A 72,089-nucleotide genomic window follows, 5' to 3' on the forward strand; every position below is an offset into this window, starting at 1 on the left:
CCAGTGGTTTTGCAGAAAATACAATTAACCATACTTATTTATCATTTTCAGAAAGATCGATTTGCTTTAGTATTGTTGGTGTAACACAGATCCTTACCAATGCACACACCCGTCTGCATCAATGGCTCCGAAGTGGAGATGGTCGATAGCTTTAAGTTCCTGGGGGTCACCATCACCAACAGTCTGTCCTGGTCCACTCACGTTGATGTAACAGTCAAGAAAGCCCAACAACGTCTCTACTTCCTATGGAAGTTAAAGAAATTTGGCATGTCTGCATCCACTCTGACAAACTTCGACAGATACGTGATAGAGACCATCCTATCCGGCTGTATCACAGCCTGGTATGGCAACTGCTCGGCCCAAGATCTCAAGAAACTACAGAGTGTGGTGATCTCAACCCAACGCATCACACAAGCTTGCCACGCCCACATTGATTCTGTATACACCTCCCGTTGCCTCAGGAAGGCACTCAGCATTATCAGAGACCCCTCCCACCTAGGCATTGCCTTCTTCCAGACACAGAAGATACAGACGTCTGAAGACCCAGACATAGGAACAGATTCTTCCCTACAGCTACAAGACTCAACGACTCCCCCACGGACTGATCTGTTACCTGTAAGAACACTATTCACGGCACCTTGTGCTGCTCTTGCTCATGTATGTGCTTTGTTTGGCCCCTTGTTCCGCACTGTAACCAATCACTGTCTGTCGATGTACCATTTGTCAATGTTCTCTGTTGATTATTCGTTTTGTCTTCTATGTACATACTGTGTACATTCCCTCAGCCGCAGAAAAATACTTTTCACTGTACTTCGGTGTTGGAGGGCATTTTGTGATACTGGACTATGAAATAAATTATAGGTGGCCCTGTAACTACATTTGCGCTCCTATATTACTTTTTAATAGTTCTGATGAGACAAAAGGTACTAATTGGCTTAGATGCCTGTTTAAAAGAGGGAATTTGTAGAAATAGAAAGTGTATGCAAAATGCTGTTAATACCAGAAAAGACTCAAAATTGGCTGTTATCTATTTTGTAATATTAAAGACACAAAATGGCTGAACAAGCCACATTCCCTGTAAACTGTCTCATGAGAACCAACCATGGGTATGTATAGGGAACATCCCAACAGCCACTGATAACAGCTTTACAGAACAAGACATGAAGGGCGAGATTCGCCGCAAATGCGGAGAGTCGTAAAGGCTGCCGTGAAACTGGCCATGTTTCACGGCAGCTTTCACGCCCGTTCCCGGGACCCGATTCTCCCCCCCCCCCCCATCGGGGCTAGGAGCGGGACCCTGGGAATCACGGCGTCGCGGCCTTAGCGACTGTCGTTAAGGCCACGGGCCAAGCCGGCTCCAACCCGCGCATTGACGGAACCCGCGCATGTGCAGTTCCGCATTTCTCCACAGCCGCCCGACAAGATGTAGCGGCTTGATCTTGTCGGGCGGTGGAGGGGAAATAGTGCGTCCCTTTTGGACGCAGGCCCGACGACCGGTGGGCACCGATCGCGGGCCTGTCCCCTCCTGAGCACAACGGTGGTGCTCCCGTCCCAAACGGGCCTCTGGATGCCCCAAACGGGCATCCAACACCCGTTTTTACGACGGCAGCAAGCAGGTGTGTTTGCTGCCGTGAAAAAACAGGTGTAAAGGCCCGGCCGCTCAGCCCATCGGCCGCGGAGAATCTCCGCTCGCCGTAAAAAATGGCGAGCGGCGATTCGTGATGTGGGTCGGGCGAGGGGGGGGGAGAATAGTGGGAGGGCACAAAAAATGTCAGGAGACCCTCCCGCTATTCTCCCAACCGGCGTGGGCAGCGGAGAATCGCGCCCGAAATGTTTCCTTGATAAAGCTCAAGGACTCCAGTTGCAGACAGGACATCATTATGTTAATTTTGAATGACTTCTGTATGAAGTTAGGGGCGGGTAAGACAACACCCACTTTAATGATATATGTGATAACTGGGGTGCTAGGAAATTGATTGACTGCATGTAATAAAGTGTGACGTGAATATAGTTGATTGATTGTATGTAAATGAGAATACAACTAATTCCGCCCCTTGAATCTGTATATTAACCCGTGTGAGCCTTAGCTCAAGTGAGAAAAGGTGCTGTCAATAGGCTGCGGAGTCTCTCATGCCTTCTCTCCCAGAACTCTGACATAATAAACTGCTTTTTTTAACTTGTACTCAAGCCTTCGTGTGAATATTTTCGGTACATGTGACAATAAATCAAATCAAATCGAATCAAAAAATCTAATTTAGCTTCTGCAGTTTATTCAATGTGAAGACAGGTACAGGAAATCTGCGGATATCTATGCTGAGTTCTGAGATACTGTGAGGCGAGCAATCAAACTATTATCGAATTACTATTATCATTGAACACCTGCCCTGGTCAGGTTAGTTCAATTTCCCCGAGGAGTCTTAACAACTGTTTTAAGTGAAAAACAAAAGATGCTGGAGATCTGAAATAAAAACAGAAAGTGCTGGAAAAGCTCAGCAGGTCTGCCAGCATTTGTGGTGAGACAAACGGAACTAATAGACAAGATAAGATTCTCTGGCCTCCCTGCAGCAAGTTTCTCTGGTGGGAAGTGGCCAGGCATTGCCCGACAGTGGAGTATTCTGGTTGTGTCGCTGTCAATGGGATTATGCAGAGAATCCACATCTCGGCGGTGCGCCATCGGCAGGACCGGACAAACTCTGTGGTGTGAACTACCAGAAGATCTTTCCCAACGTATTGAGTCCAATTTGACTCCTCTTCAAAGAAGTGTCATATTGGACTCAAAACGTTAACAGTTTAAGTGACTGTTCTGACCTAGTGTAAAATTAACTGACCCAATTTATAGTCAGATGTTTCTCAGACGTCCTTGGGGATACTTTTCTACCTCCATCTAATTTCCCAGAGGCATTGCACCAATAATTATTTACCAGAAGAAGATAAGAACAAATAGGATTTATTCATCAAGAAACCCAACATTGCACTAAAATAATGAAAGCTTAATATCAATGCAGTTTTCTTTTCTACCATGCCAGTACATCATATAGTGACATTTTCAAAATGAACCAAACTCATTTGGTTGCACAATAACAATATTATTTCCTATATTGGGCAGGACCCCCCCCCCCCCCCCGCTTCACCACCCTCACCTCCCACCGATGTAGTGGATTCAAGATTTCAAGATTGAGTCTGCAGGCTTTGGATGTTCAACCAAAACATAGAGCTTTATTTAGAAGATGCTACCACTACAGGCTGCAATATTAGACTTCCTGGCCGGGATTTACCGATATGCAGGCCAAGTGTTGACGCCGGCATCAAAACCGTCACGAGCGACACCGGTGTCAACGGGCCTCCAGGCCCATTCATTCTCCCCTTCCTAGAATGGTGCCGGAGTGCTGTGTGCTGCTCTGGCGCCAAAAGCCGGCCCTACACGGCCGCCACGGGACCACACATCCGTGCCACGGCTGTCTCCATGCTGGCCCCCGGGCAACATGGCAGAGCCCTACAGGGACCCAGCACAGTGGAACATACCCCCCCCCCCCAGAATTGAGAGCGCCTGTCGATTGGTTGCCCCGATCATGGGCCTCACCACCGTGGAGGCCTGCACCCGGAATCGGCTCCTCCCCCACCCCCCCCATCAGGATGGCCCCCGCAGCCAGAATGCCGAGGTCCCGCCGGGTGGGACCCAGTGGAACTCGGTGGGCACTCGGCCCGTTATGTGCGGAGAATTGCAGCAGGGGCCGCTTTCAACGGTCCCCGATTGGCGCCTTGGCGAGCACATTGGCACGATTGGCCCCGATTCTCCAGCACCCTATGTGTCCCTGCAAACAGCTGAAGACATCACGAGCAAATCTTCGTAATGTAAATAAATTTCTAGTTTTGTTTGGTAAATAAGCTTTGTGTTCTTCATTCAACACTATACATCCGAGCCATCCAGGTAAAGCAGAATAAAGAATACAACAATGGCCAATAATGCAAATTTCCTCCCATACATTAATTGGTAGCACTGTTCTATGCTAAATGGACTAAATCAATGGATGGGAGGCGGGTTCCCATGATGGGCTGGCTGTGTTAACGACTATCTGTAGATTTTTACGATTTTGGGCCGAGAAGTTGCCAGGCTGTGATGCAACCAGAAAGGATGCTTTCTGCGGTGCATCTGTACAAGCTGGTAAGAGTCAATGTGAACATGCCGAATTTCTTTCATTTCCTGAGGAAGTGCTTTCTTGGTCGTAGCGTCGACATGGGTGGACCTGGACAGATTATTGGTGGTGTGCACACCTAGGAATTTGAAGCTGTCAACCATCTCCACCTCGGCCCCATTGATGCAGACAGGGGAGTGTACAGTGCCTTGTTTCTGAAGTCAATGACCAGCTCTTTAGTTTTGCTGACATTGAGGGAGAAATTGTTGTTGTTACACCACTCGACTAGGTTCTCTATCTCCCTCCTGTACTCTGTCTCATCATTGTTTGAGATCTGACCCACTACGGTCATGTCATCAGCAAGCGTTTGGATGGAGTTGGAGCCAAATTTTGCCACAGTCATGTGTATATAGGGAGTATAGTAGGGGGCTAAGTACGCAGCCTTGTGGGGCCCAGGTATTGAGGACTATTGTGGAGGAGGTGTTGTTGTTTATTCTTACTGATTGTGGTCTATGGGTCAGAAAGTCAACGTCCAGTTCCAGAGTGAGGAGCCTAGTCCTAGGTTTTGGAGCTTTGATATGAGCTTGGCTGGAATTATGATGTTGAAGGCAAAGCTGTAGTCAATGAATAGGAGTCTGATGTAGGAGTCCTTGTTATTGAGATGCTCCAGGGATGAGTGAAGGGCCAGACAGATGGTGTCTCCTGTGGACCAGTTGTGGCAGTATGCGAATTGCAGTGGACCAAGTCATTCTGGGAGTAGGGAGTTAATGTGACTCACGACCAAACTCTCGAAGCACTTCATAATGATTGATGTCAAGGCCACCGGATGGTAGTCATTGAAGCATGTTGCCTGGTTCTTCTTTGGCACCTTTATGATAGTGGTCTTCTTGAAGCAGGTGGGAACCTCAGAACGGAGTAGGAAGAGGTTGAAGATGTCTGCAAACATATCTGCCAGCTGGTCCGTGCAGGATCTGAGTGCACAATCAGGGACCCCGTCAGGACCCGTCGCTTTCCAAGGGTTCACTTTCAAAATGGCCGATCTGACATCAGAAGCTGTGACGGTAGGTTTGGGTGTGTCCAAGGCTGCTGGGGCAGTTGACAACAGTTTGATGGTTTCCTGCTCGAACCTAGCATAAAATACAATGAGTTTCATCGGGGAGGGCTGCGCTGCTAATGGAGATTTTACATGGCTTTGGTCTTTAACCCTTTATTTTATTTAAGCTTTGCCACAACCGATGAGAGTCCATGATGTTAATCTGTGACTCTAGCTTAGTCTGATTTAGTCTCTTGGCATCCATGATGACTTTGCAGAGATCGTACCTCAATTTCACGTATAGGTTAGGGTCGCCTGTCTTGATTGCCTCAGATCTGGTTTTCAGTAGGAAGTCTGTAGGAGAGTTTCCAAGGCCTGAGTATTAAGCCAGCCTTTACATGGGGTTCCTCCCTCATTGTTAGGCCTTATCTTAATAAACAGAGCAGACACACAACCTGGTTGAGGTGGTTTTATTAACCCAAGCTTGGTGTCGTGTACACAAGAGATGGACCTGGATAATGACAAGATCGATCTGCTGAACACTGACAGAAATACATCAATTATACGATTTCCAAAAATCAATAGCCCACCCCAGCTGGACTCGATCCAATCCCTGAAGCTGTCATGTTCAAACTATCCAATAAAATGTAACCAATCCATGATTTAACCCCATCCTGTCACCTGTTATTTACCAAGATTCTGTGTCCATTTTAAGTTGTTTTTCCCATCCTAATATCGCAGTTAGATCCTGCCAACTCATTGTCCATCTCGGGGCAGGATGTCAGAACTGGCATCCTCTTTACACCATAGATTGTTTCAGGGGATACTGGGGCCAATGATAAAACTTGTTTACGTCCACTATGTAATCTGCTCACCACACATCTCATGTCTCAAAAACATGGGCAAGTTAGCTAGCCTAAATCCCATCATGCATTGTGGCCACTGCTTGTAGCCAGAGCCAACATGATTATCACTGCTATGTCCTAAAATAAATGGTTAAATGGTGAATAATGATTACTGGGTATACTTTCTGTAATTAATCTCAATCCTTAGTAAACTAACTGATGTAGAACTACTCAAGTGTCATCCTAGCTATTCAGTTTTAAGAGGTCTCATCGTTGGACACCCCCTTCAGAGTCAATCTCTCGATTAAGCAATGGTTTCTGCTTGGGGAACATACGTACTACCTTCTTTGGCACACAGCCTTCTACATACTTGCTGATGAAGTCTGTGGTGGCATACTCGTTTAGGTTGGTTGCTGAGTTGATGAATATGGACCAGCCCACTGACTCCTAGCAGTCACATATGAGCTCTTCTGTTTTCTTTTATACTCCAGTCCTTTTGCAATAAATGCTAAAATTCCATTTTCTTTTTTTATTATATGCTGCATCTGCATACAGACTTTCTGCAATTCATTTTGCACCACAACAATAGCTAGTGCATTGTATGATAGTTTGTCTTCAGACTGTGAATCAATTCTGTTGCTTCACAGCACCAGGGTCCCAGGTTCGATTCCCAGCTGGCGTCACTGTCTGTGAGGATTCTGCCGTTCTCCCCTTGTCTGCACGCATTTCCTCCGGGTGCTCCATTTCCTCCCACAAGTCCTGAAAGGTGTGCTGTTAGGTAATTTGGTCATTCTGAATTCTCCCTCTGTGTACGCGAACAGGCTCCGGAATGTGGCGACGAGGGGATTTTTACAGTGACTTCATTGCAGTGTTAATGTAAGCCTACTTGTGACACTAATAAAGATTATTATTTTGTGCACCTATGGCAAGTGCACGCCTGTGCTTGTGTTTGAGTTTTGGCCAACATCCTGTGAATTATTGTGCTTGAACTTAACTGTTGAGCTTCATTGGCTGCTAATTCCATGGATTCAGCAACTTCCAAAGCATTTTTTAAGGTCAGATTACTGATCCACAAATTACTGTGGATGCTGGAATATGGAACAAAAACAGAGAATGTTGGAAAATCTCAGCAGGTCTGAGTCACACCTATGATTCACTTAAAGTCACTTCAGTTAAAGTTGAGAATTTCACAAATGTAACCATAGCTCTAAGTGAGGGCTGACAATATTCATGGTGAGCCCCAAGATATTACAATTTTTTTGGTCTGCTAAATTATCAAGAACAACATTGCTGATTCCTGGTGAAACATGGCCTCTGGGTGCTGACAGATGTGAACTGGAACCCAAGAACTTCTGTCCTGAGACTGAGTTTTGTGAATATTTGTGAAGCTTAACTGTTCGTCCATGCTTTCTATCAAAAAAAAGAAAAAAAAGATCTCCCCATCCAGCTTGGGATGGTAACAAGAGGAGGTCTCACTGGCAGAGTATATCGTACTCTTGTGCAGAAAAGCAGCTGGCACTGTCTCATGCACTGTAGGGTGTACTTGACAGAAATCCTCCAAGAATCAGAAAAACCAATGAGTCCTCCAAAAAAAAGCTTCCAATGCAAATGGTTCAGCAGAAACCACTGGAAAAGGCATGAAATGTCAGTAGTAAAGCAGCAGCAAATGCTCACCTGAACTCCAAACAATTTGCACAGCCAATCTTTCAGTCCCCTTTTATACCACCCTTGGATGAGAAAAGTCAAAAACAGAATGGCTGCCTGCCTGTGTTGCCCATGCAATGACAGTAAAATCACACGGGCAATGTAAAACTGCCCTCAATTGTCCTTTCCGTTGCCTTAAGTGACTGATTAATTGTTGGAAGACCCGCTTCCAACTCCCAAAGGCGACTGGTGGTTGTAATATCGCAAAAGTGCGTAAAGGTGTCAGACATCTTCTCATGGGACTTTAAGCTGTAAGGGTCCATCCTGCTTATCCCTTATTTTCCCATTCTTTTTGTTTCGCCGTTACATTTTTTTTGCCTCTTAATTCAAGCAGAAGAATCCAGAAGTTTTGGGAAAGATCACTTTGCTTGTCTGTGCTGGTTTAAACAGAAGCTACAAACCTATTGGCACCAGAGAGAAAGATGGGATTGGGATTCAGTTTGATTGATTGGCTGGTGGCCAATGATTTGGCCCAAAAGGCTGTACTCTGACTGGTAACGGGTGGTGATTGGATCCTATCCCAGTGGAATGCTTTTTAGAGTCCCGTGGTTTCAGTTTTGATCCTGGAAGCACAGAGAAAGATCTGCTACTCTCTCCCCTTTGTTCTCTCTCCAGAAATGTTGCATGGGATATATTTCCAAACTGGCAGAGAACCTGCATGAATCTATTTACAGGAGAACCATTACGAGCTGTGCAAGAAAAGACCAGAACCGCTATATCTCCCCAGAAAGCCTGTGGGTGATGTACTCACTCAAACAAAGACTCTTTTTCCTTTCACTCATGAATTTTACCCCTTTGCACCCCTCTGTGTTTGTCTGTATTGTGTGTGTGTGTAGAGGGTGGGAGGCAAGTTAAAGTGGGAATTAGGTATTAGTTAATAGTTAACCAGTTGCCTTTGCTGCATATTTCATTATATCTCTTGTTATAAATAAACAGTAATTGTGTTTACATTTACAAACCTGGCAACTGTAATTGTTGGGCAGTAAAGGGCTAAAGGCTTTGGGTATTTTTATACTAATTATTGGTTAATTCACTTATGTTGTGACTCTGGGGCACGTAGGTCTGGAATTGACCGCATACTAGCCCAGGATGTTGTAACAATGCTATTTAGGGTCAGACACACACTTGCTGCTACCACATAAGATTTTGGTCCTGGTGTTATTATAGGAACTGAATCTACATGTGGGAGAAGCAGTGAATGTTGACAGCACAGCGTGTCTACACCAGCCATTCTCTGGATCCATTTGCCACTTTTCTACCCACCTGATATGTCCATTCTTACATTCCTGCATTCTACAGCAGTCCTTCTCACTATCCACAGCACGGCCATGTTTGTGTTGTCTGCAAATTCTTGATCATTCTCCTGCATTTATGTCCAACTTATGAATAGTATTGTGCCTTGCTGAACCCCACGACAAAGGATTTCCAATCACAAAAACATCCATCAATAATTACAATTTGTTTCCTGCCACTGAGCCAATTTTGTATCTAGCTTGCCACATTCCTCTGGATTCAATGGTCTTTTATTATTTTAATCAGTGGAACTTTGTCAAAAACCTTTCTAAAATCCATATCAACCACATCAACTGCACTACCCTCATCCTCCTTATTATTTCCTCAAAACATTAAATCAAATTATTTAGACACGACCTTCCCTTGACAAATCCATGTTGACTATCCTTGATTAATCATGCCTTTCTATGTGACAGTTTATACTGTCCCTCAAAATTGATTCCAATAATTTGCCCACAATCGAAGTCAGACTGACTGCGCTGTAATTATTAGGTCTATCCCTCACTCCCTTTTTAAACAGAGCTACAATATTAGCAGACCTCCAATCTTCCAGCACCTCACCTGTATCCAATGAGGATTGGAAAATGATTGTCAAATCTTCTGCAATTTCCCCCTGGCTTCTTTTAATATCCTGGGTACATATCATCTGGTCCTTGCAATTTCTCTACTTTGATGAACACTGAAGAAATATTTCCAGAAGGTTTCAGGGTATATCATAAAGGTACATATATTAAAGGTGGGGGAGTCTTTATCGCAGCCAAGAACTCAATTCTCATTTCTCGCCAGACATGCTTTTTCCTCAACAGAGGTGGAGTTGATTTGGTGCCAATTGGGCCTCCAGTGGGATGCCATTTTTGTTGGAGCATACTGTCAGAAATTTTGGATTCACCAAATGACCTAGGTGCTGGCCTAACAGTATTTTATAATACAACTTGGTCATCCTCCATCATATTAAATGGAGATTTTAATGTCCCAGATCTTCCTTGGAATCTCAATGCACAAGAAATAGAAGATGTTTACCAAATGTGTAAATCATCTTGTTAATCTACAAATTTATCACAATATCTACTCTGGAAAGAGGTCTACTGGATTTTTTTTTTAAAGTCCAGAAGGACAAGAAACTATCTACCAATGATTAACATGGTAGTCAACAAGGAGATTCAACATGCCAAGTGTACAAAATTGAGTTGGCCAGGACAAAAAAACCCAGGAAATTTTGGAGACATATTAAATCAAACAGAAAAAATAATACTGATTACCAATTCTGCGTGTAGGATGTAGGTTACTGTTGGATATTAAGGAAAAAGCTGAAGCTCTAAGCTCACAGGTTGAGAGCGTCTTCAAGAAAGGAATCAGAGCACCAGAGTATGAATATTCAAGGTTGAGATGGACAATTTTTAAAATTAGTTCGGGAATCCAGAGTTATGGGGATAAGGCGAGAAAGTGGAATTGAGGATTATAATTTCAGATCAGTCAAGATCTCATTGAATAGCAGAGCAGGCACGATGCGCCGACTAGCTTACTTCTGCTCCGACATTTTATGGTCTAAACCTCAAACTGGAAACCAGTCTTAAAGTGGTGTGCCTGAATGTGCCATCCTGGACCCACACTTATTTCTTTTTATAAATGTCATCCAAGATGAATTCAAGCCAGATCAAATGCTTTGCAGGTGACTGCTTAATCTGCAGAGCAATTACTGAAGTAGCGTGGAAGTTAGCCTTCAGGAAAATCAAAATAAAGTGCTGGAAAATGGGATTAGAATAGCTAGGTGTTTCTTGGCTGTCACAGACATGATGGGCTGAAAGGACTCTTTCTGTGCTGTAAAACACTATGACTCTAATCTCATCAAATGGGCTAATATGTAGGGAATGAAATTCAGCGTAGGGAAGTGTAACATAGTGTGAATCAGCAGTATTCAATGTTCATCAGTACTCAACTACACATTGAAGTGATTAAAGTTTGCCGGGGCATCAAAAATGCTAGGGTTTATGGAACTGAACTTCCATCGCTCTTTAACTAAAGGAAATGCCGCATCAAACATCGATTAACCACACTGTAGCCGCTTGGGATTCATATACTGCTAAAAACATTACCCTCCTTCAAAAAGTTCAATTTCAGGCAGCTTGTTTTGTTACAAACCATTACTTGTGAGATTCAAGTGTCTGTCATTGCAAGGCTGGTACAGTTGCCAGGGCTGAAGAAAATCCCATAGGTTGAAAATCCTCTAGAACATTTTGCATAAACAATTAAATATTTCAAATAAATTAAGCCGAAAAGTGGCTGAGCTTGAAAAGTCATTAACCAACATCACCCCCCCCCCGCCACCCCACCCATCACACATGCAATGTACTTCCTAACTTCTTAATTCCATTTTCCCCTCGAACAATTTAGGACCATGACAATCTTCCACAAACCTTAGTCTCCATGCTAACGATTCATTTAAGAAAATATGATGAACTTTTCAAATCAATGTGCCCAATAACTGTGCTCATTATGCACCTCCTGTGAAGATTCCCTCGCAGAATACCACAAAGGGAAACCTTTCCAAGTATAAAAATGATTTGTTAGTGTTAAGGTGCAGTGAAAATATTAACCTGGGAAATATCGCTACTTCATTGGGAGCTATTTATAATAATTACGTTTCGTAGCCTTAACTTCTGCAAACCAATACTAATCACCGGGCAATGCTGAGTACTGGTTTCTACAAGCGTGGACCAGGCGTAATGGCAATTCGGGGAGTCTCAGAGGCCATTAGAGACCCCGGGTGGTCGGACACAGGGCACGGTAGTACTCTGGCACTCCCCTGGCACGTGGGCACCCCAGCAGTGCCACACAGGCATCCTGACAGTGCCAACCTTGCACTGCCAGGGTGTTTGGAGCACTGCCCGGGTGTCAGGCTGGCACTGACAAGGTGCAAGGTTGGCACCCTTTATGAGATGCAGGCATGCAGATAATGATATACAGACAAGCACAGACAGGCAGCTAATGAACATAGAGAACAGGACATGACCCATGAGCAGGCAGGACACTAAGGGGTGGTATCTCACTATAAAAGCACAAATGCCTTTTTTTTTTAATAAACAATTTTATTGAGGTAGTTTTTGGCTTTATAAACAGTTACAGACATCATCAGAAAGGAAGCAAAAAAGCCAAAAATGTGCAAACGTCCACGTACTTTCAATACTTCCATCGTACCGTATTGCACAAGCCCGCTCCCCTCCCACCCGTACTACCCGCCATATTTTCCCTCCTACTCTACTCTACCCCCCCCCCTCCCCCCACCCCCCTGCTGACGCTCACTCTCCCGCAAAGAAGTCAATAAATGGTTGCCACCTCCGGGTGAACCCCTGCACAGATCCCCTCAAGGCGAACTTAATTTTTTCCATCCCCAGGAAACTTGACATGTCCGCAAGCCACCACTCAGTCTTCGGGGGCTTTGAGTCCCTCCACGCCAATAATATTCGTCGCCGGGCTATCAGGGAAGCAAAGGCCAGCACATCGGCCGCTTTCTCCCCCTGGACGCCCGGGTCTTCCGAAACCCCAAAAATTGCCACCCCTGGACTCATCACCACCCTTGTTTTTAGCACCTGGGACATGACCCCCGCAAATCCCTCCCAGTACCCCCTCAGCTCAGGGCATGCCCAAAACATGTGCACATGGTTCGCTGGTCCTCCCGCGCACCTAGCGCATTTGTCCTCTATCCCGAAAAATTTGCTCATCCGAGCCACCGTCATATGGGCCCTGTGAATGACCTTAAATTGGATCAGCCCGAGCCTAGCACATGTCGCGGTCGAGTTTACCCTACTCAGGGCCTCTGCCCACAGCCCATCCTCCATTTCCCCGCCTAGCTCCTCCTCCCATTTAAGTTTCAGTTCCTCTGTCTGGGACCCTTCCTCCCTCATGAGCACCTTATAAATACCCGAGACTCTACCCTCCCCTTCGTCCCTCCCAGTGACTATTCTGTCTAGGATCCCCATTGGCGGGAGGCGCGGGAAAGATGGGACCTGTCTACGAACAAAGTCCCTCAGCTGTAGGTATCAAAAATCATTTCCCCTTACCAACCCAAATTTCTCCTCCAAGCTCCTCAAACTCGCGAAGCTCCCTTCCAGGAACATATCACCCACCCTTCCCGCCCCTGCTCGCCGCCATACTCGGAACCCCCCATCCATACTGCCGGGGGCAAACCGATGGTTGTCGCAGATTGGCGCCCAGACAGACGCCCCCATCTCCCCCACATGCCTCCTCCACTGGCCCCATATCCGCAGGGTTGCCACCACTACCGGGCTGGTGGTGTACTTGGCCGGCGGCAGCGGTAGAGGAGCCGTGACCAGGGCTTCCAAACTGGAGCCCCTGCACGAAGCCGCCTCCACCCGCTCCCAAATAGACCCCGTACCCACCATCCACTTCCTTATCATAGCGATGTTGGCCGCCCAGTAATAATTGACCAGACTCGGCAAAGCCAGCCCTCCCTCGCTGCGGTTCCTCTCCAACATCGCCTTCTTCACCCGCGGAGACTTTCCCGCCCAGACAAAGCTCATGATCAGCCCGTTAACTCTTTTGAAGAAGGACTGTGGGATAAAGATCGGGAGGCACTGAAAAATAAACAAAAATCGAGGGAGGATGGTCATCTTTACAGTCTGCACCCTCCCTGCCAGCGACAGCGGGAGTGCATCCCATCTCCGAAACTCTCCCTTCATTTGCTCCACCACCCTGGCCAAATTTAACTTATGCAGCTTGCCCCAGTCTCGTGCCACCTGGATTCCCAAATACCGGAAATTTTCCTCAACTAACCTAAACGGTAGCCCTCTCAATCTGTTCTCCTGGCCCCTTGCCTGTACCACAAACATTTCACTCTTGACCGTATTTAATTTGTATCCTGAGAACTGGCCGAACTCCCTCAGCATTCCCAGTATAGTTCCCATCCCGGCCACTGGGTCCGACACGTACAGGAGCAGGTCGTCTGCATAAAGAGAAACCCTGTGTTCAACCCCGCCCCTCACCATCCCCTTCCAACCCTCTGCGGCTCTCAGCGCAATCGCCAGCGGCTCTATGGCCAGCGCAAACAGCAGCGGGGAGAGCGGGCAGCCCTGCCTGGTCCCTCGGTACAACCTAAAGTACTCCGACACTTCTCTGTTGGTCCTGACGCTGGCCCTCGGGGCCTGATATAATAATTTTATCCAATCCACCAATCCCTCCCCGAACCCAAACCGTCCGAGCACCTCCCATAGATATTCCCACTCCACCCGGTCAAAGGCCTTCTCGGCGTCCATAGCCACCACTACCTCCACCTCTCTACCCGCCGGGGGCATCATTATCACATTGAGCAATCTCCTCAGATTGGCCGCCAGCTGCCTACCTTTCACGAACCCCGTTTGATCCTCCCCAATCACCTCCGGTACACAGTCCTCCATTCTACCCGCCAGTACCTTTGCCAGGAGCTTGGCATCTACATTAATCAGGGAGATTGGCCTGTAGGACCCGCACACCTCCGGGTCTTTACCCCGCTTCAATATCAGAGATATGGTGGCTTGTGACATTGTCGGCGGCAGGGTCCCTCTGTCCCTTGCCTCATTGAAAACCCTCGCCAAGACCGGGCCCACCAGCTCCGAGAACTTCCTATAAAACTCTACTGGGTATCCATCCGGCCCCGGGGACTTCCCCGACTGCATGGCCTTTAGGCCCCCCAATACCTCCTCTACTCTAATCGGGGCCCCCAGCTCTTCCACTCGCCCCCCCCCCAACTGTTGGGAATGTTAACCCATCCAGAAACCTTTTCATCCCCTCCGGTTCTTCTGGCGGCTCCGAAGTATACAGCTTACGATAGAAGTCCCGGAATACCCTATTCAATTCTGCCGGATCCTCCACTTTGCGCCCCCCCTCGTCCCTCACTCTACCTATTTCCCTGGCCGCCTCCCTCCTCCTAAGTTGCTGCGCTAACAGTCTGCTAGCCTTTTCCCCATACTCGTACACCACTCCCCTCGCCTTCCTAAGCTGTTCCACGGCCCTGCTCATGGATAGTGCCCCCAGTTCCGCCTGTAGCCTCTGCCTCTCCCTGAGTAAAACCTCCCCCGGGGACTCCGCGTGCTCTTCATCTATCCGACCCATTTCCCTGACCAATCTGTCCATCTCTGCCCGGTCTGCCTTGGCTCTATGGGCCCCAATTGAAATCAGCTCCCCCCGCACTACTGCCTTCAGCGCCTCCCACACGGTCGCCGCTGAGACCTCCCCAGTGTCATTCACCTGCAGGTAATTTTTTATACATTTCCGAAGCCTCTCGCAGATCCCCTCCTCCGACAGCAGTCCCACATCTAGCCTCCATTGCGGGCGTTGATAACTCGCTCCCCCGAACTGCAGGTCCACCCAATGCGGGGCATGGTCTGAAATGGTAATTGCTGAGTATTCCGTGTTCTTTACCTCCCCCATACAGTCCCTGCTTAGTACAAAGAAATCTATCCTGGAATATACTTTGTGGACGTGCGAGTAAAACGAGTAGCCCCTTCCTGTTGGCTGTCCCTCTCTCCAGGGGTCCACTGCCCCCATTTGCTCCATAAACCCTTTCAGCTCCCTTGCCATTGCTGAGAGTCTACCCGTTCTGGGACACGACCGATCCAAAGTCGGGTCAAGGACCATGTTAAAGTCCCCTCCCATTATTAGCCCGCGAGAATCCAAGTCCGGGATCTTCCCCAGCACTCTTTTGATGAAGTCCACGTCATCCCAGTTCAGGGCATATATATTCACCAGCACCACTCTTCTCCCCTCCAGCCTGCCCCGTACCATCAGGTATCTGCCCCCCCTGTCTGCGGATATACCCTCTGCCTCAAATTGCACGCGCTTGTTGATCATGATTGCCACCCCTCTGGACTTCGAGTCCAAGTCCGAGTGGAAGACCTGGCTAATCCAGCCCTTCCTTAGCCTGGTCTGACACTTTCAGATGTGTCTCCTGCAACATAATTACGTCCGCCCTCAGGGCCCACAAGTGCGCGAACACCCGCGCCCTCTTAACCGGCCCATTCAGTCCCTTGACGTTCCAGGTGATCAGCCTGGTCGGGGGGCACATCCCACCCCCCCCACCCGGCCGGTCAGCCATAGCCTTTCTCGGGCCGGCCCCTGACCCGTGCGTCGCGCCCTTCCTGGCCCGCCCTATAGCTGCCTCCACCCTCGACCTCCTTTCCAGTGCCTATTTCAAGTCCCTCTCCCATCAGCAGAACAACCCCCCCCTCCCCTAACCCCATCCCCCGATACCCCCACCCCTGCCATCTATTTGGCTGTAACTTCCCCCCCCATCTGACTTCCTTGACTAGCCAATCTGCTAGCCCGGTGACTCAACACTCCGGCGCCTTCCTGTCCCATTCCCCTTGTTTCCCCGCCCTCCTCCCCACCCACTGGGGCAAGCCGGCTCCAGTGGCTTCCGCGAGCTGCACAAAAAGCCCAAACAGGAAAAAAAAAAGGGAAAAACCACAGAAAAAAGAGAAAAAATGTCATAATGTCCATGAACAAAGGAAAGAGTCTCAAATGTTCCGCTTGGCCCCTTTGGCCCAGCAAACCGTTGAGCAGCAGTCCAGGCACATTCGGTGTTCCTCCCCACAGAAATCCTCGGGCCCTAACTCGCGTCCTTGGGGCCTCCTTTCGGGACCAGCCCCAGGTCCCTCACAAAATCCATCGCTTCTTCGGGCTCGGAAAAGTAGTGGTGTTGACCCTGGTGCGTGCCCCATAGCCGAGCTGGGAACAGCAGACCAAACTTCACGTGCTTCTTGAACAGCACCTCCTTGACATTCTTAAAGGCTGCTCGCCGCCGAGCCACCTCCTGGCTTAGGTCCTGATAGATGCGGAGAACACTGTTATTCCACGTGCTGCTCCTGGCGCTCTTTGCCCACTGCAGCACCCGCTCCTTCTCCACGAACCTGTGGAACCTAATCACCATCGGGCGGGGGGGGTCCGCCCGGCCGCCCCTGCCTTGCCTGCACCCTGTGTGCCCCCTCCAGCTCCAGCGGTCGCGGAAAGGCTTCGGCCCCCATCAGCTGCTTCAGCAGGTCTGCTACAAACGCTGCAGCATCAGCTCCCTCCGCCCCCTCCGGGAGGCCGACCATCCTCAGATTGTTCCTGCGGACTCTATTCTCCAGCTCCTCCACTCTGTCCAGCAGTCTTCTCTGCCGCTCTTTCAGGCCGTCCACTTCTAGCGCTGCAACCGTTTGCGCATCCGCCTGCTCCTCCACCGCCTCTCCCAGCTCCTTAACTTTAACATCCTGGGCGTCCAGCCTCTGGTTCAGCTGATCCACCGCTTTCTGGATTGGGTCCAAGCTGTCCCGCTTCAGCGCTTCAAAACTGGACTTCATTACCTGGAGCATGTTATCCAGCGCCAGCTGGATTGCTGAGTCCGGGGTCCGTGTGTCCGCCATCTTAGGTCCCAGATAATTTTCTTCCGGTCCTTGTCTCTGTCCCTTTTTTTCCTCCTTCTTCTGCTTTCTGGAATCCCGCTGTTCCATATGCCGCAGCCCGCTCCTCAGCGCCTTCGCTGCCGCTTTCCTTCGCCCAGCTCCTTCAATTTTACCTCCTGGGCATCTGAAGTGGGTCCAAGCTGTCCCTCCTCAGCAACTCCAAACTTTTTTTTTTCCCTTTGTCCTGGAGGAAGGAAGGTCCGTGGGTCCGCCATCTTACCCTGCAGGTCAGCTTCCTCCTTTCCTCCGTCTCTCTCTCCTTCCTCCTCACCTGCTGGCCTCCCACACTTTCATCTTCTGCAGCCCGCTCTCCTCTTCTGTTCCCGGCAGCCTTTCTGCCGCCTCCGTGGACCCGCTATCGCGGGGAAACAGCTGTTCAGGCCCGCCGGAGTGAGAGTCCACCGAATGTGCGGCTCACCCGGACATCGCCGCCACCGGAAGTCACAAATGCCTTTTATAGTGAGATACCACCCCTGAGTGTCCTGCCTGCTCATTGGTACTCACACTCAGCCTCTTTCCACTGATGAACATCGACAGAGTGAGTCAGGGTGTATGTACAGTATCACACCTCCAGCATGTGGCTAAGAGCTAGTCTGGTTCAGTCAGACAGAGTAACCACATTTAGATTAGCAGAGAGTCAAACTCATAGAGAACTGTGCTAACTGTGCTACTGGTTCAATAAATCAGATTGAACTAACTTCAAGGTCTGGAGTATCTTTTGGTTAAAGCTGCATCCAGTTGCAGCCTGTGTGATCCCAGAGTACATAACACGACAGCACCATCAAAGGTCATGGCCTGAAGGGAGCCATGCCCATGAAAGGGGATAGAGAAGAGGGGTGGTAAGGGGCTGTACATAGATTGGGGGGTTGAAGAGGGGGTCTTGAAAGAGGGGTTAAGGGGGACCTTCAATATCACACAGTGATTGTGGCAGCCTTTCAAAATGGCACCCCAATCTTTGAGGAGCCGGACTCGCTGACAGGTTCAGCTCCCCGGTTATGGAAAAACGTCAAAATGTGGCCTTGACCAAGGAGAAATTCCCCATGGCCCAAAGAAATAGGTAAGTACCATTAAATAGTGGTCTCCATCTCAATGTTACAGCCATTGCAAAACATCCTGGGTGTTATAACCCGACAGGGGGGGCCAGGGATCTGCAAGATCAGAGTCCCTGGAGCCTCACCTGAGTATGACCTACACAGTTGAGGGAGCGGGGCTAACTCCTCTGGTCAAAGGACTGCTGGGATATAAATACCCAGCCCAGGTAAGAGCGGGGCGTAGGAGAAACTTCAGAGAGTAGGAGGAGTGTATAGTAACCTGAAGAAAATGAAATTTTTGCTACAGACATTGATCCTGAGTGGTCGCTTGCCTATGACTTTACATACTATGGCACATACTGGCGGTAGGGGTCAAGTGGAGCTGCAGGAGGCGCCATTTCTTCCGGACTGGGTTAGGCCTCAGGAGGCCTCTACTCAGGCGGCAGAGATACCACTAATCAGAAAGCTTCAGATGTTCCACGTCGAGACTGGGGATTGGAGTCAGTACATAGAACAGATTCATTAATTATTTCACCTGAACAACATAGTGGGGGACTATGTCCGGGATGACAAACAATGACTCTCCTTGCGGTTTGTGGTGCAGAGACGTGCAGCATTATAAAAGTAAAAATTTTCCTAACTCGCCTGACGATCACCAGTTCGCGAGCTCGTTACGCTGGTTGGCCACCATTTCGACCCAAAACCGCCACTTAGCATTCGCTGTTTACATTTCCACATGGCTTCTCAACGCCAGGACCAATGTATAATGGAATTCTTGGGTCGGTTGCACAAACTCACCGAGATTTGTGAGTTCAGGCGGGCGTTATCAGAGGCGCTCCGAGACGGGTTGGTTTGTGGAATCTGAGATGGGGTGACCCAAGAACGTTTATTGAGTGAGACTGATATGGACGCGAAAAAAGCAACTGAGATCCTGGGAGGGCGAAGAAAGCAGTGTCCAGGAACTCCGAGGAATGGCCATCCTGAACCTCGGACCCCCGGCAAGGCATGGAGTGCCCCTCTCCAAGCCGGAAATTTCCCGCCGTTGCAGGCACACTCCGGGGACCAGGACCAACGGCACCAATTTCCCGCCGATGGATGCCTTGCATTCCGTACACCAGAGTTTCCTGACATGCAGAATAAGAGCCAGAGGGAGACAGCGGGACAGGTGTCAGCAGGACACTTCGCCCACCCACCACTGCCACACCAACGACCGCTCCAGAGCACGGAGACATTTTGTAGACAACAAATCGGAGGTAGCCTTTACTACATTTCGGCACAGCGGGTGGCACCTATCCAGGTCACGGCCTAGCTCAATTGTTTCCCGATTACGATGGAACTTGTTACCGTGGTCTCTGTGATCAGCCATCGCATGTATGACAAGATTCGCTCCAGGATACGCGCTTTCGAGTTGAAGGTCACCAATGCCCAGCTAGCGACGTATACAGGGAAACCATTGGAGATCGTGGGCACCTTAAAAGTCTCTATGGATTACGGATCCCAGTTGACAAGCCTACCACTAGTAGTGGTGAAAGGTTCCAGCCCAAGTTTGCTAAGGCACGACTGCTTGAAACACCTCCGTTTGGACTGGCAACAAGTATGCCGAATGCACCCGCTGGACCAGATGCAGTGTTGGCACGTTTCCCAGGCTGTTCCAGAATGGCCTCGGCACCATTCCAGGGGCCTCCGTCAGAATACCAGTGGACCGGAGGCCCAACCACACTATTTTCGGGCCCAACCAGTTCCTTACACTTTGAGGCTGAAAGTAGAGGCCGAACTGGACCGCTTGGAAAAGCTGGGAATCATTCGCCCGGTACAATTTGCGAATTCGGCCGTCCGGCGAGCTGGTTATGAAGCCTGATGTGTCTGTTGCCTTTGTGGGGAATACTAAACGACAGTCAAATGGGCGCCCTATCTGGATTGCTACCATGTGCCAAAGATTGAAGAATTACATTTGTGGCTCAGCGGCAGAGAGACTTTTACCAAGCTCAACATGAGCCATACCTATCTCCAGTTAGTTTAAGATCCATCCTCCTAAAGGTACGTGACACAGACCATTGTACAAATTTACCAGGCTGCCATTTGGGGTCTCGTTGGCATGTGCCATCTTCCAGAGGGGATGGAAAATATCCTCCGAGGGTTGTCACAAGTGGCAATTTACCTGGATGATGTGCTAATCACTGCTTCCTATGACCAAGAGTATCTAAAAAACCTGGAGGACGTGTTGCATCGGTTGGAGGCAGCTGGGGTCTGCCTGTGGCGCGGAAAGTGCGTGTTCCATGCAACTGAAGTGCTCTATTTGGGATACAAGGTTGACAGGCACAGATAAAGTTTGGGCATTCTGACAAGCGCCCGTACTAAGAGAACCCACAGAGCTTGTTCATTTTTGATCCTGGTCAACTATTACGGGAAGTCCCTTCCAGGGGGCAACGTATCTATTGATAATAGATGTACACTCTAAATGATTGGATATACAGAGAATGACGATGACCATGCCGAGTGCCACCACCGAATGACTCCGGCAGACCTTTTGCATTCACGGACTCCCAAACGTCCTCGTGTCAGACAACAGCTCCGCCTTCACTAGGTCGGAGTTTGCGGATTTTATGAAGCAAAATGGAGTCAGTCATGTCCGCACCGTGCCCTATCACCCGTCCTCAAATTAGTTGGCAGAACATGACATACAGACTTTCAAACGGGGGATGAGAAAACAGACCGCGGGCTCACCATTAATCTGCCTCGCTCGCTTTCTGTTCACTATAGGACCACGCTTCACGCTACCACCAGGGTGAAGCCAGCAGAGCTCTTGATGGGTCATCTGCTTGCGCAAGCGGTTGAGCCTCATTTTGACGGACATCGGGGATAAAGTCCATGACCAGCAGGAACAGACCAGAGCCAGGCCCATGAGAGAATTTGCCGCTGGCAACTCCGTTTACATCCGGAATTTTACTGATGTTGCATTATGGATTCCGGGAGCAGTCGTACAACTCACCGGACCAGTCTCGTATACGGTGCGGGTGCAAGGGAAGGATTCAAATTGGCACGTGGACCATCTCCGGAGATGGGTGGAACAGTTACCCGGGGACCGACCACAGAACCTGAAACCAGTGGTGTCCCTCCCTCCAGAGCAGTTGCCAGTGGTACCCAGTGAGGCGGCTGGGCCGGGTGATTTGGAAATGCAGGGTGATTTGGAAATTCAGGTCGATTTGTCCGACCATGAGTTGGACATGGAATTTTTGCCTGTGAACATCGACGCAGGTCAAGGGGTGACCACCACGCAACAGGCAGCAGAACCTCTCAGGCGATCAATCACGAAGCATTACTCCCCTGTCCGTTTTACCCCTCCGGGCCAGAGCGGCGGGTACCGGATAATCAGCCTTCAGCGAAGAGGACAAATGATTTCCCCTCTTCCATTGACATGGACAACATTTTGGACTTGGGAGAGGCGGGGGAGAGGGGTGTTATAACCCTGCAGGTGGCCCAGGGATCTGCAACATCAGAGTCCCCTGAACATCAGAGCAGCCTCACCTGAATATGACCTACTCAGATGAGGAGGCAGGGCTGACCTCTCTGTTCAAAGGACTGCTGGGATATAAATACTCCGGCCCAAGTGAGGGCCGGGTGTGGGAGACTCTTTGGAGTGTATAATAACCTGAATAAAAGGGAATTTTTGCAACAGACATTGCTTCCGAATGGTTGCTTGGGTGAGACTTAACACTGTCAAATGTACCCAAAATCACACTTCAAAATTTTTCAGTTGAATTGTGCCCAGAGTTAACATTTCGAGCCCAATATGACTTCTGGATTTGGATTGGATTTTGTTTATTGTCACGTGTAACAAGGTACAGTGAAAAGTATTTCTCTCAGAGCAGCTCAACAGATCATTAAGTACATGAAAAGAAAAGGAAATAAAAGAAAATACATAGTAGAGAAACACAAGGTATACAATGTAACTACACAAGCACCGGCATCGGGTGAAGCATACAGGGTGTAGTGTTGATGAGGTCAGTCCAGTAGATGGTCGTTTAGGAGTCTGGTATCAGCGAGGAAGAAGCTGTTTTTGAGTCTGTAATGCGTGTTCTCAGACTTTTGTATCACCTGCCCGATGGAAGATGTGCTTCTTCAGAGCTCAGTGAAATTTTGTTCAAAAGGGGGTGAGTGCATTTTTCCATTTCATGCGTTTTTTTTTAGTTCTGTTTTATTTGATTTTGCCATATTACTCTTTTCTGATCAAGATCTTAACCCCTGTATTTTCAACCTCAGATTGCAGCATCTTGCTGCATCACAGCTTGGTATGGCAACTGTTCAGCACAAGACCGTAAGAAACTAGAGAGTTGTGAACACAGCCCAGTCTATCCCGCAAAGCCACCTCCCATCCATTGACTTGGTCTATATCTCCCGCTGCCTTGGGAAAGCGGGCTTCATAATCAAAGACCCCTCCCACCCGGGTTATTCTCTCTTCCAACATCGGGCAGGAGATACAGAAGTCTGAGAACACACACCAACAGATTCAAAAAGCAGCTTCTTCCTCACTGTTACCAGACTCCTAAATGACCCTCTTACGGACTGAACTGATCTCTTCACACATCTTCTCGACTGAATGGTACTTCACTCCGTCTGCTCACCCTATGTCTATGTATTTGCATTATGTACTTCTATATGTCCTATGTGTTTCATGGTACAGGTGGCAATAAATCAAATCTAATTAACTCAGTGGCCGAAAGGTGGTAAGGTTCTAAGGACGATCTGCGCATTTACAACATGTTGCCGCCGCTTGATAGCAGTGCCCACGCGCAGCCCGGAGTCACGTGGGGTGCTCCTTCAGCCCCGGTCCCGGCCCCGCCCCCTGTGCGGCCGCCATGTTGATTGGCCTCGGCCGCCTGCCGGTCTGGTTCAGCCGCTGGCGGCTGCTCAGTGTCTGTGTGAGGCAGTGGCTGCACGGAGGGTCCTCAGCGGGAGGAGGGCCGCCGGGGGGAGCAGGAAAAGGCTATCCGCAGCGGGGAAAGGTGATGGAGCGCAGCGCTGGAGGCCTTTAAAATTGGCACAAGCCGGCGTAGAGAGAGGTCCGGTGGTGGAGTGGCTGGGCTGAGTTGGGAGAATGGGCATTAAGCGGTGGGTGCCCTGTCTGCCCCCATCACCCCATGTGCATCTGCTCAGGAGCTGTCTTCACTCTAATAAAAATAAAATGACTCAAAAGCTAACGTTTCCCCCTATTTAAGTTGCTGATCATATTGACAACTTACGCAAACTGATCCCCACCCACAACACAGCTACTGCGGGAATATGTCACAGAATGAACAAACTGTAGACTGACCCCTTTCCTGTGCTTTCAGCTTCTTAAAGCATACATTTGATGTAAAAATGAGCAACTGTTGCTCCAGTCCGCTGCTGCTGCGGCTCTGCAGGTTTAAGATTTGGCACTATCTTGCCATTAACGAATCACCCATAATTGTTAACCTGAATGATAAAAGACGGAAGTCATTCTGTACGTGGTCCTAATGATAAAATCAATCTCTGTTCTGGTTACTCCTCTCTTCACATCAGATGACATAATTAAATTGGACAGTAGTGTATTTATCCTACTGGCTAGCAAAGCGGTGGCACTGCAACAATACAACTAAATAGCTGAAGACATTGTTTATGTACGTTTAACATGTTGAATTAAAGGATTGAACTATTGGGAATTTTAAGAGCAACACTGAATAAATCCATTTGCCTGTAAACAGAAAGTAATGGAAATATGTGACCGGTCCATCAACAAAAAAAAACAGGTTGATGCTTTGAATGAAGTCTTTGTCAGAGCTAGCTGTTCTTAACTAATTCTGTTTAATGGTCTCTGCCAAATGCCTTTACATGTGCTGAAGAACCTTTTTTTTTAACTTCACTCCTATTCTTTCGAAGCTTTCTCACAACGTTTGATCAGATCCATCAAGGTGATTTGTATTGTCTGGAAAAAAAATCTTCATTAAGTATACCCTGGTGTATTTTCCTTTTTATATCTAAAACCAGGAGCCAGCTAGTTTGTAGGAGAGATTGGCTCTGTCTTTTAAGATAATTTACACCCCCCGCCCCCTTCCAACCACATTAACATAGTTGTGATTATCTTTTGCAGGATAACTATGACCTGTCTGAATTTCCTGTAGAAAATATTAGGAATTTCAGCATCATAGCACATGTGGACCATGGGAAAAGCACACTAGCAGATAGACTCCTGGAGATAACTGGTAAGTTGCCTTTTGCACAACAAATACTACATGTTTACTCTTTTAATCTTGAAATATGTCTTATAGCCTGTTTTAAAATAATTCATCTTTGCAACTGAAATGAATTAGGTTACAATACGTGTCATTTCAATTGAGTTGCTACTGTTTCTCCTTTTAAAATGATTTGCTTTAGTCACTGAAGCTTAGTGTGTTGCTTCCTGCTGCATTGCAACTGGTTACGATTATGTCTCTTATGTGACGAACAGTGACACTTAATTGCATGACCAATCTCTGATTTAATTGCAAAGGCAGATTGTATACACTGAATTACACAGGCCTGACATCAAAGCAGTTGTATGGTGGAGTTGATGAAATAAAATAATAGAACAGATTTTAAATTGGAGTTCCAAATATAAAAGAAATAAATACCTCTGATTAGATTGACAGAAATGAACCTCAATTTGAGGATGTGTTGCCTTTTTGAAACATTTGCTTTTTTAACGTTTAGTACTATAAATGTGTATAGTATATTATGTACAACTGATTGAAAAAATATATATTACATAATTTATGTAATACATTTTCAGGGGCAATTGTCAAAACTGAACGCAACAAGCAAGTACTAGATAAACTTCAAGTGGAGCGAGAACGAGGTATCACTGTGAAAGCACAGACAGCAACTCTCTTTTACCATCATGCAGGAAGAACCTATCTCTTAAATCTCATTGATACACCTGTAAGTTCACAATAGTTCTCCTCAATGTTATCAACTCTTTTTTTGAGTGCAGCAAGTTCAGTAACTGAGCTCAAACAGGTTCATCTGAATGCACCTTTGTTGTTGTGATTATCCTGAGTGCTGCAGGTTTCCAGAAATCCCTGCTTAATTCAGGTTTTCACTGTTCTGTCAGAATAAATGGACTGAGAACCTAACAAGTGTAAATGCACCGGGAACTTGCAACTGAAAGTAGTTTCAAGCCAATGATACTCTGCTAAACACCAGTTTCAGGGCAAAGTACTTAACTGAGTTGCCAATGAGTGTTTCCTTGTATTTGGGCTCTTATATGGTATATCTCACATTGTTATAAATTTACATGCACATTTGCGTACTGGGTTGGGTTTACTATGTGTAGAAACTATATGTATTTAACTATATATATTTTGCTGGCTGTTGCACATAAATTATTAAATTTCTTCTTTGCAATGGGTTTTCACATCTGTCTTTCCTTAGGGTCATGTGGATTTCAGCTATGAAGTTTCTAGATCATTATCTGCTTGCCAGGGTGTACTGCTGATAGTGGATGCCAATGAGGTAAATTGGTCAAGTTGAGCTGTATACTTTGTCTGGTTTTAGTCTTTTAGTCTCCCACCATTGCACTCTCATCGGTACAGTGCAAACAGAAGATATTGCTAAACCAGCATTTTAGACAAAATGTAACTTATTTTAACTTTCTTTGTTCTGGGTATTGATGAATAAACATAGTGAATGAGTTTGTTTAATGTTTGACTTTATTCAGATGTGTTATTCTGTGAAATACCTATTCTTCGGTTTATATTTTGTCTGTCAGTACTTCTGTCAAGTTTGTAGAATGCCTTGTTCAGTAAATGTTCTGTTTCAATTACCCCCCACCCCTCAGGGTATACAAGCCCAGACTGTGGCAAACTTCTTTCTTGCCTTTGAATCCCAGCTAATGATAATTCCGGTGATAAACAAGGTAAGTAGACACTCTGTTGTATATATTTCTGGTCATTTGCAGATTTTTTAAAAGTTGAATGTTTTTAAGGACTACACTGGAAGGATGCAAACAATGATTCTTTACTTTGTCCCAGTTCAAAAAACAAAATAAAAGGATAACAACTAAGCTATATAGCATCTTTAATGTAAAAATGCATTTTAAGGCACTTCATAGGAACATTATAAAACAAAGTGTGACACGGAGCCACATAATTTTAGGTTAGATGGCCAGAGGATTGATCAAAGACTGAGGTTTTAAATAGTCTCTTAAAAGCAGAAAATAAAGTAGGAGAGGAGGAGAGGTGAATTCTTGAATTTCAGTTCTCGGTGACTGAAGGCATGGCCACCAATGGTGGAGCGAATAAGATTTGGAATTCTAAAGTATCTCTGAGACGTAGATTGGTGGAGATTATAGGGAGAGACAAATTTACACAGGAGTTTGAAAACAGGAATGAGAATTTTAAAATCAGGACTTAAAAAAAACCAGAATAACTCATTCAGATCATTCAATTTAATAAAATACTTGTGAACCTATCTCTATAGATTGATCTCAAACATGCTGAACCTGACAGAGTTGCAAAACAGATTGAAAAAGTCTTTGATATTCCAAAAGAGGAATGCATTCAGGTATGAAACTTTTCAGCTATCAAGTTGGCCAATGATTTTGTCCAGTGAATATCTGCAGATATTACCCATAATGCTAATTGTGGTTAATGTTAATAGTAAATGCTACTGTGCACTTGGTATTTGTACTATTAATCCAACATTTTGCTTGATGTGCCAAAAGTTTGTTCTAATAATCCTGCAGTTTATTACAGTATAGCTGTGACATAAACGCAGGGCAATGTAGAGTTTAACCTAAAATAATGAAAAGGCAGGATTTGTTTGCTTAGTAAACTATGTCTTCATCCAGTTTGTAAGAAAACTATTATACAAAACTGGTGATACTTTACATCTGGATATAATTAACTATATTTATAGCAAAGATGATTATTAATACATAGCTTTGAATTTACACTCGGTGCTTTCATTTACATTTGCTTTTACTATAGATATCAGCCAAGCTAGGGACAAATGTAGATAAAGTTTTGGAAAAAGTTGTTGAAAAAATTCCTCCGTAAGTATCTTTGACTTAATCATTATGTTTCTGAGTATTTTCCGTGCACTCATGGTTTAAAGCGAAAACGGGATTCTACTATAAACAGCAGGATTGTTTACAGAATAGCTGCTTCCAATATTACCATTCAAGTCAGAGTTGATTTTAATTCCATGATTGTTGCCAAAGCATACAACTCACAAACCTTGGTCATTAAACAACCTTTCAAATTAATTTAAATGATTGTCAAACTTACCCCCCCCCCCCCCCCCCCCCCCCCCCCCCCCCCCCCACCCCATGACATTCAACACCATAGCCTCAGTTTATACCCCCACAATCAGTATTCTAAGGTGTGACATTGACCAGAAACTTAACCGGACTAACTATATAAATACTGTGGCTATAAGAGAAGGTATTCCGTAATGAGTAAAAGCAAATTACTGCGGGTGCTGGAATCTAAATCCAGAAGAGAAAATGCTGGAAAATCTCAACAGGTCTGGCAGGAGACCTGGACTCGAAACTTTAGCTCTTGTCTCTCCTTACAGATGCTGCCAGACCTGCTAAGATTTTCCAGCATTTTCCCTTTTGGATTCCATAATGAGTGACTCGTGTTCTCCAAAGCCTTTTCACCATCTACAAGACAGGAGTGTTTTGGATTACCCTCCACTCAACTGGATAAGCACAACTCTAAAATTGCCCAAGAAATTTGACATCATCTAGGACAATTAGTGCCCTATCCACCATACCAGTTTGCATTTATGTAGCACCTTTGCTGTAATAAAACATCAATAAGAATTATGACACCGATCCACATAAAGTGACAGTAGGGCAGATGTGTATCATCTACCAGAGTAACTGCAGCTACTCGCCAAAGCTTAGATTAGAATCATAGAATCCCTACAGTGCAGAAGGAGGCCATTTGGCCCATCAAATCTGCACCGACCCCTGAAAGAGCACCCTACCTAGGCACACGCCCCCACCTTACCGCATAACCAGTAACCCCACCTAATGTTTTTGGACACTAAAGGGCAATTTTACATCACCAATCCACCTAACCTGCACATCTTTGGAATGTGGGAGGAAACCCACGCAGACACGGGGAGAAAGTGAAAACTCCTCACAGACAGTTACCCAAGGCTGATATTAAACCCTGGTCCCTGGCGCTGTTGAATGCTGACCACTGCTACCATGCCGCCCTGTCTGTATGTTTGGTCAAAGAAGAAGGTTTAAAAGAGTGTTTTACAGGAAGAAAGTGAGTCAAGTTGAAGTGTTATTTAACCGGAAGCCCATGTGCAGCAGAGTTTTGGATGATCTCAAGTTCAGCGAGAGTAGAATGTGGAAGGTCAGCTAGGAGTGCATTAGAATCGTCAAGTCTGGTGGTAACAAAGGCATGCATAAGACTTTCAGCAGCAGATAAGGTAGGCTGAGTTACGTGATTTTACAGAAGTAATAAGGAAAGGGATTAGCGACAGTGTGGATGTGTGATCGGAAACTCATCTCAGGATCAGATAGGGCACCGAGGTTGCCGACAGTCTTATTCAGCCTCAGACTTGCCAGGGAGAAGGGTGGAGCTGGCTGAGGGAGCACCGCCTCTGCCAGGGACCAAAGACAATTACTTCAGTCTTCCCAGCATTTAATTGGAGTAAACTTCTGTTTCTCAGATGTCAGACTAGCCCTTTAACAATTTAGAGATAGTGCAGAGATTAAGAGATAAATCCGGTCGTCAACAGCATACATGTGCAAACTGACATTGTGGCTATGGATGATGGCACCGAGGGACAGCATGTAATGGAGAGGGGGCCAAGAAAATGATCCTTCGGGGCTATCAAAGGTAACCACCTTCTCGACATGATTGCAGTAAACTTACCAAGGCTTTTGCAGCAGCACCTTCCCAAGTCACGACCTACCACGTAGAAGGACACAGGTAGCAAATACAAGGGGACACCACCTGCAAGTCCACTTCCAAGACATACACCATCCTAACTTGGTAAAATATCACCATTCCTTCAGTTTCTTCAGATGAGTCAAATTCCTGAAGCTCCCTACCTAACAGCACAATGGAAGTACCTTCACGACATGAGCTGCAGCAGTTCAGTAAATTGGCTCATCACTTCTCAGAGGCAGTTAGGGATGGCCAATAAATGATGGCCTTCGTGAAACTACGCATCCCATTATATAAATTATTTTTTAAAATGACCTGACGGATGCAGTTTGATAGGACTTGTCCTCCTATTTCTGGGGCCTGACTTTAGCAAGACTGCTTTAGTAGAATGTCTCCTGCTGGTTGTAAAGTCCAATATTAAATTATAACCAAATAAAACAAACGGTGATCTCAATTATCCAGTTGATTGACACTGCTTCCTCAGCATCAGCAATCCATTACAACAGTGACCATTTCCTAATATGGTTACAGTATTTCCTAATATAAAACTGAAGTATCTGTTTGTATCTTTATTATATGATAGATAAGTAGGTTTCTGAATGACTATACAACTATACTTGGCTGCCATTGATCTCCATTTCTGACCACTCCTATACAAGTGTATTGTGACTTTAGTATGTACTGTAGCAATTTACTTTGTCTACTTCAACAGTAGTATAATTTATCTTTATTATTCCAGTTGGAAATAAAATTCCCTTTCCTGTTAAACATTCGATTCCCCTGCCCCCACCCCACATTCCAGCTTTTGGCGATTTTTGTAATCAAAAATAATTAAATTGTGGGTCTCTAAATTCTGTTCTGCCATGCACTATCCTGACTTGCTATCACTGTGAGCGGGTGAATGTCTTACAATTTCCTGCCTAATATCGTTTGACTATCATGCAAGATTGCTGTGGTCAAGAAGGCCAGCTTTTCAGGGTTAATAAAGACAACAAATACAACTTCACAACCAATAAAGGATTTTAAAAAAACATTACATAAGCAGCGATCTACTTCTAGCCACTAAACTTTAAATGTTTTTGAGAGGAGAGTGAATTTACAGGCCTTTGGTTCATTGTCTGTTGATGCTTCACCTTGAGCAGTTTTCTTGGCCGTTTTTGTCAGTGGTGTTTTGCCATTGTCTTCCACTCACCGTGGCAGAGCAAGGAGGCAGATCCCAAGACTACCTCAGACCGAAAGGGAATCACTGTTTTGGAGTTATTCTGAACCACGCACAAGCCAACCAAGTTCACTTGCCTCCATACTGGAGTAATATTTTTAAAATAAATTTAGAGTACCCAATTCATTTTTTAGAATTCAGGTGCAATTTAGCGTGGCCAATCCACCTAACCTGCACATCTTTGGGTTGTGGGGATGAAACCCACGGGGAGAATGTGCAAACTCCACATGGACAGTGTCCCAGAGCCAGGATCGAACTTGGGACATCTGTGCCATGAGGATGTAGTGCTAACCACTGCGCCACCGTGCTACCACTATACTGGAGTAACATATCATTACATATCAAGCTTATTTGGTGTAAGGTGGCAAAGAAGTCTGACATTGTGATGTTTCAGGGTATATTGGGGATTTGAATTGCAGTTATACTTAACATTTTGTGCCTCTGCGAAGTAAAGCACCGCTTTGTAATGAAGTAATGCTGGTATGACTGATCTGTTAAAGAACAGGAGAATCCTATCTGTCATTTGAAGACCCGGGCAATTTTTGTGGTCTTGTAACATTGAGTAATAACTAGCTGCTATTTTCAAGCATTTAGGTTTTAGGTTAGAAATATAAGAAATGTTTTCACACAATTCTTTCAATTTTATTTTGATTGCACAATTTTTGATCTTAGCACCTGAATTAGAATTGACTAAATGAAATACATTTTTATTTCAGACCACGTGCAAACCTTTCAGATCCACTGCGAGCTTTGGTATTTGACTCCACTTATGATCACTACAGAGGAGTCATAGCCAGCATTGCACTTTTTGATGGATGGGTGCAAAAGGGGGACAAAATAATGTCCTCATACACAAAGAAGGTGTATGAAGTTAATGAAGTTGGAATCCTGAGGCCTGATCAGTATCCAGTGGAAAAACTGTAAGGAGTCACTGTTGTTTCTCAATGTCATGTTCACAAAAGTTAGAGCAATAAAGGAGTGCATAGATGCTGCTCAGCAGAATGAAAATTCAATCCATAAGGAAATCCCAAAAACCCAGACTCAAGTTCCTTGCTAGTGAAGCAAGTTCTGTATTTCACAGTCTCCTAATGAGTAATCTGTTGAGTTGTAAAATATATCTCAATTTTAGTTGGTGATTTATTACTCCTCAGCGGGAGTGATTATAAATAAGTGATTAAAAATTTCCGAATGGATTTTAAGAGTTCAATCATTAGACTACTTTGGCACAGAATAAAATTGGAAAATTGTTCAATCGTGAAACATTCCACTATGGGACAAAAGAGCCTTGTAATATAACTCGGTGTGACCATTTGAAATTTGTTATTCTTGCATTGGTCCTGATGAGTATAAGACAAAAACTTTGGCAATGGAATTCTCTTTTCAGCAATATTCAAGCATGAAAGACAAGTCCCTGGTAGCAGTAAATTAGGCACCACCATGACTGAATCACTTGGCAGTGCACATTCTTGGGCTCTGCATATTTTATGAAATAGTTGCGAAATGAAGCCTCACTTCTGCACATTTCTTAACCATTCTTATTCTTGAAGAAAAGGTAATTACTAGCTTCTAAACTGCATTTTAATAGGTACACAGGTTACGAGATGTTATCACTATTACACATTGCATTATTATATAATTTGATAGGCAAATGATACAAATCTATTTGTGCAATAGTTTAGATATATTTTGTTATTTACTTGGAATGGAGATGTTCCTGAATATTAATTGTACAGCTGGACTAACCATATTTTATCGTGTAGAAATGCTGGACAAGTGGGCTACCTGGTGGCTGGAATGAAGGAAGTGAAGGAGGCACAGATTGGAGACACCTTTTATTTACAGAAACAGCCTGTGGAACCACTAGCAGGGTTCAAACCTGCTAAGCCAATGGTCTTTGCAGGTAAGGAAACTACTGTAGTTCCATTCATGCTGAGGGTCCTGATATGAAAAGATCCAACTGCACAGTATTTCTGTGTTGTTTTTTATTAGGATAGTATTTCTCATTAGGATTGGAGGATTTTGCAGCTCTTCAAGTTTAAAAAAAACAACAATATTTTCAAATTTAGCAGATCTAGTATCTTTTTTGAGTTAAGTGGTTACTGTCCTATTGTCTTTGTTCAATATACTTCACTGAGAGTTCCACATTTCCATCTGATGGCCAGAAATACTGTGCTTATATTTTGTTTGGTGGGATGGTAATGAGTCTGTTCTAAGGCCGCAAACTATATTTTACAGCACTGGTGCCTTTCAAAGTTGTCAGTTAAAGTGATATTTATTACAAAAATTAACTGAGCCCCTGTCAGTTTTATTTTTCATTAAATTATCTGAAGCCTTTTGAGTGCAGTGTGTTCTGCTCTGTGTTCTCACTAATATAATGGTTTTATGTCAAAGGAATGTACCCCGTTGACCAATCTGAATATACCAACTTGAGGAAAGCCGTGGAGAAGCTAACGCTGAATGACTCCAGTGTGACAGTTCATCGAGACAGCAGCCCAGCCCTGGGAGCTGGCTGGAGGTGAGTGACAAGGGTATTCATCATGACAACTGTTAACATTCATGTTTTTTAATACAATGTCTTTCTCCTCTTAGTTTCATCCTTTCTCATTAAAGGCACAAATACCTTTCTGATCTTCAGCATTCATTTTGCCAGCAATGCATTTTAGGAAATGAGTAAATAATTTTGAAACATTAAAACTACGCTATGTTGCCACATATAATACAATTATTCTTTTTAGGAATAGTATTGGTTTTCATTTTACACCCTCCACCTCTCATTGATTGGAAGGCCAATTTATTTCTTCTGAGTGTATGACAGTCAATTTGTGACTGCCAATCAATTTTATTTCTCTTGGAAAATATTAAAAGTGAGCATGTGTCCAGTAAACATCGTCAAATGTGTCAAAGAAGATTTTGGATGGAATTCTCCCATGGCCCCACCCTCAGATTCAATGCCGGGTGAGGTGGATGAATTTAGTGGAAGTGCAAAAATTGGTTCCACACCAGCGTGAACGTCCCACAGTATTTCCCCCACAGGATTGGGAAACCCACTGGAGGCCAATGTGAAACTAATTTGCATCGTGCTAATGGGATGCAGCTGAAGGCCTGATGAGAATCTTCATCCACGCTCAGGTTTTTGCCACACTAGCGCGAAAACACCGGTGCAAAACACGCCTGGAACAATGTGGCATGCAGAGATCAAGACTTACCGGAACAATGCCTGAGGTTCCCTCCAGAATTCAGGATGGAAGTCGCCAGCAACCCTGGAGCACCACAGCAGTGGTGGGGGGATTATTTACAAGTGGATCTTCCAGCTTCCATGTCACTGAGGCAGTCTTTCTACCAGCCTCAAAGTGTTCCTGGAGAGCCATATTCATTTTCGGGAGTCCATCTTTTTTCAATAGTGGGTCAGTGATGTTGGGCATCTTTTCAATATGGAACCCAGAGAGGACAGTGGACTACATGTCATCAGACCTGTCCTGCCACAGAATATGGTGCAAAACACCTGGTTACATAATTAATGAGGCCGGGGCTGGAAAATATCGTGGTTTCCCGCTAGGAAACCCCGCCACTGAACTTAGTCCCAGATGGGAGAATTGCACCCTTTTTCTTTTAAATTTCAATAAGATTACATATATTAAATAGAGGTTATTGAATTTTGGGATACTTTCTCAAAGTTATTTACATGCCAAATCCCATTCCCATCTTAGATATTGAAATGCAAGACCCCACCCTTAAAACCTTTTGATAAAGCTTCTGATCATGCGTTAATATATTTTTCTTGGGCTTGACATCAACATTCCTGTGAAGTGCATTGGAACGTTTATTCTCTGTTCAAGGTGCTTTACAAAGTGTATGTTGCTGTTATCCTAGTAAGAAAGAGAACATAGGTCTGCATTTTATTACAGAGGTGGGTAGCTTAAGTTGTCAAATATCCTGACCCAGTATAAAGTGCTTCTTTACATTCTATTTTTCCTCCAGGAGGCTTGATGGAAAAGAGACAGGCCCACTTTCTCAGAAGCAGATTGGAAATGGCCATTGGGTGTGGCTGCATGCTGAGGCTGGTTAAAAGGCCCACTTCTATTCTATGGGACTTCATCCCAGCTGTTTGGTTACCTTTTAAGCCATCCAGCCTTCACCCTTCATACCCCATCAATCTGCCACCTATGTTATCTCTATACCCCTGGGTCAACTCATGCCACAAACGCCTTATGGCCCTTCCATGCCTATTTACCTAGAATATACAATGTACAGAACCAGTAAACCCTATAATAGCAAAGGTTTGTGTAAAACTGCTTAGGAAAAAGCACCCATTCAGAATTCTTAGAAAATATTGTGTTCTTGCAACCCAATAAAAGTGTCAATCTAGCAGACTATTAAATATGAATAATAGAAGCTTTAAGCACTTGAAATCTCTTAACCTTGGTCAGGTAAACATTGAGACACTGACAAACGACATCACAGAAAAAATAACTTGAGAGAACCTCGTTGAGCTGTCAATGAGTCAATATCTTTGTAAACATCTCTATTCACATCCTTTTGTGAGGAATTACCATTTAAAATGGTAATTTCTTCTTCTCCCTACTCATAAAACAGTCTAATAAGTATAACGTACTGATTGATATCAACTCTTTAAAAATGTATTAAAAAGAAAAATTTAAAAATCCTGACTTGAACAAATAAGTCGTGATAAGAAATTCATCAATATAAAATAAAACATTTAGTTTATTAATCCATTGATGAGGCTTCAGTGATCAACATATGATCACTGACATGGTCAATCCCTAGTATTGTTGCCAGCTCAGAACAGTAAATGCTCAACCAGCTCCTGGCAGGAATTCTCCGGTTGTTGTGATTCACTTTTCCCGTTGTCAGTGCACTCCTGCCAACGGGTTTTGCGGCAGCATGGGATGGTTTAAATGGGAAATCCATTGGGGCTGGGGGATCAGAGAATCCGTCCCCTTTCCCTGCTCACATTACTGATTCATCTCCTTGCTCTTTTGCTGCCATCCCAGGCTTGGCCCCCTTTTAGATCGCCTACAGTTTTCTTTTTGTGTCTCTTGGCATCCTCAAAAGGACACATCAAGGCATCCTTTTGTAAGAATCTGGCCTCTCAACCAAGCTTCAATAGGCTGAGCATTTATAGTATTTTCTGGTTTTATTTGCAGCATCCACAGTATTTATATATAAATATTTCTATTTTTTTTTTGTTTTTCATTTCGTAGTCACTTATCTCAACAGAAAACATGCTGCAGCTATATTCAAACTTCATGTGTCACATAGAAGTGTTGCATGATGAAATTGGATTAACACTAAATTAGCAGCAGATGCTGCTGTCAAATGTTTGTCTTTTAGAGGGACAATACCAAAACAAATTATGGGTAAATGTACATATATCTCATCTACATAGAGTCCTGTCAGTTTCGTGGTATATGTAGCTAAAATGCACACTAGGGTTTTGTACTTGCTTCCACATTCTTCTGTAAATATATTTTCATAGCAATTCAAGCAGTCTTATGTTATATCACAGAGTTTTGTTGTTTGCAAGATAAAATCAATTTTACTGCACTCTTGAGGATAAGCAAATGTTTCTTATTGTCAGGTTGGGGTTTCTAGGACTTTTGCACATGGAGGTATTTAATCAACGCTTGGAACAAGAGTATAATGCATCAGTCATTCTTACTGCTCCTACTGTTCCTTACAAGGCAGTTCTGTCATCCAGCAAGCTAATCAAGGTGAAGTATTTTTTTATTAGTTTTCAGACCTAATATTTTGAAATCTGATTCCATTGAACAGCTTTTTATGAATGGATCACTTTTTCATACATTTTTAAAGAGTTGAAATCAATCAGTACATAATACTTATTTGATTGTTTTAGGAGTACGGGGAAGAAGAAATTACCATTTTAAATCCATGCCATTTTCCTGATAGATTACAAGTTAAAGAGTATTTGGAACCAGTAGTCACTGGCACTATCCTCACACCTGATGATTACATTGGAAAAATAATCTCTCTCGCTCAGGTATATCCATAAGAAAGCAGTTGTCTACTGGTAATACTTAATCATATATTGCAAAAGTATATAAATACTGAATGTTTATATAGTGTCCTAAAAATACATCTTCAAAAATCCTAACTTGAACAAATAAGTCGTGATAAGAAATTCATCAATATAAAATAAAACATTTAGTTTGTTTAACCATTGATGAGGCTTCAGTGATCAACATATGATCCCTAGTATTGTTGCCAGCTCAGAACAGTAAATGCTCAACCAGCTCATGGCAGGAATTCTCCGGTTGTTGTGATTTACTTTTCTCGTTGACAGCGCACTCCTGCCAACGGGTTTTGCGGCAACGTGGCATGGTTTAAATGGGAAATCCATTGGGGCTGGGGGATCGGAGAATCTATCCCCTGTCCCTGCTCACATTACTGATTGATCTCCTTGCTCTTTTGCTGCCATCCCAGGCTTGGCTCCCTTTTAAATAGCCTACAGTTTTCTTCTGTGTCTCTTGGCATCCTCAAAAGGACATATCAAGGCACTTAGCACTGACTCATTAAGCGCTGCAATCCCATTGTCCCGTCCTACTCGCTCACTAAACTTTCTGCTCACCATGGGGTGGTAATCTTGCTAATCTCCTTCCCATCCACCACACCTCTGCTCTGCTGAACCTGTGGATTTGGACAACATATCCCTCCACTTGTAAACAAAGCTCTTGCCAACCCTGAACTTATTGTGACTAATTGCATTAACATATGACCTTCCAGAACTCCCAAGTAGATGAGCAAGACTTGGAGATTGGTCATCTTAACCCTGATACAGTGTGATCCTGGGAGAAGATGTGTCAGTTCAGAAGAAAAACATCAACCTTCATCCTGTATCTCTTTTCCCTGAACTATGTCCCAGATATCACCAACTTATAATTTGCTAAAATAGTATTTGTTGCATTTTATATTTGTATGGCAGAAGATAATTTGTAAAACATTAAGTACAAACTAAGTCAGAGATAATCTGATTGCCATTGGTGACTCAACATTTCACAATTATAGACTTAAGTGGAGCATTAATGCCGACATCCTTTGGTTGAGTTTAATGACTTGATTCTGAATCGTACATTCTAATAATCCTATCGTATTGCAGTTTACAGAGGAAATATTCCCGAGAATCTACTAAACAAAATATGATGTTTCTGGCATGCTTTTCAGAAAATATATCTGTGCTGTGAAACTCAAATTAACTTACTGCTTTAACCCACATTGCAATTTTACATGTATTAAGAATAAACCTTATTCCCATTTGCTCATATGTACTTGAACTTTTCTATATCCTTTCCTCCTGACTTTGTCCCTGATGTTTTATGATTTAAAATCTGTTACTCAGTAGGTTTAATCAGTGAGCTGCTGCTTCAAATGAACATTGTTTGGAGGTATTTTTTAGTCACATCTATTATTGAGTTTCAAACTTCAGTGATTCCTTACTGAGTACTGATTTGTCTTAGAGTCGGAGAGGAGTTCAGAAGAATATGGTTTACATCGATGATCACAGACTTATGATGCAATACCTTTTCCCACTAAATGAAATTGTGGTGGACTTCTATGACAGTCTAAAATCTCTTTCTTCAGGATATGCCAGGTAGGAATATCTAGATTTAGCTTCTCAATAACAAAATTCAATTTTAAAATATGCTATCCTCACTGTAGTATGAAAAGGCATGTCTGAAAGCAGGTGGGGGTACCATGAAATCATAAGTAGATTGGAAGAAGGATTATAAACGATCTGGAGCTTGGACTCACAAGTTCAGAGGATAAACTTGCAGTCTTTGAAGGTGATAGACTCAAATGCTAACAGGTGGATTTGAAAATAGTTGGGAATTGGGTCGAAATGTTTGGCAGATTAAAGTCAATTTAGAGCATTGGAGCATCATGTGATGTGAGCGCGGGAGCGGTTGTGTTTCTGCAAGCTCTGACTCTGCTCATTCTTTAATCCTGGTGCATGTTTTTTGTTAGTTAGTCATATTTTGGGTTACGTGGTGTGTGCTATGTTCCTGGAAGTTCTTGACTGCTGTTTCTGTGTGGAAGAGCCAAGATAAAATGTTGAAATCCTCATTTGTTTGTGGCAGTCGGAGTGGGCCGAGGTAGGGCCCAACTTGCAGTGGGGCAGTTGCTGCTGAGAGAGCTCTCTCCTTGGTGGTACTGCATACATCTGGATGATAGCCGCCATCAGAGTTGTTTTCGTGGCTGAGGATCTTGGTTCCGGGGTGCAGGTTGTTAAAGTTCACTTAGAAGAATTGCAGAGTACTTTATGAGAGCAGTGTATGTGCATGAGAAGATATTTGCACTCGGAAGAAGATTTTTCCCTGGTGAAGTCCCGCCTTCATATTGCAAAAATCCTGTTGCAATGTGTGTTGTTCATTCTGTCTGGTTTGGGAGAGGGGAGCCAGGCTAGGTGTAGCCCTGATCCCGGTCCCTTGCGAGAAGTGGGAGGTGAGTTCCCGATTGAGTTTGAAAATTGGCTGCAATGTTTTGGGAATCCTGATTTAGAGGCTGGGTGCACCAGATTCAATGGAGCACAATGTATCCTGTCTACAAGGCCAGGTGGTCTGGCCCGCCAATCACTGGTCCTTCATTGCCCTGTTCTCGATGCTTCTAGTGAGGGGTTGGAAGTGACCGAGCCCGACCAGTTATTTCCCCCTGCCGTGATCTAGGCTATAGACTGCTTGTGTGTTGGAGAGATGGCGTTGTGAAAGAAATGGGGTCTTCTGCTTTAATCGTTGGAATGCTTGGGAGATCCTGAAGAGTGCTCGTTGATCCTGTCTTATCCTTTATCCTCTCGTGCAACATGGAATATATCTTCTGCAAATTGCCCTGCAGTTCTTCTGTAATCCTGGACATTGCTTCTTGTTGCTCATGGTGTTAATTATTTTTTGTTGTCTTTTTTTCTCCTGCGGGGAGGTGAGAAATGTGGGCATGAAGACCTGTATCATTGATTATTCTAACTGAGCAGATGCATAGTGAGTCAATTATGAGGAATGTGATTTGTGCATTTTACTCTTTTTGGTTATTGGGGATGATGAGTGGGCCAGGGCGAGGTAGAGGGATGGGTGGTTGGGTTGGTCGGGTTACTTCAGTCCTCGTTTAGATTGAGGATAGCTCCCCAGTTAAAGCTAATCCATTTCAGGTTTCTTTTATATTTTGGTATTAATTATTTATTTTGTTTCTATTTAAGAACCCATGTATTTATCCTGTGACGACCTTGGCAGCTTTCTTTATCCTGGAGAAGACTGGGTTTCTTCTGCCTCTCCTTTGAGTTTTTTTTTCTTTCTCTCTGTTTGGGCCTCAGTCTCTTCATGGGTGGGTTCAAAGTGCAGGAGGGACATTTGGCTCCCATTCCCTTGTTGGCTTTTTTCTTTTCTCCTTGTTGAGGAGGTTGTTTCTCTGGGAGACTCTGTCGGTTTGATCATAATCCGAACGTGTCGCTGCCTGTCCTCTATTTACATTTACATTTGTCTGGAATGCTTTTGGTTCTGCCTGGGGCCTGGAAGAGGATTTAGTTGCATTGTGTGACTTGTATGTAACTCCCCTTAGGACTGGGGATTTTGTGCATTTCTTCTGTTTTTGTAAGGATGAATCTGTTCTTGGCTTCCATATGGGTGCAGATGGGTCTGGTACTTGAAGAGAGAAGGCTGCCATGGGTCGGCGGTGCCTTTGCCGCTGCTGGAGTTGAGGGAGCTGTATGTTGGTGCACACCCGAGACTCATGATTTTTTTGTGGTGATGTGGGAGTGGGCGCACCATTTTGTCATGTTTTTACGACTATCCTGTCTATCCCTCAGTCTCTGGTGGGGCTATATGAGTACCTAATCATATCTAATGATTATATCGAGCTGATTGTGATGTCGTCCTCCTGATTCATTAACCTGTTTTTTTTCCTTCTGATGCAGATGTATTATTTTGTAATTTTGTTGCATGATTCCTTACAATTAGGGGGCATGGTAGCACAGTGGTTAGCACTGTTGCTTCACAGCGCTCGGGTCCCAGGTTCAATTCCGACTTGGGTCACTGTCTGTGCAGAGTGTGCAAGTTGCCCCCGTTACTGCGTGGGTTTCCTCCGGGTGCTCCAATTTCCTCCCACAAGTCCCAAAAGACGTGAATTGGACATTCTGATTTCTCCCTCTGGGTACCCGAACAAGCGCTGGAGTGTGGCTTCACAGTAACTTAATCGCAGTGTTAATGTAAGCCTACTTGTGATTATAAATTTTTTTTTTTAAATGCAAAATCTCAATAAATATACTTTAAAAAGCATAAACAGAGTACTGTGGATGCTAGAAATCCAAAACGAAGATGAAAGGATAGTCAGCCACCTTCACTAAAAGGTGTCTGCTCCCTTTATACGTTTGTATAAAATTGATGTACCTCCCAATTTTATTTATTTTCAAACTATGGACATTATTATGATCAAATTGATCGTAGAATTTATCTAATTTTTCTTGCATTTTATTTCTTCCTGTAGTTTTGACTATGAAGATGCAGGGTACCAGGTAGCTGACCTGATTAAAATGGATTTTTACCTCAATGGAAAATGTGTGGAGGAACTCACAACAATTGTGCACAGGTTTGTCACCAATATTGATGTAGAACAGTTACTCTTCGGGTTTTTCTGCAGACATGTAAGAAATAAATTAATTATAGATTGAAGGTCAATCTCCAGTGTAGGCACATGTACAAGATGTGGCTTCAGCAAAGGGGGCCTACTGTCCAAAATAGGGAGAGAGATTTTGTGTTTATACAATTACTTTGCGACACATAAAAGCAAGTTTGCTGATATTGGGAGGAAGATGAAAGTGTTTGCTTCTTACCCGCACTAATTGGGTGGGTACAGGATGGATCAAGTTACGCATGTCCACATCCACAAAGTACCATTTCAAGAATGTAACTTCTGCCCATTTGCACTCATTCTTGTATTGTGCTAATGTTGGACTACACATCCTGTAGGTAGACGTGATGGTCCGAGAACAGTATACAGATGCTCAGTCTTCGGTGCCGAGGCAACCACTTGATACGGGGAAAACAGCCATGGAGGAAACGTTTTTCCTTTGTCTCCAAAGAATTATCTCTAAAATTTAGTAATCTTTCAAAAATATGGGTACTGTGGTTGGCTGCCTACCTCATGGCTGCTTCCTGGAGAGAGACTACTGATATGTATCAGGATGTTTCTATGATCACATAGTACCTCAACAGTAATTCAGTGCAAGCACTTTGGTATATCTAAACAACATAACGGGCTACAAAAGAAATATGAACAGAATCTCCGGCAGTAGCGCACCCCTCCACGATGAACTAAATGCATTCTATAAAATGCAAGAAAATTTATATAAATTCTACGATTAATTTGATCAAATTCATGTCCACAGTTTAAAAATAAATAAAATTGCTCGTTTTGAGCAGGAAACCATCACACCACTGTCGACTGCCCCAGCAGCCCCAGACACACCCATAACTACCATCACAGCTTCCGAAGTCAGAGCGGCCTTCCTGAAAGGGACCTCGGAAGGCGACGGGTCCGGTCGGGGTCCCTGGTCATGCACTCCGATCCTGCACAGACCAGCTAGCAGATGTGTTCGTGGACATTTTCAACCTCTTCCAAATCTGTTCCGAGGTCCCCACCTGCTTGAAGAAGACCACATCATACTGGTGCCAAAGAAGAACCAGGCAACGTGCCTCAATGACTACCGTCTGATCGCCCTGACATCGATCGTAATGAAGTGCTTTGAAAAGTTGGTCATGAGGCACATCAACTCCAAGCTCCCAGAAGGCCCAGATCCACTGCAATTCGCATACCTCCGCAACCAGTCCACAGCCCTATACTCATCCCTGATGCATCTCGACAACAAGGACTCCAACATCAGACTCCTATTTATTGACTACAGCTCCACCTTCAACACCATAATCCCAGCCAAGTTCATATCAAAGTTCCAAAACCTAGACCACAATCAGTAAGAATAAACAACAACACCTCCTCCACAATAGTCCTCAGTACCAGGGCCCCTCAAGGCTGCGTACTTAGCCCCCTACTATACTCCCTATACACACATGACTGCATGCAAAATTTGACTCCAACTCCATCCACAAGTTTGCTTCCGACACGAGCCTAGTGGGTCGGATCTTGAACAACAAGTCAGAATACAAGAGGGAGATCGAGAAACTAGTGGAGTGGTGTAACGACAACAATCTCTCCCTCAATACCAGCAAAACTAAAGAGCTGGTCATTGACTTCAGGAAGCAAAGTATTGCACACACCCCTTGCACAAGGTGGAGATGGTTGACAGCTTCAAATTCCTAGGTGTGCACATCACCAATAATCTGTCCTGGTCCAACTACATCCAGGCTACGACCAAGAAAGCACAACAGCGTCTATACTTTCTCAGGAAACTAAGGAAATTCGGCATGTCTACATTAACCCTTCTCAACTTTTACAGGTGCACCATAGAAAGCATCCTATCTGGCTGCATCACAGCCTGGTATTGCAACTTCTTGGCCCTAGACTGCAAGAAACTTCAGAGAGTCATGATTACCGCCCAGTCCATCTCACAAACCGCCCCCCCCCCCCATCCATTGACACTATCTACATCTCCTGCTGCCTTGGGAAAGCGGGCAGCATAATCAAAGACTCCTACCACCCGGCTTACTTACTCTTCCAACTTCATCCATCGGGCAGGAGATACAAAAGTCTGAGAACACTCACAAACAGATTCAAAAACAGCTTCCCTGCTGTTACTAGAGTCCTAAATGACCCTCTTATGGACTGATCTGATTAATACTACACTTCTGTATGCTTCACACGCTGACTGTGTCTATGTCTTTACATTGTGTACCTTGTGTTGCCCTATTACATGTTTTCTTTTCATGTACTAAATCGTCTGTTTGAGCTGCATGCAGAAGAATACTTTTTTCTGTACCTCAGTACATGTGACAATAAACAAATCCAATCCAATCCAATGTACACCGCGGGTAGAATTGTGGATGCCATCTTGGACACCTTGGGCAGGATTCTCCATCCCGCCGTACCAGTTCTCTGGTGTGGCGCACACCCACTGGCAGCAGAATTCTCCCTCCCGCCAGCTGGCCAATGGGATTTCCCATTGTGGGCAGCCCCACGCTGTATGGAAATTTTTGTGCGTGCCAGCATAACGGAGAATTCCGACAGCGGAAAATCCAACCCCTTGTATTTCAGGAATCTAGTCACCCAGTGAAAGTTCTCTGCTCTGTTCAATAAATGCCTTCATTTGTTCAGTCGGGAAGAGCAGATTGCAGATATATGGCACGGAGATTATTGTAAAGCGCAGATAGTGAAGACAGGAACCTTTGACATGTCCTGGTATGTGTGAAACAGTCTGTATGTGGGGATCCAAGTTTGTGACTGGTAAAGATCAGTTGGCAGGGCCCCCCCCAGGCAATTCTCCGGTCCCCGATGGGCCGAGCAGCTGACGGTTCTGACCAATCCCGCCGGCGTGGATTGGCCATGGTCCCACACAAAGAACAAAGAAAATTACAGCACAGGAACAGGCCCTTCGGCCCTCCCAGCCTGCGCCGATCCAGATCCTTTATCTAAACCTGTTGCCTATTTTCCAAGGCCTACTTCTCTCTGTTCCCCACCCGTTCATATATCTGTCCAGATGCATCTTAAATGATGCTATCGTAACCGCCTCTACCACCTCCGCTGGCAAAGCATTCCAGGCACCCACCACCCTCTGCGTAAAAAAACTTTCCACGCATATCTCCCTTAAACTTTTCCCCTCTCACCTTGAAATCGTGACCCCTTGTAATTGACACCCCCCACTCTTGGAATAAGCTTGTTGCTATCCACCCTGTCCATAACCTCTCATAATTTTGTAGACCTCAATCAGGTCTCCCCTCAACTTCCTACTCAACCTTTCTTCATAGCTAGCACCCTCCATACCAGGCAACATCCTGGTGAACCTCCTCTGCACCTTCTCTAAAGCATCCACATCCTTCTGGTAATGTGGCGACCAGAACTGCACGCAGTATTCCAAATGTGGCCTAACCAAAGTCCGATACAACTGTAACATGACCTGCCGACTCTTGTACTCAATACCCTGTCCGATGAAGGCAAACATGCTGTATGCCGTCTTAACCACTCTATCGACCTGCGTTGCCACCTTCAGGGTACAATGGACCTGAACTCCCACACGACGGGACCTAGCTGGTAGGCCAGCTGTTGGGGTCCTCGGGGAGTGGGTACAGATGGATCCGGCCCCGGGGTGGCCCCCACGGTGGCCTAGCCAGTGATCGGGGCTCACTGATCTGCGGGCGGGCCCGTGCCGTTGGGGCACTCCTTCCTTCTGCGCCGGCACCTGTAGGGCTCCGCCATGGCCGGCACGGAGAAGACACCCCCTGCGCATGCGCCAGAATACGCCAGTCGGTCTGCGCATGCGCTAAACCATGCCGGCGGTTCTGCGCATGCGTTAACTCCCGCAGTCCTTTCGACGCTGGCTGGCGCGCCGTCAACCCCTCCGCCGCCAGCCTAGCCCACAGAAGTCCGCAACTTCCAGTTGGCCCAACGCCGGAGTGGTTCGCACCGTTTTTACCGCTGGCGTTGGGCCAATTCGCCGATTGCGGTGAATCCCACCCAGAATTTCTCTGCTCTTATTGGACTTGGGTTTTCTGGCCCTTCATGAACTCCCTTTTGGCATATTGTACTAAAGGTGAGAAAATTCCATCAGGCTCTTTCATGTTCTCTGCATTTGTTGCTGGACTCTTGCGTCCCCATCCTTTCTTCCCATTGATGCCCTTCTTGGGTGGGGAAAAAAAAAAGAACCATACCATTAGTGAGGATATGTTACCACTAACTGAAACATCCAGCTTCTTTTAAGAATGACTACTTCAGGGAAGTTCCAGGATTTCTTGTGCTTCTGTTTTATCTGTACGCGGTGAGCAAAGCCTCACCCAAATTCATGAGATTTGACTTGGAACTTCACTTTATAATTTACTTTTTAAATCTAGAGGACTAGATTTTATTGAATAAATTATAAATGATGCACGTAGTTCTTCATGAGCAAATCAGTTAGCCCAGTGAATTGTGTTAAAATCATATCTTTCAAAACTATATTTTTCTTTTAAAAATAGACGGTGTTGGGAAAACCATAACTTCACAAACTGAATTTTTCTTTCAAAATTTGGAAAGATATTGCATTATCTGCAATGGGGCGACAGGGTGGCATAGTGGTTAGCATTGCTGCCTCACAGCTCCAGGGACCCGGGTTCAATTCCGATCTCGGAATGTATGGAGTTTTCACTTTCTCCCCTGTCTGCGTGGGTTTCCTCTGGGTGTTTCCATTTCCATTTGGACCCTTAGTGTCCAAAAGGTTAGGAAGGGTTACTGAGTTGCAGGGATAGGGAGGAGGCATGGGCTTAAGTGGGGTGCTCTATCCAAGGGCAGATGCAGACTCGCTGGGTCAAATAGCCTCCTGCACTGTAGGGTTCTACGATCTGGTTACTTTTTGTTTACAAAAAGGTCAGAAATTCTCCATGAACTGTCAACAAACATACCTTTTCTGAAATTACCTGACCAGCATGGTACTTGAGGGTTAGTTGTTTGTTTTAAACTGCAATCACTTTAATTGATGGGGGGGAAAAAAACAAAGGCTAATGACTCACTGGAAATCATGACCGAGTTTTAATTTCGGACCTGTTGGTTTTGAAATCTGCTTTGCGGAATAAGCCTAGATGGAAGGTGACCCTAACTTGATGACTCCCTGCCTTGCCTGAAATTCTGTGTGTGGTTATCAACATGCATCTTCACCTGAATATAACTTTTCTGCATTTGGAAATCTGAAAAACTAGGACGAGAAGAATTGATCCAGTTCTATGTTGTCCTTCATATTGAAATTCCGTTGTGAAAACCTCCAGACATCTACTAGGACCAGCGTCCTATCTTCGCATGAGGGAGCTCCAGACTGACAGTGTTGAAACCCTGCAAACTTCATCCTTTATTTTTCTAAAGCCAATCCTCCAAAGCCCATCTCTATAGAGACCCGGTTTGTCTTGTTTTTGTTTATTTGCCTGTGTATATGTGAGTGCACATGCTGGATATTTTTTAAATGGAGAGACAGTAGCACTATCAGAGTTCACTTGTATGTTAACCAGTCCTCGTAAGTTATTTTAAAAATGTTTAGTCTTATTAAATGAATGATTTTGGATTTATTGAAAGAAACTTGGTTAAAAGGCTCTTATTTTGGACCAACAATAGCAAAGTAAATAATTGACCATTTTGGTCAGTGAATGAAACTTTTAAACTTACGGTACAAACTGTGGAATAGTGAAGCTAAATAAACTGCATGCTCCTCCCATCCTGATCGTAACAATTATGAATTGCTATAAGTGTCTGTCCAACTGGTGTCATTCCATAGTTAAGAACCACAAGAAACTGTATCTCACGCTTAACCACCTGCTCCCCAGGATTTTAAAGTTGGAACATTAATTGCCCATGCCTCACAGCGCCGAGGTCCCAGGTTCGATCCCTGCTCTGGGTCACTGTCCGTGTGGAGTTTGCACATTCTCCCCATGTTTGCGTAGATTCCGCCCCCACAACCCAAAGATGTGCAGGCTAGATGGATTGGCCACGATAAGTTGCCCCTTAATTGGAAAAAATGAATTGGGCACTCTAAATTTTAAAAATAGAAAAAAAAAATTGCCCATGAAACTTGCCACACAAAGTTACATAAACTAATTAACAATGTTGTCATTGTTAATGACTGCCAATAAACTTTGCTTGTCCAGAAAGTGAACATTAGTGTAGAGTCTTATTCCTCCAAGTTGGGAAATAGGTTAGGAGATTTCAGAACTGTTTTCTAATTTTTATTTTTTTCCTACTTATTCTTTCTGTTACGTCGCAATCTAATCTTTCTCTACCTTTAGTTTTCTTCTCAGTTCTTGTCAATTTATTTCTCAATCCTGAAATTTAATTGATTCAGGGGATACACCAAGGTCCGAAGTGCTTTGTTTGGCTTGCTGTTCCATGAGCAGCTTGGACTTCCAGCAACTTTGTGGGCATTAAAACATAAATGGGCCGATTAAGTTGAGCTAATTAGGAGCATCATGAGATACCCCAGTGCAGCAAAATATGGCCAGTTTTCTCATTCTCTCCCCAAATTGTGCCCCGCTGAATGTGGTACTCTTATGAATTTGTTGCCGAAGATATATGCCTGATTTTATTAGTGGTGAAGCACACTGAGTAATTAGCCCCTCGGAATGGATGAATTAGATCTGCAAAGATTGCAGTGGATGTAGTATTGATTCATACTTGTCTGTAAATTGGTTTAATCAATAAAATCTTTTAAAGAATTAATTGGTTTCTTAATTACAGGGAGAAGGCTTATGCTACTGGTAAAGCAATAGCAGTGCGTTTAAAAGAAACAATACCTCAACAACTTTTTGAGATTGCCATCCAGGCAGCAATAGGCAACAAGATCATAGCAAGAGAGACGTGAGTATCTGCTTAATTTACCAGAAGTTAGCTTTGTATGACTTCATTATCTCATCATGACTCTGTATAGCAATGAGTTTTTTCCCCTCGATGGAGAATGAGAGCATATATCTATAAAGCATCTTACGCACCCTCAGATCAAACCTGGGACCTCGGTGCTGTGAGGCAGCTGTGCTAACCACTGTGCCACCATGCTGCTCAACTCTGCATCACTTTTGAATCCTGTCGTCACCTCGGGAGCTCCAGACTCCAAGCCAGTACTCAGATTTCCCACCGTACACTTGCACTGTTTTCAATCTCCCGACTGTCTCTCCACTTGCGGTTTTCAATCTCCCAACTCTGCTGTCAGTCTCATTCTATCTTGCGCCCTTGTATCCTCCCTGCTCCGCTCCTCGTTTCGGTCTATTTTGCATTCTGTTATCCTCTCTCCTCCTCTCACACTCTTTTTGAACTCCCGAGTCCTCTTCGACTGTTGTATCTTTCCGACTGATTCTCGCACTATCTCATGCTTTTTTATCCTCCTGGCTTGTCTTACACTCTTTTCGGCTACGATCATTAAGCAATAGGACCAGCACGGTAGCATAGTGGTTAGCACAATTGCTTCACAGCTCTATGGTCCCAGGTACAATTCCCGTCTTGGGTCACTGTCTGCACGTTCTCCCCATGTCTGCGTGGGTTTCCTCCAGGTGTGCCGGTTTCCTCCCATAGTCCAAATATGTGCAGGTTAGGTGGATTGGCTATGCTAAATTGCCCGTAGTGACCAAAATTGCCCTTAGTGTTGGGTGCGGTTACTGGTTTATGGGGATGGGGTGGAGGTGTGGGCTTGGGTAGGATGCACTTTCCAAGAGCCAGTGCAGACTTGTTGGGCCGGGTGGCCTCCTTCTGCACTGTAAATTCCAGGGCAGCACGGTAGCACAAGTGATTAGCACTGTGGCTTCACAGCGTCAGGGTCCCAGGTTCAATTCCCCGCTGGGACACAGACGTGTGCGGAGTTTGCACGTTCTCCCTGTGTCTGCGTGGGTTTCCTCCGGGTGCTTCGGTTTCCTCCCACATTCCAACGACGTGCAGGTTAGGTGGACTGGCCATGATAAATTGCCCTTAGTGACCAAAGGAGGGGTTATTGGGTTACGGAGATAGAGTGGAAGGTGAGGGCTTAAGTGGGTTGGTGCAGATGCGATGGGCTGAATGGCCTCTGTATGTTCTATACAAAACAGTAATTGATTTTCTAACAAATAGATACAGAACAGACAGAACAGAACAGACAGATTCATGGTGGCACAGTGGTTAGCAGAGCTGCCTCACTGCGCCGAGGTCCCAGGTTTGATCTGAGGGTGCGTAAGATGCTTTATAGAAATATGCTCTCATTCTCCTTAGAGGGGAAAAAAATCATTGCTATACAGAGTTTGTTAGAAAATCAATTACTGTTTTGTATTGCTTAATCATCATGTCTTGGATTACTAATGAATGACTTCATCCTATATTGGTTGAACTTCACAATCAGCCTTATGTTATCTGGTCTCTCACTGGCTCAGATTAACAAGCCTTATTAAGGATACCTTTGCAGCACAGTTGTCAATTGAGGAACTATCTGGGAGTGACCTACAGTTTTTAACTCAATATCAGGGTTCTGTCAACATTCACTCGCAAAAATATCACAAAACGTTTGTTGTTTAAATTATTCTTGATGTGGAGATGCCGGCGTTGGACTGGGGTGATCACAGTAAGAAGTCTTACAACACCAGGTTAAAATCCAACAGGTTTGTTTCAAACACTAGCTTTCGGAGCACTGCTCCTCATTCACCTGAGGAAGGAGCAATGCTCTGCAAGCTAGTGTTTGAAACAAACCTGTTGGACTTTAACCTGGTGTTGTAAGACTTCTTAATAAATTATTCTTGGCAGACTCTCAAGTATTTACTGCATTTTGTAATCAGTGATGAAGTGATGGGGTACTCACGACTCATGCTGAAAAATGCAACCACAAAGATGTAGTGATCCAACATTGTTCCCAACATTAATTTAATTCTGGTATCAACTGCAGTGAATCTCTGGCATCTCCAAAAGTGATTTTGTAAAGCAAGCTAATCAGCCAATCACATTGGTGAATTCCCACTAACTAGGAAGTTTTATTATTTTATAATTTTCCAGAAAGCAACATAAAATGAAGTAGAAGCTCAAATATAAACTTTGAAATAAATATTTTAAAATCTATTTAATATCTTTATCATGGAATTGAGAAATACCACATGTATAAAATTTGTTTCTCAGGACAAGTGAATTTGTTCAGCAGTAGTTTAGTGTGCCATTTAAAACATAGGTATACCTCATTCATCAAGGTGTAACTTTTTCAAGGATTTTTAGCAGCATGATTAATCGCATAAAAAGTGCACGTTCACATTGAATAATTGATGAATCTAATTGATTTCCATTTTTGAGAATTTCAACAGTACATCCGTAAGGGGGGGAGAATGACTGACGGTGACATCTGGATATCCGCGTTTTACTGCATCTGTTCAGATGTCACTAGTTGATGTCAGTTTCAAAGAGTAATGACAGCAAGCACTGACAGTTTTGCCTTCGTCAGAATCACCAAGAAATTCTGTTTCTATACACAATGTTTGGACTAAATAATATTATTTTCTTTGCAGTATTAAAGCAGTGAGGAAAAATGTATTGGCAAAATGTGTAAGTACAACTTTTTCAAAATACTACATTTTTTTCCCACTACAGCAAAAAAATTAGTCTTTATCATTATCTGTTGCAAATACGGTACCAATACAAAGGCAAGTTAGATTCAAAATGAGAGACTACTTTATTTTGAATTTGAGCTTGTTTAAAGTTGACATCCTGGAATTCGAGGAAGACATTTAAGGAGTGAATTTAATAAGTACACTTCAAAATTCGCGTCCACTGAAGTACATTTATAGTTTACAAAGGTAAATGCAAAAATAAACACCAACTCTGTGATGATGTGTCAAAGGATGAACCAATGTATGTCATGAGCATATCCCGCTGTATTAGGCAAACAAGTGCCCAAATCACAAGGCCCAACTTCAATGACCTCAATTTTTTCTTTGTTGTTCAGAATATAAGGAACCTCATTAGACTTCTAGTTGTTAGTATTTGGAGATAAGTTGTTCCATCCTTTTCATCACCCAAAAGTGGTGGCCTGGCTGTAAAAGCCATTATTTTAATTTAAATTTACATATTTGGGAAGAGGGTGCCTCCATTTTTAAGTACCATCTCCCTTATTTACCTTAATTGCAGCCAGTTGGTTGCTCCTTTCAAACTGAAAAACCTCTGGCCCTCCAGCTTCAAAAGCCAATCTGCTGTCCTCAATTGGACTGAGAGCTATACCCTTATCCATGGAATGGTTGTCCTGGGAAAAATCACATTAAATGACTGTTACCCACAGGGTGTGGGTTTCTGACCCTTTCAGCCTTGCAGCAGGATTCAGAAGCCCACAGTGAAAGTTCTGACCGTGGCAAACCAAAGAAAATTGTTTTTTTTGGTCTTGCAGACCAAACAGTAATTTGCACAGGATTGCGAACCTGTCAAAGCATCTAGATTGTTAGTGTATTACAGTGCAAAGGCAATGCCAGATATGGCATACTTCTTTAATCTGTAATTTATCTGTTTTTAGAATTTAGATAGCGTTTGTTAATGTTTGGCTGACAGTTTAAAAGAAAATTGCATTGAATAATAGAAATGACTTGGCAGTAAAAGAATAAAGTTATGCTGTATTTACATTTTTAAAAAATTATAACACTATTTGTCTACTGGAAATTTGTTTGACTGTAGTTCATTTAAAAATCCACACGGGGACACTTGTGCTGTTTTAATCATTTCTAGACAACCTATTTGGCTTCAGTTGAAGGACTAATGAATTGGACATAAGCAATTCTTTAATTTTGGGGTTGATTTGCATTTCAAAGGTATTTGAATCACAGGTAATTAATTGGAAGGATATTTTTCCCTTAGATATATTTGAATGGAAATATTCTCTTCGCCTGAAGATATGAATAGCATTTATGCTCAAGTGCATTTAAAACTACTTATACCTTGTAAAAGGTGATCTATAAATGTAAGATGCTGTTGAAGTATGCCCGATTGTGGCAGATGTTTCAAAATATTATGGGTATTTATGAAGGTAAACTAGAGTTGGAAATGTTGATGTCTTTGATTCCAACTTTTCACTACCATTTCTGTATTTTAAATTTCTTGTAAATTATAACGGAACAATAATATTCCATTGTTAAAGTTTAAATTGAAAGCTAATATCATCAGTCACTACACTTTAAAAGAAATACACTTTAGGAATATTTTGACATTGTACATGTGTAAATGCAAGTATTATCGCTGTGTGACATTTCATAAATATAGGTATTTGCAGTTGTTGGTGTCTCTCCACCTCCCTTGTTAACTTTGTTTTAATTGTTTCAAGCAGCTGGTCTGAGAACAGGCACAATGGTGAATGATTACCCTGCTTAATTTCTAACAAAATCACATAAAGAATAGACAAATAGGAATGGATATGCTACCCCCACCTTGTTTGCGGATATGTTTCAAAGCTTATTTTATTATTTTCAGTACGGTGGGGACATAACCCGTAAAATGAAGCTTCTGAAGAGGCAAGCTGAAGGAAAGAGAAGAATGAGGAAAATTGGCAACGTGGAAGTACCAAAGGATGCATTCATAAATGTACTTAAGAGACAAAAGGACAAATAGAGGACAATGGAAAATTCATTCTTTCTAGTTTAATCTGATTATTTATCTCATTGCTGTACATAAAATGTCACTGGTGTAGGAAGCTAATATCATCTGTCACTAGCCTTCAAAAGAAATACAATTAAGGAGTATTTGACATGCTATGGTATGTGTAAATGCAAGTATTAGCGTTGTGTGACATTTCTCGAACAATACGGTCTCCATCTGTGGACAGTAACTGGAAATGAATCCCCTTGGGCTTATGCATTTACTTACTTGCAATGCAAGCTCTTGATTTGACTCATTACTGGAAGCCTCTAATGTTAATGGCTCTTGGGCTCAGTGAATGATATTAAATCATTGTCCACAAGACCAATATAATAAAAATTATGTTGTACAATTCAATCTTAATTACCTGAGGATGACTTTTTCAAAAATATTTATTTTTGCTATAATATAGCTATCAAATTAATTAAATTCAAATGTATAGTTTCAATAAACAATTGTAACCTTTACTGAAATTCAGTTGAATCTGAAATCTACTCCCATGTATCTGCATAGTCAACTGTTCTCAATGATGTTCAGCTAAACCAAGTAAACTGGGTAGCTTTCCAATAAACAGGAAAAGTACTGTCGCGTGTTTTATTTCTCCCTTCTTGAACACAGCATTAACTGCAAGATCCATTAATGCCAGATGTTGACTTTGACCTTCACTAGGATACTATTGAAGCATTATGAACTAGGCCTACCATCTGACATTCTCTTGAGTTCTGCTTTGGGAAAGTAGATCATAGAATTTACAGTGCAGATGGAGGCCATTTGGCCCATCGAGTGCACCGGCCCTTGGAAAGAGCATCCTACCCAAGCCCACACTATCCCCGTAACCCACCTAACCTTTTTGGCACTAAGGGCAATTTAGCATGGTCAATCCACCTAACCTGCACATCTTTAGACTGTGGGAGGAAACCGGAGCACCTGGAGGAAACCCATGCAGGCAAGGGGAGAACGTGCAGACTCCGCTCAGGCAGTGACCCAAGCCCGGAATCAAACCTGGGACCCTGGAGCTGTGAAGCAACCGTGCTGCCCCTAAATGTAATAGTTTTTACATCTAAGTGTTTTAGATGTAAAAACTATGTCCATAATAGAAACATAGAAAATAGGAGCAGCAGGAGGCCATTTGGCCCTTTGAACCTGCTCAGCCATTCATTATGATCGCGGCTCATCATCCAACTCAATACAGAGCCTGCGCAGACCAGCTGGCGAGTGTATTCGCAGATATCTTCATCACCTCACTCCTCTGCTCTGAGGTCCCCACCTTCTTTAAGAAGGCCACCATAATGCCAGTACCAAAGAAGAACAAGGTATCCTGTCTCAACGACTATCGACCGGTGGCCCTAATGGCTGTTATGAATTGCTTTGAGCGGCTAGTCATGAGACGGATCACTGCCAGCCTCCCAGACGGTCTCAATCCACTGCAGTTTGCCTATCACCGCAACCGGTCCACAACAGACGCTATCTCACTGGCTCTGTAATCAACACTCGAACACCTCGACAACAAGGACACCTATGTAAGACTGCTGTTCATAGACTACAGCTCCGTCTTCAACACCATTATCCCGACAAGACTAATAACCAAACTCTGCAACCTTGGACTTGACCCCTCCCTGTGCAGCTGGATCCTCAACTTCCTCACCAACAGACTGCAACCTGTAAGGACAGGCAACAGCACCTCCTCCACAATAGTCCTCAACACCGGAGCCTTGCAAGGATGTGTGCTCAATCCTCTACTGTAGTCCGTATACACCCACGACTGTGTGGCAAGATTGAACTCCAACTCAATCTATAAGTTTGCGGATGATACAACTGGTGGGCCGCATCTCAAACAACGATGAATAGACTACAGGAGGGAGATAAATCACTTGGTTGCATGGTGTACCGAAAACAACCTCTCTCTAAATGTTGGAAAGACCAAGGAACTGATCATCAACTTCAGGAAGTGCAGCACGACACACACTCCCGTCTGCATCAATGGCTCTGAAGTGGAGATGGTCGATAGCTTTAAGTTCTTGGGGGTCACCATCACCAACAGTCTGCCATGGTCCACTCGCGTTGATGCAACAGTTAAGAAAGCCCAACAACGTCTCTACTTCCTGCGGAAGCTAAAAAAATTTGGCATGTCTGCATTGACTCTCTCAAACTTCTACAGATGCGTGATAGAGAGCATCCTATCCGGCTGCATCACAGCCTGGTATGGAAACTGCTCAGTCCAAGATTGCAAGAAACTGCAGACTGAACTCAGCCCAGCACATCTCACAAACTTTCCACCCCCACACTGATTCTGTATACACCTCTCGCTGTGTCAGGAAGGCAGACAGCATGATCAGAGACCCCTCCCACAGTGGGAGGGCATTGCCTTCCTCCAGGCATTGCCTTCCTCCAGACCCTTCCATCAGGGAGAAGGTACAAAAATCTGAAGACTCACACATCCAGACATAGGAACAGCTTCTTCCCCACAGCTACAAGACTCCTCAACGACTCTCCCTCGGACTGATCTGTTCCCTGTAAGAACACTATTCATGATGCCCTATGCTGCTCTTGCTCATGTATTTGCTTTGTTTGCCCCTTGTTCCGCATTGTAACCAATCACTCTTTTGTTGATGTACCATTTGTCAATGTTCCCTGTTGATTATTCTTGGGTCTACCAGGGGCTGGTTTAGCTCACTCAGCTAAATCGCTGGCTTTTAAAGCAGACCAAGCAGGCCAGCAGCACGGTTCGATTCCCGTACCAGCCTCCCCGGACAGGCGCCGGAATGTGGCGACTAGGGGCTTTTCACAGTAACTTCATTGAAGCCTACTCGTGACAATAAGCGATTTTCATTTCATTTCATTTTCATGTACGTACTGTGTACGTTCCTCGGCCGCGGAAAAATACTTTTCACTGTACTTGGGTACCTGTGACAAATCAAATCAAATAGCCGAATTCCGCCTTCTCCCATAACGTTGAGTTCAACATCTTCGATGCAGTAAAGCTTACGCTCCTTTTATTCTGGAAAATAAAATAAATACAGACATCATTTATTATAGAAATGTATATGATCACTGGACTTCTCTTTACACTTTAATTACGGCATGCCTGTCGTGTGAGAGTACCTTTAAGAAATGGATGTTTAAGCAATGTACCTTTAAGAAATTGGGCAGCTTATATTACTGAAGTGATGTCGGAGAGGGGAGCTGAGCTGAGATCACTTCTGCTTTTTCTGCTTTTAGTTTCAGTTTGAGAAAGCTGAAAAGTGCCTGGCTGTTTTGCTGTGAGCTGTTTTGAAAGGAGAAAGCCAGTTTTGAGGAAAAGAGCTTGGGTGTGTCTGTTTTGCAGGGAGCTGGATTTGCTGTGATCTCTGCCATGAAAGACTATATCTGAATAATTTGGGTGATTTAAACTCATAATAGTAATGTCTTTAACCTGATGTGTTTCTGTTTAAAGCTGTTGAGTCTTTTGGAGGTTTGAAGGAACATTTTGAGGGATTATTTAGTGTTGTGTTATTTTGTTTATCTTTAAAGTAAGGGGTGTTAAGGGATCCAATGTTTATTTAAAAAGTTTAAGTTAAATTCATGGTATAAACATTGTTTTGTGTTTAAAAATGCACGTGTCCATAATTGTAGTACCACACCTGGAGAACAAGCCGTGTGCTTCAAAAGCAACAATACATTAAAAGTGGGGAGGTTGGTTGAACTCCATGATACATTTTGGGGTTCTGAAAATGCTGTCCCCATAACATGCCATGTGAACTCTCAAACTCATTTCCACTCTTTTGTGGAAACCCTAGAAGCCTTCAGATACAAGACTGCTTTTGGCAGTCCAACACTTTCCTAGTTTAACGGGATGGCTGTTTTAAACTGCTCGTTCTCTCAGCTCATATCTGTTTCTCTCAGGGGGTCTTCCCCACACCAAAATCCTCTCCACATCTCTCCTTAAATATCGCTTTTCCCCTTTCACCTATGATTCTATTGTCCTCAAACAAACTCAACTTATCTAAATATGTAAATATATCTAACCTATTTACCTGTACCTTAAATCCACCATAATTTTGAAATCTACCATGCGGTTTAAGTGTAATCTCGTATACACTTTGAACTCAGTAGAAATTTATGGCATACGTCTCGGGTGTGAAATGAAATCTTTTTTTGTTTCTACTGATTATAATTGAGAGTTTGAGATCTTCTTGTGGTTACAAATCAAATGCTCTAATCGACTTAGTAGTTTGCAAACAGATTTTACTTTCAAAATACAGTAATGGTTTCTTGCTCAAAGCAAAAATAGCTTGTGCAGAAGAGTTAGAGTGGAAATATGAAAGTACGGAATAAGGATAGCAAGTAGTTAGGTAAATAGTATAGAGTGATCCACAATGGAAGGTGGCTGCCCGGACCTCTATGCTTAAGGAAAATGTTATCAGTCTGACTCCATCTGTCCCTACCCCTGTAATGTGCAAATTAGCTTAGATGAATCTCAAATGCATTTGGTTGGTAAGTTGTCAATCATCAATATACAACATAGCTGTGGATATGTTGCTTTTTAGTTGATTGTCGTCTCTGCTTTCTACTGTTTTTTCTGCTGACTGCTATACTATTTATATTCTGAACAATGGTGGATTCATGTTGTCATGGTGCTTATTTTGACCTTGATCAGATTGTGGTACAGGTTAATACTTTTAATGAAACTAATTGGAACTTGTGTGATTCTGTTCATTAGAACAATGGACAGTTTATAATGTCAATTTAACTTTAGTAGAAATGTTGCATTTATTTCTAGCTAGCCTGTGAATGTTTCAAATTCTGTGTTTTTGTTACTGCAAGCTGTGTGTTTTTGTAATCTAAGGTTATGCTTGAAGTCTTATGTTGAAATCCATTTTAAAATGGATTTCAAACTGGGCGTTAGTCTTTACTTCAAAATGGCTAAATCAATGACCCGTTTACCTATCCGAAATGAAAATAGCTTATTGTCACAAGTAGGTTTTAAATTAAATTACTATGAAAAGCCCCTAGTCGCCACATTCCGGCGCCTGTTCAGGGAGGCTGGTACGGGAATGGAACCATGCTGCTGGTCTGCCTTGGTCTGCTTTCAAAGCCAGCGATTTATCCCTGTGCTGAACCAGCCCCTGGTTCCCTTCACATAATATCTCATCGCATATGTATTAACCTGTATCCTTTTATGTCTTAAACCTCCCAGACAACCTGGGCTGGAAGAAATGGCCCTGGAGTTTTACTCTGGAGATTCCTTAAAAATATTAGCAGCTATTCATCTACCTGCAGAGGGCCTCAGAGTGCTTCTCGCAGCTTCAGCTGCGGATACGGGCCCCCGCACTTCCGGTTCTGAGTCCGCGCACGGCGGCGGCCTCAAGCGGCCACGCCGAACACAATGGTGGACTCAACCGGCGGACCTGGACGAGGAAAGAAGGTCCCAATGATCGGCACTGCGCTGCTACATCTTGCACGCTCAATCGCCGCCCCGGCTGCCCATAAGCCCCCCCCCCGCCCCCCCCACCAGGACTGAGTCCGCAGCTGCCATGCGAGAGTCCCCACCGGCCAGACGTTAAAACCACGCCATCGGGAATTCGACCAGTCGGGACCTGAGTATCACTGGGAGAGCCTCTGGCAATGGCCCCCCCAGCCACTCTGCGTAAACTGCGCCCGAGCGATTCTCCGGGGACCAGAGTGTCGCCAGGCCTGATCCTGTCGTAAAAGTGGATTTGCCGCCCCACGCCAAACGCAATTTCAGCGCGGTGCTGCGGAAAATTCAGCCCCCTGTGTTTAGCAACTTTGTCCCAGCTTATTTAATAATTTACACATACAGATACGCAGCCTTCTTTACAGAATAACACAATATTCCCTGAAAAGTATTTTAAAAGTAACAGTAATTCTCTCAGTAATTAACCTGTGATTATCCCTCCCTCTAGTTGCTCCGTCTGGACCTTTAGACTCGCATTCATCGTCTTGCATCATTGACTTTGTGTATAAATATGTTTCTGGAACCCACCTCTTTCATCTGAGGAAGGAGCTATGCTCCGAAAGCTAGTGATTCAAAACAAACCTGTTGGACTTTAACCTGGTTCCAAATTCAAAACTTGGGGACAGAGTTTTCCAGTTGTCCAGCTATTTCAAACTTTGAATTCTGTACTTCCTCCGCTCGACTTAAAGGTATATCTCAATTAATGATCCTTGGACCAAAAAAAGATAAAATAAAATAAAAGGGAACAAAGGGAAATCAAAGGAAGGTGTCTAACACTGCCCACGGCAATTTAATGTTGGGACCAATGTTAAGGACTTTAAGGCAAGACCTCTGTATATATTTCAGGAGGATGTTTCGCCTGAGAGAGCTTCCAGTCCTTTGGATGACCAGTAGCTCTCAGCAGCACCAGCCAGTGACCACTACTGAGCCTACTGGCAGCCCTACCACATCAAAGAGCCTAAGTACATCTGGGGTCTCAATGAAGGGGTGAGGAGGGTAATGGTTCTGATGGCAGGTTTAAGAAACTAGAGGGGCAGGGTGAAGGTGGAAGTATGACTTGGAGGGAGTATGTGGGGGAGCCTCTGAAGGGTCCAGAGTTACTACAAAGGAAGTTGACCCCCAATCCTTCATCCACCACCACTGTTTGCACAACACCAGTCCATGAGCTAAAGCTGCTGGGCTTCCTGCATGGTATGGACCTTCCCCCGCTGCAGGTAAAATAATGGTAGGGCAAGATGAGGCCCTTAAGTGGTCTTTTAAGAGCCTCTATTTGTCTGAGGGTTGGTGGTTCATCCCACAATCGGTAAAATATCAGACAGGTTGGGGGTGGGCAGATTGGCGGCTTGCAGACCATCTGCTGGATTTTACATGCCCAGCACCCTCCCACCACCACCCTCAAACATGCTGTGATGGATGCCATCGATCCGCTTGTGAAAACACAGAAACCAAACTGACGTTTGAATAGAGGAAGTCTGAGCCCTAGGGGTTGCAAAACTTCAGTCACCAGCTTTTCTTCAGGTCAGCAATATGCACTGCCCCTACACTGCTGCCTGCAAAATCCAGGCCAATTTCTTGGGCCTTGTGCTTTTAAATTAACCTTGAGATAGTTGTCTTTGGTATGGTTGCTTTTGGAGACACCCCATTCTCACAACACCCCATATGCTGGAAAATGCCCTCCTCTATCAATGGAGCTTAAACCCTTCCCACAATAATTATTACTCCAGTGTCTTTAAGAGAGACAACCAAATTATTATTGTTCCATGCTGTAATATTGTGCAGAGAAGCTGTGGTGTTTCAAAGCTGACGGTTAGTTTATTTTTATACTTGCAGTGTTCAGTCGGGGTAGTTCTTGACATGAACAGATAATATTGATCAAACAAAAAGTGTATTTTGGAATCAAATATCCTTTAATAAAAGCAAAGAACAGCATTGGAATCGAGCTGATGGATTTGTACATTGAAGCATCTCAATGTAATTTCCTGTTTAGCATGCTAAATGTATCACAGACTTCAATAGGCTACAGAAAGCTTGTAAAATTATTGATCTAGTTAGGAGATTGGTTAAGTGGTAGAAGACAGAATGGGATAATGGGTATTTATTTGATGTGGGTCTGTGATGTAGCCTCAATTATTCAAATTATTTATGAATATCTTAGATAATGCAATAAGAGAGCCATATAGCCAAGTTCACCAATGCCAAAAATTACAAAACAAATTGATAGAGTATGCAAATCTGTGATGGGTCAATTTTAATGTTGATAAATATTCAATTTAGACCCCAAAACATCAAATCTAAGTGTTATCATTTAAATGAAGACTATGAATAGTCTGAAAGGTTAATGGGATGCTAGTGTCCATTACTAGAGGGCTTGAATATAAAGGACAGTGGAATGTTTTGACACAGCTATACAAAATAATAATTAGACTGCAACTGGAATATTGTGCACAGTCTGGGCACCGGACCGTGTAAGGAGTGCGGCACAAATTGACCAGAATGTTATCAGGGCTCCAAGGGTTAGATTATGAGACATGACATGAATTAGGGTTATGTTCTCTGAAATTAAAGAAGATTAATTAACAGGTGACTTGATTGACGTTTTCAGGATTGTGAATGGAATTGATAAGGGTGTTAAAGAGAAACTTTTTCCACGGGGAGAGGATAGTCCAAGTCAAGGGGGCATGTGGACCAAGCCCTCTAGACAGAGATTAGTAAACACTTATTTATACATGCATTGATAAAAAGTAATAGCTCAATTAATAATCTTTAATCTGAGCCCAATAAATGTTTGCTAGCCAAGGATATTAAGGGTTAGGGAGTCCGATAGGAGACAGAGAGACAGACAGTCCGTGATCACGTTGAATGGTACAACAGGCTTGACGGGTTGAATAGTCTACCTCTGTTTCAATGTTCATAACAAGGTGACGCCTTATTAACAGTCTCAAAAAAGGTCTTGGCAAGTTGGAAAGGAGTGAATCTATGTTACAAGCCTCACAAGATTTTTATTTTAGGACTAGGGATGTTTTATAATATAATTCTAAATCATAACTTTCTAAGTGCTGAAGTAGTGTCACAGCTAATGGAAGAATTACACACCAGATGGGGAAGAAATAATATTTACCAGAGACAGATCCAGGAGCTAACACCAAAGGAGGGTAGTGTTTACAGATGCTATCTGACATTATCATTGCACACACAGCTTTAACTTTGGAGATTCACCAGTAGTGTTTTAAATGTAAATTGTGAGATGATGCTTGCTAAACCCATATTTTATTGTGGTTACTGAATGCAATATATACTGTTACTGGATTAAATGTAACTAACATTAAGACATTTATTCCAAATAAATTACTGTTTTGTTTTAAGTGTTCTTGATTTGGGTGACTGTTAGCTATTGGTAATTAGAGTAAAACTAAACTATTATCATTAATTTTTGTTAAATAACGTAGCGCTCAATGTATAGAATCAAATAAACATTACAACATGGAGGGGCCAAACAAGACTATTGGTTTGTTATCCTCCACAAAAGCAATAGCACTAATCCCATTTTTAGTGATAGGGCTCTTTGCCCAACTCAGTATTTGATACCCCTGGTCCTTTACACTAATAATGTTGCACTATCACAAGTTATATGTTAGGATTTTTCTACTGCTTACCTTTCCCATTCATACAAAGGAATCTACCCAAATTCATCTCGCTGCCATGCATAAATGAGCCATATTTTATGAGCCATATTTTATGCCATCCACCTAAGTTGGATTCAAGCCTAATGGAAAATATAAAATTGAATGTTGTAACGGTGATGTTGTCTTGAGCAGAGCCATAGCAAGTAAAAACTTGATGTGTTAATGTAACATAGAGTGAAAGAAATACCATTACTGGAACAATAATGTTATAATATGGTAAGACAGTAACCTTGTTCATTATTTAAATAGATGATAATGGGGAAATAACATTTGTCTCCTCAATTGCTAATGGACTTTGAACTCATTTAGAAATACAGATCACGAATAGAAAGAAGAAATTTGCCATTAAAATTAAACACTAAATCTAATCTTAAAATGATTTTGCCGCCTTAATGATCTATTTATTTTTTAGAATTCATACTTGGTACACACACTCTGTGTTTGAAATATATCTCAAAAGCTTCATATCGAATTTCATGGAATTCTGCCAACCAATTCTTACTTATTAATATTTTATATCAAATTGTGACCAATTATTTTCAAATCTTAAGCTTGCCAATGTTTTAGATAACAAAATATTAATGGTTTTGATAAGTAGTTAGTGGAGAAAAATCGTAAAAATAGAAGGGGAGAGGATAAGAGAAATGAAAATCATAGCAGAACAAGATAGCAAAATAATTATGTTAAGGTCCCGGACCAGACCCTGACATCTGTTAAGATACTGGACGGGAATCCCAAACACTTTAAAAAAAAAAAAAATTATTAAACTGTGAGGAAAGGATACTTCGTTGCAGGAGTGATTCCACTGACCAGTGGGTATCTTTTGTATTAAAACAAGATTTTTACTTTATGAAGGATTAAACATATTAACATCATAGTAAATAGCTTACAGTTAACAGTGAACAATTCTTTAACAATAAAAGGAAACACTTTAACTTCTAATTGATACTTTTACTGGCTCCAATTAAGCAAATCACAGATCAAAAGCTACTTTATATAAAGTTAGCAAACACATGGATACACAAGAGATTTTTTGAAAAGACTGCTTGGAGAGAAAGAGAAACCATTTCAGACACCTGTTGCAAGTCTTGTTGTCTTTTGGGAGACATAAACCTAAAGACGTCAGCAGGTCTGGCTCCTCAGAGATCAGGGCACTATTTTTAAAGGAGGTCCTAATCTTAAGACAACCCTACAGAACATCCCCAGCCACCGATTTCAGCCCCCCCACCTTCCAAATCGCTGGTGACTGCCAGTGAGCTGCAGAAGGACAGCCTCTTTCACGCAGTGGGCGGCAGACTCAAGCCTGCCCTCCTGAACACCTGGGAGGTGGTGGCAAAGGCAGTCAGTGCTGCCAGCCTCACCAGGAGGAGACACGTTGCATTGTGGATAGCACAATCGCTTCACAGCTTCAGCATCCCAGGTTCGATTCCGGTTTGGGTCACTGTCTGTGCGGAGTCTGCACATCCTCCCTGCGTGTGCGTGGGTTTCCTCCGGGTGCTCCGGTTTCCTCCCACAGTCCAAAGATGTCCAAGTTAGGTAGATTGGACATGATAAATTGCCCTTAGTGTCCAAAATTGCCCTTAGTGTTGGGTGGGGTTACTGGGTTATGGGGATAGGACGGATGTGTTAACCTTGGGTAGGGTGCTCTTTCCAAGAGCCGGTGCAGACTCGATGGGACGAATGGCCTCCTTCTGCACTGTAAATTCAATGATCTATGAACTTATGACCGGAGGGATGGAGGTCTCTGGTGAGGCCTCTGCCCTGAGAGGGGCTGAGAACCAGGGAGGGTTCCGTCAGCTATGGTGCAGGTGTCCTCTGGTTGAGGTGAGCCGTGTTGATCCCCTGCTTCCTCTGCAGTGGGGCAGGGCTTCTGAGGAGTGTTAATGCCTGGTGGGCTCCCAATTGAGCTTGGCCCTTGATGATACAGCTGGGGTATGAGGATCTCCAGAGGGGCGGCCTTGGTGGGTCCCAGATGACCAGAGGCCTTCTGAGCATTTAAAAGACAGGCAGCACTCAGCTGTGTGAGCAGCCCTGTAAGTAGCACCAAAGTGGCGCGTTTTCCCCGTACCAGCCTCCCCGAACAGGCGCCGGAAGGTGGCGACTAGCGGCTTTTCACAGTAACTTCATTTGAAGCCTACTTGTGACAATAAGTGATTTTCATTTTCATTTCATTTAAAAGACAGACTGCAGCAATGGTGGTTTGAGTCAGGCCATCCTGATCCTCAGGAGGACATCCCTAGTCCATGGACTTGGGAGAAAATCACAACCCGCACCTGCCCCCAGCCTGGGCGGCCATTCCCCAGCAAGCCTGACAGCTTTCAAGAGTTTTTCAGTGTCTTTTTAGCATCCCACTCCCCCTCTGCAGCCATGGTGCCCACTCCCTATTTGTAAATACTTTTAGTAATTCACACCCGAGTGACTTCTGCCTGAGAGGAGCGGAGCATCACAGAAGTGAGGAGCACATGGTGTCCAACCCACTAATCACATTTAAATGCATGCAAATACCGGTTTTGCATGCCATGGCTGGCACCCAAATTGGTGCCGGGCATGGAGCTCGACTTTGGCTGATGCCGAATTCTCTGCCTGATCGCGATTCACATTTCCGGCATCGCAAGGTGGATAATTCAATCCCTCATTTGTGTATTTGGAGATCAGTAGTGATTCCAACTGACTTCATGTTGTGCTGGCGGGTGAGAGAATTACAGGAGCCAGGTGAATTTGGTTTAAAGCCTATTCTGCAGATTTAAATTTGAATTTAAATATGCTAATCTGTTTCATGTCCAATGAGGGTAGTGAACCAGACTACGTCACTGGCCAGGGGTCGAAGAGAATCTTAAAATGAGTTCGCACTGGCGCAAGACTCCAGCCATAATGTGATTTGCGGCTGTACAAGTGGACAAGTGGGGCCAGGGAATAATCCAGAATCCTGGGCTGGATTCTCCGATTCTGGGGCTATGTCCCCACGCCAGCGTGGGAATGGTGCGTTTTACGCCAGAAAAACTGGTGCAAAATGGTCACCGATTCCCTGTGTAGCTGGGGGCTAGTATGGCGGCAGGGTAGAGCACCCGGCTCTGGTTGCCAATATGGCCTGTAGAATTGCCAGGTCCATCGCCGCGCGTGCGCATGGTGGCAGCCTGCAGCGATCATGCCGTGCTACATTGCAGTGGCCGCTCACGGACCTGGCCTGCAAAATAGTGCCCCCCCCCCTTTGGCCGGTCCGCGCGACCTGGATCACTCCCCCCCCCCCCCCCCCCCCCCCCCCCCTCCCCCACACAGTGCCCCCAGCCCTGAATAATGCTTCCCCCGCCCACGGATCGGCCCTACCCCGACTGAGGCGCCGCGGGACTGAGTCCGCAGCCGGCATGCTGAGTTCCCGACGGGCGAGACTATGAGAGACACACGCCGTCGGGATCTCGGCCGGTCGGGGGTGGAGCATGGGGGGACAGGCCTCATGCAATGTCCTGAGGCCGTCGATACATGTTACACTCCTTTGGAAGGGGTGAAGCATCGCTAATGCGGTGCTGCCCCCTTTTGTCAGATACTTGGATCCTCCGGCCATTCGCCGAACACAATTTCGATGTCGGCGACCAGAGAATCCAGTCCCCTGAGAGAATCCACTGCTAACATATTATATGTAATTGCCTGGAATTTCCACAAGGGGTCTTTGATGGAAGGACATCAGTGTTTTGAGATAGCTTGAACATTATATAAAAGTGCTATATTAAAGCCAGTTCCCTTGAGTTTTGTTTGTGTTTTGGATTAGCCTAACCGTAAAAAATCTTTTATGTAAATGACCTTAATTTTAGTGCTATTTACTACATTTGCATAGACCAATATATTCAATTTTACATCGTCAAATAATAAAAACTGAATAGATGGTGAAAGGCACTGAGTACCTTAAACATAATGGAGTATTTTCTCAATCAATTTTAGTCCCAATCCCCAATAACATTCTCAATTTACAACTAGCACTTCTCTTCACTCTTTGTCCGAAAACCAAGTAAACTAAAATTAAGAAGAGACTAAAGAGGAATAAATGAGAGGAGGAAATAATCCAAGGTAATTTACAGGAAAAAGAACAATCTTCCTGTCTGTACAATATTAAAGTCCGACTTTGATAGTTATTTATGGTAGCAATTACGTTGTCGGTGAAGTGCATTAAATCGTCATTATAAAAAAGTGTTTGGAAGCCAGCCAAAATCTCTCTTAACAAAAGAGGCTCATTGTGATCAAGTGCCCATTGACTTTAATCGAGCAGGTACTGTCAGCAATTTTAGATCAGATTTTTTTTTCTGGTAATTAATTTTAGCACATGGTGCAATGAGTAATTTCTCTGGAATACAAGGAATACATGTCATGGTTGAATCAATGAACAGAATCACTTGATTTTTAGATATTGGGAATAGCTAATCCATTGCTCATGAAAAAGAACATTTGGTGATTGAGGAGCTTGTGAAGAAGGTTATTCGCAAAACATGCAAGGCTGTCTATGGAAATCATTATTCTGTTTGGTCTCTTGCATTAGATCAAAATCAACTTCTAATACTGAATCCAGGCACATTCACTTGGATCTTAAAAATGTAAGCAAGAACATTTACTAATGATGGATCTAGCTACTTTGATCTGAATGATGCTCACGTATTACTGCTTGTCTGAAGTTGTTCATACATTTCATAAATGTCGGCTTTAATTCTGATTAATGTTGTAAATGTAAATTTAATCCTATTCTCTATTTGAAGCTAAGTTTAGCATTTTTAAATTTTGTTTCATAAATTTTAAGTACCCAATTAATTTTTTTCCAATTAAGGGGCAATTTAGCCCAACCCTGCACATCTATAGGCTGTGGGGGTGAGATCAACACAGACAGGGGGAAAATGTGCAAACTACACGGACAGTGACCTGGGGCCGGGATCACGGGATCAAACCTGGGTCTGTGGTGCTGTGAGGCAGCTATGCTAACCATTGCACCACCATGCTGCCCTTAAGGTTAGCATTTATTATGATGATTTCCATGGATTAACATTTGAGAAATAACTATTTAATATTTCACAATTGACTTTCCTCATTTGCACTCTTTTTATTTAGATTCCCGCTCACCTGTGTAAACTGTTTTCTTTTTATGCAAGATTCATACTGTCTTACCTGGAAAGCAAAAAGTGAAGAGGATACCGGAAGTCTACAGAGGGATTTGGATAGGTTAAGTGAATGGGCTATGGTCTGGCAGATGGAATACAATGTTGACAAATGTGAGGTTATCCATTTTGGTAGGAATAACAGCAAAAGGGATTATTATTTAAATGATAAAATATTAAAACATGCTGCTGTGCAGAGAGACCTGGGTGTGCTAGTGCATGAATCGCAAAATGTTGGTTTACAGGTGCAACAGGTGATTAAGAAAGCGAATGGAATTTTGTCCTTCATTGCTAGAGGGATGGAGTTTAAGACTAGGGAGGTTTTGCTGCAATTGTATAAGGTGTTAGTGAGGCCACACCTGGAGTATTGTTTTCAGTTTTGGTCTCCTTACCTGAGAAAGGAAGTACTGGCGCTGGAGGGTGTTCAGAGGAGATTCACTAGGTTGATCCCAGAGCTGAAGGGGTTGGATTATGAGGAGAGGTTGAGTAGACTGGGACTGTACTCGTTGGAATTTAGAAGCATGAGGGGGGATCTTACAGAAACATATAAAATTATGAAGGGAATAGATAGGATAGATGTGGGCAGGTTGTTTCCACCGGTGGGCGAAAACAGAATTAGGGGGCATAGCCTCAAAATAAGGGGAAGTAGATTTAGGACTGAGTTTAGGAGGAACTTCTTCACCCAAAGGGTTGTGAATCTATGGAATTCCTTGCCCAGTGAAGCAGTTGAGGCGCCTTCATTAAATGTTTTTAAGATAAAGATTGATAGTTTTTTGAAGAATAAAGGGATTAAGGGTTATGGTGTTTGGACCGGAAAGTGGAGCTGAGTCCACAAAAGATCACCCATGATCTCATTGAATGGCAGAGCAGGCTCGAGGGGCCATATGGCCTACTCCTGCTCCTAGTTCTTATGAAAACACTTCAAAACAGTGAGTCAAAATATCCGTGCATCATATTTGCTGCAATGGCATCATGCACATGTAATACCATGATGGATTTTAACACAAATTGCATTATTGCTTTGGAAGGATAGTTCACCTTACAAAACACAAACTATCTCTGTAAGAGAGAAAAGACTTGCATTTATACAACAATTTGCATGACCCTAGGATGTTCTAAAGGACTTAACAACCAAATAAGTACTTTTGAAGTGCAGTCACAGTTGCTATGTAGAGAAAGATAGCAGTCAGTTTGTGGACAGCATGCTTCCGCAAAGAACAATAAAACAATGACCACATCATTTGTTTTGGTGTTGGTTCTTACCTGGAAAACCCCAATCCTCTTCAAGTAGTGCCATGGGATCTTTTGCACCCAGCAGAGAAGTCAGATATAGCCTTGTTTTAATATCTTTACCCAAATACTGTACCCCCACCATTATTCTCTCAGTATTGCAGTGTGCCAATTTTCTTTGCATTGTTGGCCTGACAGTGATGCTACATATGGATCCCATCTTCTCAAAACCAATGGCATGCTGGCATCGCCCTGATACAACTCCATCAGCCATTGAACTCGTGTTGATTCATGCAACTAAGCTCAAATGTTATGATTTTCATGAATTCTCCATGTGCTGATCTAATCTAAGGTTAATGTGTAACTGTTCACTACAGTGCACTAAAAAGAATGAACATTAATTTTGGCAGTTTTAAGAAAATAAAAGTTGAATGTAGCACAGATTTGTAACACTTTTCATTCACTGGGAATGATAGGTTCAAAGTGTCACGAATTGGGTGTGTTTTATTTGGATTTTCATGGTAACCACATCAGAATATTACAATGTCTATCACTCACACTGGAACAGTAACAATTGCACCTTCCTGCTTAAAAACAGACTATAAAGGCTTCATTTGTAATTTTCACAAGCTGACTCACCGCACTGACCTGCTGCCTCCCTATAAAATGCAATAGTCATCTTCCTCAAGCAATGACTTCCCTTTTGAAATAATTTATAGATTCTGCTTCATATAATCATAGACAATTACATCTGAGAAGCAGGCCGGTCAGCCCATCAAACCTGTGCCCACACCAATGCTTGGTTCCTCTTTTTGTCTGTCACCCTCTTCATTACTCATACACATCTGACCATTACTTTTCAAGTCGAGCATTCCCGATCATGAGAACTCTGAGGAGAAAAGCTTTCCTCATCTCCCCCATCATTTGCCAACGATTTTAAATCTATGACCTCTGATCATTGTCCTAATCACCGTGGAGGATAATTTTTCTCCATTTGTTCTCTCAAAACCTGTTATCAACTTGAAAGCCTGTATCATCTCTTTACTTTGAAATTGTATTGTTCTATTTATAATCCTAAGTAACCCATATGCTATTAAAGCACCTATTCGACTTTCCCTGCCACGTTTAAGGATGTGTATCTGGATGCCCGGTGGCCCAGTGGTTAGTACTGCTGCCTCACGGCTCCAGAGACCTGGGTTCAATTCCACACTCAGGTGACTGACTGTGTGGAGTTAGCACTTTTCTCCATGTCTGCGTGGATTTCCTCCGGGTGCTCCGGTTTCCTCCCACAGTCCAAAGATGTGCAGGTTAGGTAGATTGGCCATGCTAAATTGCCCCTCAGTGTCTAAAAGGTTAGGTGAGGTTATTGGGTTACAGCGATAGGGTGGAGGCATGGGCTTAAGTAGGGCACTCTTTCCGAGGGCCAGTGCAGACTTTGATGGGCCAAATGGCCTCCTTCTGCACTGTAGGGATTCTATGCCAAGATCTTTTTGCCCATTTACACAATTCAAAATCATTTCATTCATTGTTTCATATTAGTCCTCCATAACTGCATTACTTCACACTTCTCTATACTGAAAACCATCTGCCATATTTCTGCCTGCCTATCCTTGTTTTTGCTTCCTCATTGCTTTCTACTTTGCCAAGTCCTGTATCATCTTGAAATTGTTAAAACACTGCTCCTTACACCCATTTTAGGTCATTTATAAAAAGGGTAGAGTAGTGACCCAAAACTGACGGATGGGAAACAGCACTGTAAAACAGCTTCCAATCTGAAAAGTATGAATTCACTACATCCCTTTTTCTCTCCTCATCGAGTCAATTTGATATCCATTTCATTACTTTCTCCTTAAATCCATAGGTTTCCACTTAATGACACTGCAGTGTGGCACTGGTTGAATGTTTTCTTAAAGGGCATAACTACAAAATCTACTGAATTATCTTGATCAACATTCTCTGTTACCTCAAGAGTTCACTCAAGTTAGTTAGTGCTATGGGCCAGGTTTTAGAGAACACCAAAGTATATCATGGAGTTCACCTAACAAACAACTGTTTATAGATTTTGGTTATGAGGAGCACAAGGGCCTACCTTTCAGGTGTTATTCAACAAGGCCTTCAGCACTTCAAATCAGAAACAAAGTTTATTCTACGAATTCAGTTAACATTTATAAACATACACAGTAAGCATTTTATCAACTACAAACATAAATACCCCACTCAGCTACAGAACTCTATATTTAACCCTTAATAATTTTGCTTTACTGTTTCAATCAAGTAACAGCATCCATAAACCAAAACACCCTTTTTTCACAAAACAGTAGTTTTGAATTCATTACAGAAAACAGGGGCGGGATTCTCCCAGCCCTGGCCAGAGAATCCCCACGAATGGGCCACACCACCCCGACGCCAGCACGCGATTCTCTCGGCGCCATTGGTGCCGGCATGGTTGGCCCGGCACCGGTCGCGGGCTGCTCTACACAGCCGGCCCACCGATTCTCTGGCCGAAAGAAAAGAGCTGAGTCCCGCCGACGGCGTTCTAACCTGCTCTGAGCTGCGGGACCTTGGCGTTGAAGGGTCGGGTGGTGGCCTGTGGGGAGGGGGGGGGGGGGGGAGGGGGGGTCTGACCACGGGGGGGCCTCCGATGTGGCCTGCCCACATCTGGGCCCACTGATCGGCCGGCTGGCCTCTGACTGGGGGCCTCCTTTCCTGCGCGCCGGCCCCTGTAGTCCTGCGCCATGTTGTGTCGGGGCCAACAAAGGAGGTCACTGCGCATGTGCACATTGGCGCCGGCGCCACTGCGCATGTCCTCGTTGGCGCTGGCGCAACTGCGCATGTGCGGATCCTGCAGTGCACAGTTCACGCCGGGATCACAGCTGGAGCGGCATGAACTTCTCCAGCCCTGTAGGGGCCAGAAATAGTCCTGGGAGCGGCCCATTCACGCCGTCATAAAACGCAACGGCGTTTACAATGGCGTGGACACTCTGCTGCGGGAATTGGAAAATCCCACCCCAGGTATTACTTTGAAGTTAACAAGTGATCTGGAGACACCTTTTTAACATGCAGGGAGAGAGAGAGACTCCTAGATCCTTGTAGTCTGAATACAGCTTCCAACTGTCTAAATCGAAAGTAAAACTCAGAGCCACAAACAGCTTCCAGCTCAAAACGAAAGTAAAAACTAGTGCCACAGCCCAGCCTTTATCCCAATCCTCTGGATAATTGTAACAATAAGCCCTCAACATTGTCTTTAATGTCTGATGCCATCTTTCTAATGCTCCCAGCGATTTTGGATGGTACGCAGTTGATTTCAATTGTTTTATTCGTAAGCTATCCATAATCTCTTTGAATAACCTTGAGGTAAAATTTGATCCTTGATCTAATTGTATTTCTGTGGGTAGTCCATAACTAGTAAAGAATTTCTGTAACTCCTCCACAATCTTTTTAGCTGTAATGTTGCGTACTGGAATGGCCTCTGGAAACCTAGTAGACACGTCCATTATAGTCAAATGATATTGATTCCCACTTTTTGTTATATGAAGCGGTCCTACGCAATCAATTAAGACCCTTAGGTTCCTCAAATGCTAGACTGGGTATTAAGTGCACTGGTTTTATCACCGCTTGAGGTTTCCCTATCACACTTGACATGTGTGACATGATCGACAAAATCTAACTCCATCTTTATGTAGTCCAGGGCAATAAAAATGTTTTTGTATTTTAGCTCGAATTTTCCTTACTCCCAAA

At 43.9% G+C, this 72,089-nt stretch overlaps 1 protein-coding gene across 2 annotated transcripts; it reads left to right on the plus strand.

The window, feature by feature from the left end:
* Positions 1 to 23,309: 23,309 nt before the first annotated feature.
* On the plus strand, positions 23,310 to 53,430 carry guf1 (GTP binding elongation factor GUF1). Of its 2 annotated transcripts, XM_038791293.1 has the most exons (17): positions 23,310 to 23,477; positions 24,584 to 24,695; positions 25,262 to 25,410; positions 25,903 to 25,983; positions 26,309 to 26,386; positions 26,950 to 27,033; positions 27,459 to 27,523; positions 31,320 to 31,523; positions 32,364 to 32,503; positions 32,995 to 33,118; positions 36,203 to 36,335; positions 36,479 to 36,622; positions 38,097 to 38,230; positions 41,107 to 41,208; positions 47,980 to 48,099; positions 50,745 to 50,781; positions 52,687 to 53,430. In XM_038791293.1, the coding sequence occupies exons 1-17, from the start codon at positions 23,331 to 23,333 to the stop codon at positions 52,822 to 52,824; spliced, it is 1,992 nt and encodes a 663-aa protein (XP_038647221.1). In that variant the 5' UTR covers positions 23,310 to 23,330; the 3' UTR covers positions 52,825 to 53,430. The 2 variants fall into 2 exon arrangements, with proteins under 2 accessions (XP_038647221.1, XP_038647222.1); XM_038791294.1 differs by lacking the exons at positions 23,310 to 23,477; positions 24,584 to 24,695; positions 25,262 to 25,410; positions 27,459 to 27,523.
* Positions 53,431 to 72,089: the final 18,659 nt, after the last annotated feature.

This window comes from Scyliorhinus canicula, chromosome 3 (assembly GCF_902713615.1).
Source record: "Scyliorhinus canicula chromosome 3, sScyCan1.1, whole genome shotgun sequence".
Classification (NCBI taxonomy): domain Eukaryota; kingdom Metazoa; phylum Chordata; class Chondrichthyes; order Carcharhiniformes; family Scyliorhinidae; genus Scyliorhinus; species Scyliorhinus canicula.

Coding starts and splice junctions, on each gene's coding strand:
- guf1 (XM_038791293.1), top strand. CDS start 23,331: ATGTTGATTGGCCTCGGCCGCCTGCCGGTCTGGTTCAGCCGCTGGCGG. Junction 25,411..25,902: donor TAAATCTCATTGATACACCT/GTAAGTTCACAA, acceptor GTCTTTCCTTAG/GGTCATGTGGATTTCAGCTA. Junction 26,387..26,949: donor TAATTCCGGTGATAAACAAG/GTAAGTAGACAC, acceptor CTATCTCTATAG/ATTGATCTCAAACATGCTGA.